At 42.2% G+C, this 64,229-nt stretch overlaps 4 protein-coding genes, 1 long non-coding RNA gene, 1 pseudogene and 1 gene segment (V, D, J or C); all 7 read right to left on the bottom strand.

Annotated features, from left to right (window-relative positions):
- The window catches only part of LOC138809875 (uncharacterized), a 1,502-nt gene extending 584 nt beyond the window's left edge, over positions 1-918 (bottom strand). The window contains exons 1-3 of the long non-coding RNA XR_011366965.1: positions 649-918; positions 165-322; positions 1-29 (exon numbers count right to left, since the gene is read on the bottom strand). The exon at positions 1-29 is cut by the window's left edge and continues 584 nt beyond it. This is a non-coding gene — a long non-coding RNA (uncharacterized lncRNA). The remainder of the gene's footprint in view (positions 30-164; positions 323-648) is intronic.
- LOC138810216 (T cell receptor beta constant 1-like) overlaps positions 1-2,110 on the bottom strand; it is a gene marked incomplete at its 5' end in the record, with an annotated part of 6,711 nt that extends 4,601 nt beyond the window's left edge. The window contains 1 exon segment of the C gene segment in view: positions 2,059-2,110. Coding sequence covers positions 2,059-2,110 — 52 coding nt within the window.
- Positions 2,111-6,455: 4,345 nt separating this feature from the next.
- LOC138810166 (trypsin-5-like) lies at positions 6,456-10,172 on the bottom strand. The gene is made up of 5 exons (XM_069997343.1): positions 10,133-10,172; positions 8,505-8,667; positions 7,354-7,610; positions 6,909-7,045; positions 6,456-6,613 (listed from the first exon to the last, which is right to left on the bottom strand). The coding sequence occupies exons 1-5, from the start codon at positions 10,170-10,172 to the stop codon at positions 6,464-6,466; spliced, it is 747 nt and encodes a 248-aa protein (XP_069853444.1). The 3' UTR covers positions 6,456-6,463.
- Positions 10,173-14,747: 4,575 nt separating this feature from the next.
- LOC138810215 (trypsin-5-like) lies at positions 14,748-24,613 on the bottom strand (annotated as a pseudogene).
- Positions 24,614-29,831: 5,218 nt separating this feature from the next.
- LOC138810164 (trypsin-4-like) lies at positions 29,832-33,169 on the bottom strand. The gene is made up of 5 exons (XM_069997342.1): positions 33,130-33,169; positions 32,017-32,176; positions 30,837-31,090; positions 30,297-30,433; positions 29,832-30,034 (listed from the first exon to the last, which is right to left on the bottom strand). Exons 1-5 carry the CDS (start codon positions 33,167-33,169, stop codon positions 29,885-29,887), a joined length of 741 nt encoding a protein of 246 aa, XP_069853443.1. The 3' UTR covers positions 29,832-29,884.
- Positions 33,170-44,339: 11,170 nt separating this feature from the next.
- Positions 44,340-47,663, bottom strand: LOC138810163 (trypsin-4-like). The gene is made up of 5 exons (XM_069997341.1): positions 47,624-47,663; positions 46,501-46,660; positions 45,340-45,593; positions 44,805-44,941; positions 44,340-44,542 (listed from the first exon to the last, which is right to left on the bottom strand). The coding sequence occupies exons 1-5, from the start codon at positions 47,661-47,663 to the stop codon at positions 44,393-44,395; spliced, it is 741 nt and encodes a 246-aa protein (XP_069853442.1). The 3' UTR covers positions 44,340-44,392.
- Positions 47,664-55,290: 7,627 nt separating this feature from the next.
- LOC138810162 (trypsin-4) lies at positions 55,291-58,600 on the bottom strand. The gene is made up of 5 exons (XM_069997340.1): positions 58,561-58,600; positions 57,485-57,644; positions 56,282-56,535; positions 55,754-55,890; positions 55,291-55,493 (listed from the first exon to the last, which is right to left on the bottom strand). The coding sequence occupies exons 1-5, from the start codon at positions 58,598-58,600 to the stop codon at positions 55,344-55,346; spliced, it is 741 nt and encodes a 246-aa protein (XP_069853441.1). The 3' UTR covers positions 55,291-55,343.
- Positions 58,601-64,229: the final 5,629 nt, after the last annotated feature.

Raw genomic sequence — 64,229 nt, 5'->3', positions numbered from 1 at the left:
AGGGTGAACCACACAGAAAGGGATTGAGACTGCAAAGGAAAAACAACAAAGGAGAAGAGAGGATAGATAGGGAAAGCAACATAGTTACTAACACAGTAGGAGTGCGGAGAGGCCCAGAGAACAAGGAAAAGAAGATCTAGATGAAGCAGGCTTTGAAACCTTACCGTGGAGATCTGAAACGAAGACAGAAAGCAGCAGATGGGACGAACTCCAGAGAAGGTGTGAGAGGGCATACAGAGCTGGGTGGGGAGGGTTTGGCTCTTCTGACCACCAATCTTCTACCCATTCCCTTCCTAGGCCATTTCAGGCAAACATAGGCACCCTACAGTCAAGAACAGAACCCTCTTACCTAGGATAGTGAGCCTGGTGCCAGCGCCAAAGTAGAGGGGTGAATTAGAGTCACAGCTGCAGGATGCCTGGCTAAAACCTACTCAAGGTCCTCAGCCCCAGGAGCGCCAGCCTTAGCTCCCCAAGAACTAGCTAACCACCTCTCTGCCTGCCTGCATGGCTCTGGATTGATGGAATCCTACCAGGAAAAGTGCCGAGGGATCTTACAGAAGCTAGTGGGCAGGAGAATGTGGCTTAGAAGAGGACAGAGGCATGCACATAAAAGAAAAAGAGGAACCCGCGTCGGGTCCTATAGCTTACCTAGGACAGCGAGTCGAGTCCCTTCTCCAAAGTGTTGGGCCTGATTGTTACACAGTACAACAGGAAGGTGGCAAACCCCAGACTAGCTGCTGGAGTCTTTCCTTCCAGAAGGAAAGGCCTCACACAGAACGCAGTGGCTCTGATACCCTCTCCACTGCCCTTCCGCCCTCTTTGAGCTTACAACCTCCACTTTCCTCTCATCCTGGTCCTCCTGAAGGAGTCCTCTTGCTGCTCCTCCAGCTCCTCACTATATGATAACCAAAGAAAACATGTACATACCCAAGACAGTCAGCCTGGATCCACTCCCAAAGTACAGTTTTTCATTACTTACACAGCATTAAAACCTGGCAGGAAAACTACCTCCTGCTGCCTTCTACTCCTTCCTGTCCACAACCATCTGCTAGCTCTCCCTCATTCCTTGGGAAAAGTTTGTCTCTGGGGAAGGGACAGATCAGCAATTGCACAACTGAAATGTGGTCAGAAGCCAGTTTGTCCCTATGGGATCCCCCCACCCTCTCTCGTGGGTTCAACTCTTCTCTGTACGAGAGAACTAGCATGTCTGTGACCACAACAAAGCCAGAGAACTTGCCATCGATTATGGCCAGGGTAGGTGCCCCATCAGGAGATAAGAGGCAGACGACATGACTGCTTCTTGTTAAGCCCATGGACCTCCTGGTAGGATGCTAGATTTGGCATAGCTGGCCCATGAACTATTGGAGGATGGAGACTTTCCCCTTCTTATCCACATCAGAATATAAATGTCAATCTTAATAACAAATACATTTTAACTAAGCACCCACATTAGATCTTCCTCTGATTCTCAACCATGACTTACCTACCACAATGAGCCGGCTTCCCTCCCCAAAATGAAGGGCGTTTCCAGAACACAGCCACCCAGGTCCACCTCAAAACCTCCCATTGTCTGCTAAGCCCAGCTGGGATTTAGGCTGGAGTTCAAGAATCACTTCTCTTATGCAAGACACGGTCCATTTCCAACACTTCCTGCACCCTTCCAGAAAATTCTGAGGATACACCAAGGCAAGGAGTGGGAGACAGTGTAGATTCTTAAGAAATCAAGAGTAAGGGAAGTCTTTCCAAAGAAGCTCCGCCAGGAAAGAAGATGGAGAATATCGCAGCTCATTAATTACCCCCGCCTCCCTCATCTCAAGGGACCAGCGGCAGTCATAGCACATCACCTCCATCTTCTCTCCCTTGCCTGTCTTTCATCACAACCTCAGCCTGGACCAGACTCTCTTGACCCTTTGGGGTTGACTCAACCTACACAGGGAGTCTCGCCTGACCTCAGTTCCAGACTGAGGTGATCTTTCTTTTAACTGAGACCAAGGGGGTGATATTTCCCAGATCAGAATCCAGCCTCATCACCCCTTACCCAGAGACCCCTGGCCTTACCTATTACGGATAGCCTGGTCCCTGAGCCGAAGGTGTAATCGTAATTGGCACATCAGAATGCAGCCACTCCAAAATGGACAATAGGGTCCCACTTTTACCTTAGAAGGGATCAGGAAATTTACTTGGAAGGTATCTTACCTAAAACTGTGAGTTTGGTGCCTTTTCCAAAGAAAACTTCAGTATTCACACAGTGACGTGGGACAAGGAGGAAAATCAACTCAAGGTGTGGAGAGAAGACGCCAGGTGGTATCTTGAAGACAATGGGACGAGAATGTTTCTGACCTCTGAATCATGGGACCAGTGAAGCATAGAGTCCCATCCGGTGAGACCTCAACCTCTGTTTTGAAGTATGCTCCATGCAAAATTTCCCTATCTGAGGGTCGATCAAAGGGATGTAAACCTGCAGAGAGCCAGGTCCCAGATCCTGGACTGGAACATGCATCAAAAGCTGAGATAGCTTGGCTTTTTCCTGAGTCCTCTGTAGAACTGACCACCTCTGTTATGCTTTCCCACTGTCCTTGTTCTGAGTTAGTTGGGGTTGGAATGAAGTGTTCCTCCCAGCATCCTTCATCTACAGGACCATTTCAGGCATTCTTTTTATGCTTGGGTTCTCTGTCTGGGAAGCTCCAGTTCTGGTCTAGGCCTGTCTTTGTCCATGATCTTGACCTGGCATGACCAGGGACGAAATTGAAGCACCCAGGACCCAAATGCACCTAGGCCTGCTCACCCAGGAGCAAAGTGGAGGCTCTGTGAATGTTGGGACAGGCAGAATGGTTTTTGTAAAGGCTTCCCATGGAATTGAATCACCGTGGCCCCCTGTCCCCACAATGTTATAACTTTGTACAAAAACAGCCCCTCCCACAGGTCCACCCCTCAAAGGCTGGAAGAAACCACCAGCTCCCCTTTGAACGGTGCTGCTGCTCCTGTTCCTTTGAGAGGAATGGAGGACAGGGCAGGTAACATCACCTTCTCTTTTGTGAGAGGTGGAGGCGGGGCTGGAGCAAGCAAGAGGGCCTCTTCTCCTCCCTGTGTGTCTTTAGAATATTCTTAGCTTTTTGATCTGTGTGCTTTTGCAAGGCTGTCTGCTGAAGGGGGTGCTCTCTTCCCATCCCCCACCACCTTTCTTACTCCCAGCTGTCCTCACAGTAGAGAGGTACTCTGTCAAGAAGTAGCAGCCTTCTGTCTACTTGGCTCTTCTCCTAATCTATGCATTACTTGTGGATCATGCCTTTCATAAGAGAAGAAGATCCCTTAGTACCCTCACTCTATCCTTTTGACCAATCCTGAGCCTTCTATGATGATCATCTGGGGTCCAGAGTTATCTGGTGAATTGACCAGAGCCATTGAGAGCTGAAGACTGTTCTTGATATAGGCAGAATGATAGCTAAGAGAGTGCCACTTTTCAAGAATAGGTGTGGAATGAGAGAGGACCTCATGTCTTCTCATTGTTGGCCACAGTTGGCTAAAGGAGTTGGAAATGATACCTAGGGAGGCTGGGAAGAGAGACACATAGTCTAGGAAGGATTTGATTCAATTGCAAGGATACATGGTCAGGTCACAGGCTTTCCCTTCTCCTTCCTGAAGGGGAGAGATATCTTAAGTCATTGGTAGATATTTCATTTTTCCAGCGCAAGCTGACTCTGAAATTTAGCCTATAGCTAAGTAGCATGGATCTCTTTTTCTCAGATATTGTTTCCTTTATTGTCTTTCAAGCTAGGACTCAGTGTTTTATTTTTATTTATTTATTTATTTATTATTAATAACTTTTTATTGTGAAAATACTGTACAGAGGGATTACAATTATATGAGCAAGGTAATGAGTGCATTTCTTATGCTTTGTTGCCTCCTCCTTTGTTTTTCTGTTACCATCCCTGCCCTCCCACCTCCATGACTACACTCCCCCACTACCCCCCCACCAAAGTTGTAAAGTTTGTTTTTCTACATAGCATCTTGTACATTTCATTGTTGCAGTGGGTCCACTTGTATCCCTATTAAACAATTTGTTTTTCCCTTCCCCCTCCCCAGGACTCAAGGTTTTAAAGACAAACTTGACTACATCATGTTGACACAGTAAAGTGGAGAAGTTGAAACAGTATCCAAAGGTTAATGAAAACCTGGGAAATATGTACAACTCTCGCTCTCTAGAGCTAATCTTCTTCTAGTCAGCTATCAAATTAATAGTGACAGAGCTCACAATACTCTTTAATAAACCTGAATAAAAAGTCAATTGCTTTCATCATCCAGAATATAATAAGGACACTTCATTACTTCATTGAATCACATAGCTTATTTTATTTTTACAAAATTGCGTATCAATTTATTCTCTAAGAAGAATTTCCTTTTACTCTTCTAGCATGGACTCCCATTTCAACTGGGCCTTACAACCTAATACTGCTCTGGGCTCATGAGTCTGATGGTGAAGTTTTCCCCTAGTTCTGCTCCTCCAGGCATTGTGCCTGACTGCACACGGAGGATTTCTTGTTTTGTTTTGTTTTGGTTTTTTCTCTACAAGGAGCTTTGACTAGTAGGAGAGAAAAGATTGAGATCATTCACCAGCCTGAGCAGCAGGGGGCAGCTTTTCCTTATTTTTCCATTGACCTAAGTAATTGCAATCTGGGCTTGGCCACTAGAGGGGGAAAGAAGAATGCGTAGAGCCCTGGTTGGGGCAGGAGGAGAGGAGCAAGGTGTAAGGAAAGACTGTCAGGGAGACACATATTTTAAGTACACACAATTTTTTTTTAGTTGAGAATTTTTAAAAATTCACAGCCAGGGGTACCTGCAATTCTAGCAATTGGGCAAGTTGAGAATGGGAGGATCATAGTTTGAGGCCAATTCAAGCAGAAAAGTTCACGAGACTCCTTTTTAACTGGTAGCTGGACACAGTGGCATGCAACTGTCATCCAAAGCTCCATAGGAGGCTGAAATAGGAGGATGTGGATGAAGGCCAGCACAGGCAGAAAAAGTCCCCGAGACCCTATCTCCACAAAAGGAAGCTGGAGATGGGGCCCATACTTGTAATCCCACCGAGAATGACAGGAAGTCTAAACGTTGGTGGATTGAGGCTCAGGTGCACACTCTAGCCGGAGTGAAGACTTATCCTAAAAACAACCACAGGAAAATTAGGGTTGGGGATGTGGCCCAGTGATATTGAACCAGTCTAGCAACTGGGGTACCTTAAGTCCAATGGCCAGAACCACCCTCCGCCCCAATATAATTTTATCAGAGTACATTAGTGGGACTGTACTAGTTTCAGATCTTCAATTTAGGTCTTTGATGCACTTATAGTCGATTTTTGAACAGGGTTAAGATAGGGGTCTCCTTTCAGTCTTTTGCAGGTAGATAACCAGATTATCCAGCACCATTTGTAGAAGCAGCTTTCTTTTCTCCCGTGTGTATGTATTTTTTGGCTCCTTTGTGAAAAACTAGATAGTTGTAGCTGTATGGCTTTATTTCTGGGCCTTTTATTCTTCTCCTTTAATCTTCATGTCTGCTTTAGGGCCAGTACTATACTTTTTGTTACTCAGTGGTATATTTGAAACCCAGTATTGTGATATGTCTAAACCCGATTCATTTTGCTAAGAATTATTTTTGCTATTAGGGATCTTTTATGCTTCTATGTGAATTTTGGACCTTGAGATTTTTGATGTGTGCTGCTTTGAATCTGTAGCTTACATGGGGCAGAATGGTCATTTTTGTGGTATTCATTCTGCCAGTCCGTGAACATGGGAGATTCTTCCCAACTTCTGTTATCTTCTTCAATGTCTTTAAGGTTTTATAGTTTTTATTGTAGAGGTCTTTTATCTTCTTGGATAAGTATATACCTAAGTATTTTTACTTCTTCAAGGCTGATTTCTCAGCCTATTAATTGTTGCTATATAGAACATTTTTGTTTAATGGCCTTGGGTATACCAACAATGGGTGACTGTATATATGAACAATGGTTATCCAATGTGATAAAACTGCCTGTGGTACAAATTGTTTCCTACCATAATCAAAAGATGCTGTGGTCTTGCCAATCATGCCAAATATTAGCAACTTCAGGACCAATTAATTCAAGAAGGTTCAGAATGCTTTCAACATGGACCTTCTAAAAGGTATTTGTCTGAAGAAGGTAGACTCTCTCTCTCTCTCTCTCTCTCTCTCTCTCTCTCTGTCTGTCTGTCTGTCTCTCTGTCTCTTCCTCTCTCCCTCTCTCTCTCCCCCTCCTCTTATTGTTTGGATTGTGCCATATCATATCAATCCATTCTCACTGGTTTGTGTGAATAAGATCTGGTGCTCATCTGTCCTCAGGTGAGCTCTAGGCGACATCAGATTGGAGCGCATTTTCCATCGCAAAGAGGCTGGATGGAGCAGGCACAGACACAAAGCAGTGAGGACAAAGCCACTTTATTGGGACCAAAGGCCTTCAGTTGGCAGCGATGGTATCTTGAATCCAGTCTAAGTATTTGCACACCTTGGTGTACACTCCAGGGCTGTTTTTCAGGGCACAGCCATTGCCCCAGGAGACGATTCCCTGGAGCTCTCCGCTGCACACCACAGGGCCACCAGAGTCACCCTAAGGTGAAGATGCCAGTTACTGAAGGGAGAGATGAGGGAGGACACAGCTATATGCACTGGGAACTTAAGGCACTATTCTAATCACCCAGGCAGCATTCAGTTTTTCTCCTGGTGACTCTTCTGCTCTTAACAAGGAGCTTATATGTAGTCAATTATGAGCCTTCTTCACTTCTCAATGGAGCCACTGTATGAACTTAAACACTGGGCCTGACCAAATGAAATCCTTTAAGTGCTGCTTGTGTGTGGGGTCTGGGTACAGATTGGGGTCTTGGTATGGAAAGGGGTCAAATCACCTGGCAGGAGTCCTTGCCTCCCTCCAGGAAGCCAGCGCACACCATGTTGTTGGTGACCTTCCCAGGGTAGGCGGCTTCACACACACTCTGGCTCAGCAGGGGGGCATGCAGGCACTGCAGCAGGGATGGCTTGTAGACTTTGAGGATTAGAAGTATATGTCAAACTGGGGTGGGACCAAGAATCCACTGCTGAACACCAGGAATCAGTAGCATAGAGGAGTCCCAAAGTGTAAGCCAAAGAGACAATAGCTTTTAATTCCCAGAGTGATGATGTCTGACTCCACATGCTGGGATTAAGACTAGGGCCCAACTCGTTGGGACACTGGGTCTCTCTGCCACCCACTACAGATCGTTATGTGGCAGCTTCCGCTGGAAGTGAATGGAATCCAAGTCCGTTGTCTTCTTTGTGCTGGAAAGCAGTGGGAAAGAGGGTGGAGGGTTCTACTTACAACCAATCTCAGGATGTTGCCCCAGCCAGAGATGAGGCACTCGGTGCCAGCAGGTGCACAGGAGGTGGGCAGGGCCACAGGGGCCACCTGGGAATTGAGGGAGGCGGGCGAGGAGAGCTTGATCAGTGTGATGTCATTGTCAGCAGACTTCCGGTTGAAGCCAGGGTGGGGGATGATCTTGGCAGCCTTAATAAACTGCTCATCTCCCTCAATAACTTTGATGTTATGCTCTCCCAGTCGCACTTGGATGGAGCTGTGGGAAGAGGAGGTGCATTGGAGGCTGGCTCTCTGTTGTGTAAGGATCCCAGGTAGTCAGGCTGGCTCTGGTGAGTCGAGAGGGGACCCAAAGCAAAGCACAGGAGCGGCATACAGGTGGCAGGCAAGGGCTGTGAGCCACGGGACTATTTCTGCGTCAGAGTTGAAGGGAAGATGGGAGGGACTGCCCTTGATGATCACTGCTCCATTTTCTGGTCAACAGACCTGTTTCTAGGATTGAGGACTCAAGAAAGCCACTCAACATTCTTCTCCTCTTCCGTGGCTTTGCTCTTACCTCTGGTAAGCCCCATCATTTTGTGGGATCAAATCCAGGGGTTCTAGCAGCTTGTGGAGCATCTGCATCAGCTGCCTCACCTAGATCCTCCCATTCACCTTCCCACCACAGACCCAGTGAATCACAGTCTAGGATGGGGGACCAGGAAGCCCACGTGTCCTATCCCTTCTGATTGTAAATCCTTCTGGTGTCACTAGGGACATCAGCAGGAGAAAACTGTAACATGTTTTGCCCTTGACTTGGTAACTGAACTACTATGAGACACAGGGATTTATATTCGTTGAAGGTCCCTGGGAGCCTTTCGCATTTTGTTTTTGTTTCTTAAATAACAAAAGAATGCCTCCCTGCTTGTCAAGCCTATAGCTCTTGTGGGTTTAGGGGGCTGTTTGGGGGCAGATTATAGGTTGATGGGATTGTGTCCCTCTTCAGCCTCAGCTCATGTAAGAGAGCTGTTGTTGCTCTTGTTCTCCAGGCTTCCCCTCTCCCATCCCCCGTCCCCCCCCCTCCCCGCACCGTTCTCTTAGAACTCCTCTCTTACCTGGACTCACATTTCTCAAATGCCATGCTCTAGACTGCAGCAAAGGGCCCAGCACTTACAGCCTGTAGCAGTGGGCTGCAGACGCCACCCACTGGTCATGGATGAGAGAGCCCCCGCAGAAGTGGGCACGGCCATTGTTCAGGGACACCTGGTAGGGGAGAGAATTCTTCCTGCAGGTGTAGCCGCCCATGATCTTGTCATGCTTATTAAGAGGGACAGCAGCTTGTGAGGAGATAGGAGGAAAGAAGCCAGTTCAGCAGGCGCTCGGAGCGCGGAACCCCCAACCCTTTAGCTATTTCCTAAGGATCACAGTGCCGATAAGCAAGCAGGCAGCAAGGATGCTCAGTGGGGCTCTCAGTGTATAGTTGTATGGTCCACAGTGTATAGTCCACTGGGCATACATGTAGAAACCTTGAAGGGCTGAAATGTTCTTCTGGGGGGGGCTGCAGCATGAGGGCACACTCAGAATGCAGGGGGGGATGCCTTCAGAATTTGGTGGTCTCATGCACTCAGTGCTTTTGTCTGTGTTTCATTCCTCGAAACCCCTGGTTGTTGTAGTGTCAGATTATCAGGATGTTTGGACACAGTTAGAAAAATGTCCTGGCCACACAGGCCTGCCTGTACCTAGCGTCTTCCATATGGCAGATCTTTGCGGTCAGGTACTAATAAGAGAGCAGCTCGGGGCTGGGAAGTTGGCTCAGTGGTAGAGCGCTTGCCTTGCTTGCATGAGGCGCTGGGTTCGATTCCTCAGCACCACATAAGCAAAAAAGAAAAAAAAAGCCGGAAGTGGCGCTGTGACTCAAGTGGTAGAGCGCTAGCCTTGAGCTAAAGAGCTGAGGGACAGCGCCCAGGCCCAGAGTTCAGGCCCCATGACCGGACCCCCCCCAAAAAAAATAATAGAGCAGCTCCCAGACACCTTAGGATGAGTACAGTGAGGCTCAGGCTACTAACCAATGAAAGAAATGATTTCAAACTTTGGAATCTTAATAATCCAAATACAGATAATCCATTGCTGTGTAACCAAAACACAAATAACCCGATACACAGGTTGGATCCTCTGTACATGCTTTCTTAATTCCAAGGCTGTGTACCCACCAGCATTACATTTTTTTGGGGGGGGTCCAGTTGTGGGGCTGAACTCTGGGCCTGGGTGCTGTCTCTCAGCTCTTCAGCTCAAGGCTAGCGCTCTACCACTTGAGCCACAGTGCCACTTCCAGCTTTTTTCTTTTTGCTTATGAGGTGCTGAGGAATCGAACCCAGGGCCTCAAGCATGCAAGGCAAGCGCTCTACCACTGAGCTACCTTCCCAGCCCCCAGCATTACATTTTCTACCTCTTATATTCATTTGAGGTGTAAAACAGCTAGTCTAGGTACAGCCTAGAGCTGGTGCAGCCACATACAGGTTGCCCGGTGCATTCTTTTTTTTTTTTTCCATGAACAATTTGCCCCTGAATTCCCTTCTCAAGCCACTAGGAAGACAGCTCTAAGTTAGATGAAGGATGGACAGTGTTGAGAGTGGGCTCAAGGGAAACCAGACTCGTATGGAACTCAGGAAGGTGGGAGGGGAGAGTGCCTGGGAAGGAAAATGGGATGGAAGTCCACTGGCAGACGGTGAGAGAAGGCAATGATGGAAACCAGGTGTTCCCGGCTGAAAAGGACCAGGGTCTGGGGCGAATCTCGGAACTCACCAGCAGTTCCCACAAGGACCAGGATCAGGAGTGCACTCATGGTGTCAGGGTGGCTGGTCGGACCGTAGTGCTTTGGCCTTTATACCTCCAGCAGGGAGAGGAGGGTGAGTAGATCTGTCACTGCTCCTCCGGACAGGACACACCTGCAGCTTTACCCACTTCAGAGTCTTGCATCAGCTGTGATATCTTTGGTACCTCTGTGGATAGGTGACCTTCAGGTGATAAGGAAGCTTATCTCCTGAGGACGGGGGGGGGGGGGGGGGGGGGAGGGGGGGGAGGACAGCTGTTTCCTGGGAAGTGGCTGGAGTGGGAGGAGCAGAGGCATGTCAGATCTTACCTATATAGCTGTGTGGTGGGGAGGGAAGTGAGATCTAGGAACAGGGAGAATGGATGGGGTTCTTCCAAACCCTCTGACGTCCTGGGGTTTTGTATAAGTTATTTGCAGAAAGTCCTGTTATTTTTGTAACAAGCTTGGCTATACAGAGTCATGCATCCACAAACACTAGAAAGAAAAATAACTGTGAAATGTATTGTTTGTAGTCATGAAAACTCTTCAGTCCATACATAGGTAAGTCAGACTACCGGGCACCTAAAATTTCAAAACAGTAGGTGATGATAGGGAGGTACAGAGTTCCTCAGGAGTCTGGCTTTTACCAGTTCTCCTTTTCACAAAGGTTCATGAATAGCCATTACTTTTTTTTTTTTGGGTCCGGTCGTGGGGCCTAAACTCTGGGCCTGGGTGCTGTCCCTCAGCGCTTCAGCTCAAGGCTAGCACTCTAGCACTTGAGCTATAGCGCCACTTCCGGCTCTTTTTCTTATGTGGTGCTGGGGAATTGAACCCAGGGCCTCATGCATGCAAGGCAAGCACTCTACCACTAAGCCATCTTCCCAGCCCTAGCCATTACTTTTTAGGTGCAGAGATGAAAATTAAGTTGGAACTGATAGCTAAGGGGTAAAAAAACCAATACCCTGTACCTCTTCTGCCTCAAAGCCAAGATGCTTGCACCTTACATTGACTATAATCAGTCAAGGGTGGTTATAATTTCCCTACACACTATAATCCGCATTGACAGTCCTCAAAACTCTCCCACAAGGGTTTAAAATTTTCGCACAATGATTGTTTTTTTTTTTAATTTCAAAACTTATTGCAAAGCCACATCAGAATAAATAAGTCAATTGAACTTCATCAAATTTAGAAACAGTTGTGTTTCAAAGAACACCAATAAGAAAATAAGGCTTCATTCAGAATGAGAAAAAGTATTCACAACTTGTATACTTGTAAAGAATTTCCATCTAGCATAAAAAAACTCATAGCAATATACAAATGGCCAATAAACACATGCCAGTGTGTGCAATATTATTAGTCACGAAGGAAATACAAATGAAAATTGCAATACTTTAAAAAAAATTGAGCCTTTTCCCATTTTTGTTGGGGATGTAAGATGATGTGGCTGCTTTGGAAATAGTTTGACAGGCCGCAATAAGGTGAAAATGGAGATTTGACTTACTGCAGGTACAAGAAAATTGTAAACATGATATCTATATTAGTTGTGTACTTGAACATTCATAACAGAACTTTTACCAAAGTAAAAACAATCTAGGTATCTAACTATCAAGTGATGTGTGTAAATGAAATGTACATTCATTAAAAAGAAATATTGCTCAGCCATAAAAGGGAATGAAGTCCTTACGAGTGCTACTTCATTCCATATGGGCAGTATCATTTACCTTGAGTTTCATTTTAAGAACTGTTAAAAGAAAAAAATTAAATGAAGTTAGGTAATTATGTATGACAACATACTGTAAGAACTGGAGTATATTTAGTAAATGTTTAATTTTTTAATTTTTTTGTAAAGATGATGTACAGAGGGGTTACATTATATGAGTAAGGTAATAAGTACATTTCTTTTTTTATTGTGAAAATACTGTACAGAGGGGTTACAATTACATGGGCAAGATAATGAGTACATTTCTTATCAAGCATTGTAGCCTCCTCCTTTGTTTCCCCTTCCCATCCCTTCCCATCCTCCCCCCACCCCCGGCCCCAATCCTTCCTGCGCTCCCCCTTCCCCCCCCCCCTTCCCCGCACCAAAGTTGTAAAGTTCATTTTCCACATAACGACTTGTACATCTCATTGTTGCAATGGCTCCACCTGTATCCCTATTTAAATGATTTGTTTTTCCCCTTCCCCTCCACAAATTATACCGACATCAAATACAGTGAAAGCAGGGGTTATACTGTGGGAGAGGGACATACAAAGCAACAAAGAAATAATCTTATAAATGTGTAAGAAACAATCACATGAAAGAAAAAACAACATTTGAATACATATCTTAGGGTTCATTTCCCTAATATCACCTTATCAGACCTTTTCTGCTTGACTCAGACATATACTAGATATTGCAAATAAGGGAAACCATGGGACCTATGTTTCTTTGGGCTTAATATAATTTTTTCAAGTCTTTCTATTTCCTAACAAATGGGGCAATGCCATTCTTTCTGATGGAGGCATAGAATTCCATTTTCTTGATCCATTCATCTACTGAGGGGCATCTTCGTTGGTTCCATATCTTAGCTATAGTAAATAGTGCTGCAATAAACATAGTCGTGCTGGTAGCTTTAGTATGGTCTTGTTTGTAAACATTTGGGTAAATGCCCAAAAGTGGGATTGCTGGATCATAGGGGAGATCTATGTACAGTCTTTTGAGGAACCTTCATACTACTTTCCGAAGTGGCTGAACAAGTTTATACTCCCACCAACAATGAAGTAAGGTTCCTTTCTGTCCACATCCCCTCCAACATCTGTTGTTTTTAGAGTTTGTGATTTAGCCATTCTAACTGGAGTGAGGTGATATCTCAATGTTGTTTTGATTTGCATTTCTTTTATGGCTAGGGAGGTTGAACATTTCTTCATGTGTCTATTGGCCATCCTTCTTACCTCTTCAGAGAAGTTTCTCTATAAGTCTTTAGCCCACTTATTTATTGGGCAGTTGTTTCTTTGAAGATTTGTTGTTGGGGGATTTAATTTTTTGAGTTCCAAGTATATTTTAGATATGAGACCCTTGTCCGTTGTATGGCTAGTGAAGATCTTCTCCCAATCGGTGGGCTTTCTATTGATCTTGCTAGTTATGTCCTTTGCCATGCAGAAGCTCTGCAACTTCATGCAATCCCATTTGTCCAACCTTTCTTTGATTTGTTGTGTTTCTGGGTCTCTATTAAGAAAATTTCAGCCTGTGCCTAGGAGACCTATGGTTTCTCCTATTCCATCCTGTAATGTTTTCAGAGTGTCTGCTTTGACTCCGAGGATGAGTACATTTCTTGTCGAACATTGTTACCCCTCCTTTGTTATTCTCTTGATATCCCTTCCTTCCTCCACTTCCCCTCCCTCCCCAGTTGTAAAGTTCATTTCTGACATAGTGTCTTGTGAATGTCATTGTTGCAATGGGTCATCCTGTGTCCTTTCAGCATTTTTTTCTTTTTTTTATTTTAATTTTAATTTTTTGTGAACATACTGTACAGAGGGGTTACAATTACATGGGCAAGATAATGAGTACATTTCTTATCAAGCATTGCAGCCTCCTCCTTTGTTTACCCTTCATCCTTTCAGCATTTTGTTATTCCCCTTCCCTTCCCCAAATCAGATAAATATATATACAAGATGAGGGTACCAGAATCAAAGACAGTGATTGCCAAGGATAAACCAATGGAAAAAGAAACATAAAATAACAAGAAAGAACTAGACACAGTACATTGGTGACAACAAGGTCAACAACCAAAAAAAGACCTGTAAGTTTTCTCTTTTTCTCTTTCTAGAGTACATCTTTCTTTTTTTCTAATTTTTTATTATCTTTAAGTAGCTGTACAAAGGAAGTGTCATTTAACAAAGCACTTTATGAATATAATGCATCTTGATCAATGTCTTTCAACATCTTCACCCCTCTTTGGCCCATCCCTTCCTGTATTTTTCTTAATTTTGTGATCTACACAATGGATTTTTTGCCTGCATTCTACCCCCTTCCCCCTTCATTCACAACCTTGCATGAGTTTATGCAGAATCTTTTATTCTATTTCATTTGTCTATGAGCCAGTTCCATTATTTGCTTTTCATTATGGCTCTGAGGGATGATTTGGGATCATGTACTATTTTTTTCATATTTGGATCTTCTTTTGCTTCCATATGAATTTTAAGATAGAAATTCATTGAAATTTTGTTGGGAATTTTATTAACTCTTTAGCTCATTTTTGGTAATGTAGCCATTTTCACAATCTTAATTCTGCTGATCCTGGATAGAGGAAAGGGTATCTGTGAATTGCCATGTCTTTAGTAACTTCAGGACCCACTGAACTATCAAGTATAAGAATGCTTTTTACTTGATCTTTTTCACAGGTAATTTTCCCCCCCTGAAGGATACAACCCTTCTTGGATAACTGTAATTATTTTTTAATGGGGAATGGGGAACAGATATTTTCTTAATATCAGCCCATGAGAAAAGAGGAATAGGGGTCTCTTCTTTCTCTCACTTTAGTTTTAGGGATGTTTTACTCAGTGAATGGCACAGTCAGTGAGGAAAGATGGATTTTATTGGCATAGTGATTGCAGAAGGACTGAGAGTTTTCAGTTGGCAGTGATGGTGTCCTGAATCCAGTCCATATAGTTGCACTCTCGGGTACCCATTCCAGGGTATCCCTCCAAGGCATAGCCCAGTCCCCAGAAGACGATTCCCTGGAGCTCTCATTGCACGTCACAGGGCCACCAGAGTCCTCCTACGATAGAAAAGTCAGAGTTGTGTAAGTTACAGCTGAGAGGACATAAAACCACCCTGAACTCAACAGCCCATTTGTCTACTGTGTGGCTGTCTTTCTCATGGTGGTCCATGCTCTGCTTTTGTTATGGGGATGATATGCAGCCAAATGAGCCTTATTCACTTTTCAATGCATTACAGTCCCAGCCTGACCAAATTGGGCCTTTAAGTCATGTTCCCGGGGGTTCTGTTTGTGATCCGCGGTGGGTGGTGAGAGAAGGGGTCAGAACACCTGGCAGAGTCCTTGCCTCCCTCCGAGGAAGCCAGCGCAGACGGTGTTCTTGGTGATCTCCCAGGGTAGGCTTCTTCACAGTCAGCCTGTGTTAACAGGGGAGCCTCCAGGCACTGCAGAAGATCTGGATATGAGTGGTCTTGCAGGGGCAGGAAATGACCAAAGAAATATATTCACACAGGGAAACCAAAGGAGGATATTCTTAGGAGAGGATCGCAAAGGTTCAAGAGCTACATGCATATGATCTTATAAAGTGATGTTTATCAAAACAAACTCTAACGAAAGGAAACAAGAGGGTTTTTTTTTTGTACTTTGCATTATTTCTCCTTTGTGGCTGTTTTGGCTTTTTGTAGCTCTTTTCTTGTATGTAATTTATCTGTTTGGAGGATAGGAAGGGGGATTGAAGAAATGTGGGACAGAGGGTGAACAAATGCAACAGTAGATGCACTAGACACTATGATGAATATGAACTATGTAACTACTCAGGGGTGGGGAGGGGCATGTCCAGAGGGAAAAAGTAGGGGAAAACAGGGAAGAGGTTGCACTGTTTTTTTTTTTTTTTTGGGTCTGGTCGTGGGGCCTGAACTCTGGGCCTGGGCGCTGTCCCTCAGCTCTTCAGCTCAAGGCTAGCGCTCTAGCCGGGCGCTGGTGGCTCACGCCTGTAATCCTAGCTACTCAGGAGGCTGAGATCTGAGGATCGCGGTTCAAAGCCAGCCCGGGCAGGAAAGACCGCGAGACTCCTATCTCCAATAAACCACCAGAAAACCGAAAGTGGCGCTGTAGCTCAAGTGGTAGAGCGCTTGCCTTGAGCTGAAGAGCTGAGGGACAGCGCCCAGGCCCAGAGTTCAAGCCCCACGACCAACCAAAAAAAAAAAAAAAAGGCTAGCGCTCTACCACTTGTGCCACAGTGCCACTTCCAGCTTTTTTCTTTTTTACTTATGTGGTGCTAAGGAATTGAACCCAGGGCCTCATGCATGCAAGGCAAGCACTCTACCACTGAGCCACCTTCCCAGCCCCGGTTGCACTGTTTTAAAAGAAATGTACTTATTACCTAACAAATATAACTGTCATGCCTCTGTATATCAACTTTACAATAACAATAAAATAAATAAATAAAAATAAAAACAACAACGAGGAAGAACAATGAATACCAGTAGTTACTATTGGACAGAACCCTAAAAGTGCAACATCCAGGAAGAAAGAGTAGTTCTTGATTCCCAGAAGGGTTGACTATTCAGTTTTCTGGTAATCATCACAGATTATTCTCTATTAGTCCCTTTTGGCTTGTAGGGATAAAAATATTGGGACTATCTCCCTGCTACCTTCCTTGGATTGTGTGTGGCAATCATTTGAAATCAGCTTGCATGCTGAAAGTATAGGAAATCCAACTCAGCAACTATTACAGTTCTGGAAAGTATTGGTAAGGTGAGACTTGGGAAATTAAAGAGCTGTACTCACCATCAAAGCTCAGGGTGTTGCCCTAGCCAGAGATGAGGCACTCTGTGCCACGAGGTGCTCAGCTGGATGGCAGATGCACAGTGCCCACATGGGAGTTGAGGGTTGTAGGTTTGGAGAGCTTGATCAGCATGATGTCATTCTCTGCAGTCATTAGGTTGAAGCCAGGGTGAGGGATGATCTTGGCAACCTCAATAAACTGCTTGTTTCTCTCAATAACGTTGATGTTAGGCTCTCCCAGTCACACTTGCATGGAACTGCCAGAAGCAGAGGTCTATTGGTGGCTGGATCTCCATTTCATAAGATAGCCCAGGTACTCAAGCCCCCTACCCATGCACTGCCCCTGAAAGGCTCGTGTGGGAGTATACTTTTGGTGTCTGACAGATATTTCAAAAACACTGCTTCTGGGGCTAGGAAGTTGGCTCAGTGGTAGAGCGCTTGCCTTGCATGCCTGAGGCCCTGGGTTTGATTCCTCAGCACCACATAAGCAAAAAGAAAAAAGCCGGAAGTGGCGCTGTGGCTCAAGTGGTAGAGCGCTAGCCTTGAGCTGAAGAGCTGAGGGACAGCACCCAGGCCCAGAGTTCAGGCCCCACAACTGGACCCAAAAAACAAACAAACAAACAAAAACATTGCTTCTCATGTATACTGAGCTCCCCAGTATTAACTGTTTATAAATACACTCATTGAGTACTTTCAGAGAGAATTTAAAAAAATTTCCTTCTATAAAACAAGAGACTGAGACCAAAAAAGAAAATCATTCTTTCATGCTACATTGGTTAAAGTAAAATGGTAGAAATTCCTGAATGCCACCAGGAGACATGGAATGTTTTGTGAAGGGAGACATGCAGCAGGTGGCATGTTAGAGTTTGGCTGGGCATCAAGCCAGACATCACCAGAAGGTAAATTATACATCCAGATTCCACTTGACATTTGCATCATGTTCAAAAATGTAATGTTGAATTAATATTTTACCTAACACCTGGTGTCAGAACCTGAACTTACCACGATCCCCGACCCAACTGGCTCAAACACACTTCTCTGTTTTCACAAGTAGCTGGCAGAGTGTGAGGATGACAGTTTGTGGTGCTTGGGTAAGAGGTGATACCTCTATCTTGTTTAAGGTGATCCTGTGGCATTTGCTTGTTGTGGAGTATAACTAAGATCACTGATTTTTATGGTAAGGACAGGCCTGTTTTAGCATCTATACTATCTCTACTAGACAGGTGTCTCAAAGGGTATCCTTGATCAATGATAAGTAATTATGAGAAGAGGGAGCTTTGGATTGGTCCATTATGCTCTCCCCTCATTTAACAAGGAACATGAAAGGAAATGAGCATTTTTATGGTTTATTTAATTACTTTCTTATCTTTTACCTTTTCCTTTTTGTGCCAGAATTGGGACTTGAACTCAAGGCTACCATTTGAACCACAGATCTTCTTCTGCCATTTTAGTGGTTAACTGGAAATAAGAGTCTCACAGCTTTTTATTTTTTGCTGGTTAGGCTGTCATTGAACCTTGATGCTTTAAATCCCTCTACTGAGTAGTTAGGTTTACAGGTGTGAACCACCAACACCTAGAAGAAATGAGTATTTTTATATCTAAAGGGTGAAATTCAGCCCTTTTTTTTGTTTGATGTGTCTTTACTTAGAACCTAGCATCCGCTTATTGAAGGTAGTATGAATGAACTTACAGGCTAGTACTGTAGTCATTGTGGTAAAACCACTCCCTCTAACTTAGATGGATAGGGTGGTTCTGGTGAGCTATTCCAATTGAATTTTGGCGTTTTATACAATTTAGGGCATTGTTTATTCCCAAGCATAGTGTACCCTGGATTTTTTGGGGGGGGTCCGGTCATGGGTCCTGACCTCTGGGTCTGGGCGCTGTCCCTCAGCTCTTCAGCTCAAGGCTAGCGCTCTACCACTTGAAGTCACAGCGCCACTTCCGGCTTTTTTCTTTTTGCTTATGTGGTGCTGAGGAATCGAACCCAGGGCCTTGAGCATGCAAGGCAAGTGCTCTACCACTGAGCCACCTTCCCAGCCCCCCTGGATTATTTTTGAAAAAAATTTAAAAAATTATTATTACACAGTTGATACACAGAGTGGCTACAGTTCCACGAATCGGGTAATGAGTTCAATTCATTTGGAACCATGTCTCCCTTCCATCCCTCTCTCATTCCTTCCCTTCCATCCCTACCCACAAGATATCCAGTTAATGTTCCAGTGTCTAGTATCACTGTTGTCTTTGTTCATCCTTGTTACACCTTTTACGTACCTTCCCTTGCCCTCCCACATACAAATTGACAAACAAGAAAAAAGGAAAAGAACACAGAAACAGCAACAATGGCAAGTAAAGAATGTCTCTTGTCTTCTTTTCTTGGAGTTCATTTAATAGAACATTAAGTTATATTTCTGTGTGCCATTTCATCCTTCGCATTTTCAAGCTGTTCTAATGATGGCAACAGAGGCTTATTTTGTGGTGCTTTTCTCTCCCATCACCCCTAGCATGAGACAACATCTACCTCTTTTCATTTCGTTGTCACAAACATCAGTGGTGTAGCCTACTTCTTGGGTGATCAGATTGATTATTCATTGTGAAGTAACGTGCTCAGGTCCACTCAGAAATAATTTAAGCAGATTCAAGAATATTCTAGGCTAGATCTGCAGGTTCAGCCATCAAAAATTGTGCCTCCTTTATTCTCCGCTGATCCTTGATGGAGCCTCACAAAGGTGTGTGTTAGCGATACTATTGCCTCTCTTTTACAGATGAGATACTTAAACCTGTGAAGTTTCTAGATAAAAATCTAGGATTCAGACTCATTCTTGTTAGGAGAGTTTATTGAAAAATAGTAGAAACATCTGGGTACAGGAAGACAATCAGAGATTTGTTTTGGGTGGCCTATTAAAGCTTTCTGGGCATCAAACCAGGGGCTACCAGAAGGGAAAGAAATCATATGTCTGGATTTCTCTTGACATTTGATTCAGTGTGCAAACTAGAATTTTGAATAATAGTTCTCTTAGCATCTTGTTTCAGAACCTTAATTTGTCATGATATCTGAAGTATGCGGCCCATGTCTACTTAGCAGAGGCAAACTTCTCTGGGCTGACCAAGGATGGGAAGAGCACGGGCATGTCAGTGGTGTGTGAATTAGGGTTGATATTCTGTTATGTCACTTAATGTGATTCTATTGTGGTTTCTTTTTGTGCAGTGTTCATAGAACATAAGGATAGACTTTGCCTATCATTGGTAGTAAATGCACAAGATAGGATTCTTATAGAAAATAATAGTTAATAATTATCAGGAAGAGGGTTTTCTTGATTTGCTTAGGTGGCTCTGACTTTGTTTATTTATTTATTTTTATTAATATTTTTTAATTGTGAAAATACCATGTAGAGGGGTTACAATTACATGGGCAAGGTAATGAGTGCATTTCTTTTCTTTTCTTTTTTCTTTTTTTTTTGGGGGGGGGGTCTGGTCGTGGGCCTGAACTCTGGGCCTGGGCGCTGTCCCTCAGCTCTTCAGCTCAAGGCTAGTGCTCTACCACTTGAGCCACAGCGCCACTTCCGGCTTTTTTTTCTGCTTATGTGGTGCTGAGGAATTGAACCTAGGGCCTCATGCATGCAAGGCAAGTGCTCTACCACTGAGCCACCTTCCCAGCCCAATGAGTGCATTTCTTATCAAGCATTGTTGCCTCCTCCTTTGTTTCCTCTTCTCATCCCTATCTGACTTCATTTATAATACTCCTTGAGTCTTTTTGTATCTAAAGTTTGAAGTTTCACCTTTTCCAGATTTTGTGATCGCATGAAGAGCTTGAGATCAGCTTTTTCATGGCAGTTCAAGCAGGGTAGGTACTAAAGGCAGTCATAGGCAGAACCCTCCACTATACAGAGGAATAAGGTGGTTCCTGTGAGCTGCTTCAAGTGAATCTGGAATTGTATGCAGCTTGGAATATTGTTTATTTTCAGGCCTGGATCCCTTTGAGTGCTTGTCTAACTTATGTTTTTGGTTCCCAGCAAGTGACATGATCAATCCACTTTCCAGTTATGAAAACAGAAATGAATTTTGTGGTGTTTGTTCTCCAACATGCCTTGCACAAGACCCAGAAATAACTCTTCAGTTTTTCTTCATGGACATCAATTTTGTTGCCCACTTCAAGGGTGATCAAGTGAGCCTTGTTATGATGAAGTAATTTACTCAACTCATCCAGAAGTTGAAATGATAAGATTCCAGCACTGACTGTATTTCCAATTGTAGAGATTTGTTGCTTCCTCTCATCTGATCCTTATTGGAGCCTCACTGGCATGGTCAGTCAGAGATAATATTGTGTCTTTTTTACAGATGAAGCAAGGAAGCAACTAAATTTTGGAGGTCAAATGGCCTCTGTAAGGTCACTTGGATAAGGAATGCAGGGTCATACCAGGATTTCATCCCTGAACCTAAGTTTATTTCTATCCTGTCCTTCCCTTGGGAAAATTTTCCCAGCCTCTGCAAAGTAGAACCTTATCTCTCTTGGATACTAAGACTCCTCAGCATCTGTGTAAGAAAGCAGAGCACATATTGTGAGAAGAAAAAGAGAAGAATGTTGATAATCTAGGAAGAGAAGGGAGAACAGCTCTAAAGCATCAGAATTGTAGCCCTGAGAAAAAGTAAGAAACCATCCAAAGCTCAAACCCTGAATTGCTTTGGCGGGGAGGGGGAAAATGACCAATTAGCCCTGGTGAAAGTAGAAGGGCTGGTATAGCTTTATAAGAAAGGCATGTTTCTTTCAGGCTTTAAATCCATAGACACTAAAGCTACCAGCACAACTATGCTCATTGCAGCATTGTTGCCCACAGCCAAGATATGGAATCAACCCAGCTGCTTCCTAGTTGAATGGATCAAGAAAACGGGGAATATACTCACAATGGAATTCTATGCTTCCATCCGAAATAATGATATTGTGCCATTGGTAAAGAAATAGAAAGACTTGGAAAAATTATATTAAGCAAAGTAAGCCACACCTAAAGAAACACAGGTTGCATGTTTTCTCTCACTTGTTGTTACTAGAATGTATCTGTTAATCTACATGTAAACACAGTGGTTGGTAAAAGTAAAAAATTTCACTTGGACATGAGAAATTATATAGGATTCTAGGTATTCACACTGTGGGACAAAAGGAGGATATTCTTAGGAGAGGATCACAAAGACTCAATAGCTATGTAATATGATCGTATAAAATGATATTTATAGAAATGAACACTAAGTAATAGAAACAGGACATTTTTTGTTATTGTGATTTTTTTCTCCTTTGTTTTGCATGTTTCCTTTTGCTTAAAGTTGGGGAGCAGGACTAGGGGAAGCATGAAGTTGGTGTACTCTAAATTTCTGATCACCACAAGCAAATAGATTTCTAAAGTCAATCTCACTTTTCAGAGTTTGATGGGTCACACAAAGCACCCTATTTACTATCTAGATGCAGTAAATCAAGGGAGGGGATGAGACTGGATACAGTGTCTGTCTGGACAGAGAGAGGGACTCTGCTGTAAGAGATATAGCGCTTAGAAAAGTCATGGCACAGAGGACTGGAGCTGTGAGTTTTAGACAAAAACAGCTGAAGATTTCCCTATCTGCTTATAGCATGATGAAGGATACCAGGGCCCAATAGAACTAGGCAGTGGCTGAGGAGAAATACCTAATTTCTGGGCATATGAACTAAAATGTGATATAATAAGACTACTGTGTCATTTATTTGCAAATATCTACTTTTTCAGACTAGGAAAAGGTTCAAAAGATTGCATGGTGTAGCAAAACTACTGGAGAGAAATTTGGTTTTCAGAAGTAGAGGTTCTGGTTCTACATAACTTACATTAATAAGAGGAGGTACTTAAATGCCAAGGCTTTAGATTCCTCATCTGTAAAATGTGGAAAGAATTATTTATAATCGATTGCCTTGGTAAGGAGGCATCAGGATCAGATTGGAGAATGGGAAGCATGTGCTCCATGGAGGAGTAGGAATGTTTAGCCTGTGACTAACATGCTCATATCCCAACTTCCCAAGTTCCTTTTGGGTAAACTTGTCACTTTACATCATTTGAGCTGATGATGGTCTTTGAGGTGGGAAAGCTCAAGGTGTTTCTGAACATTATGCAGAAATGGTTATGAAGAATTAAAATGTTGGGTGTGTAATAATCATGTGAAAATACTCACTGTTGGCAGGGTTGAAAGAGAATGGCTTCAAATACACAGTACCAAGTGAGAGGCAGGCAAAAATCCTAGATAAGTAGACATAATAGAAAATATTAGAATATAGATGATAGCTATAGCTCCATAAACATACAGATTTACTTGCAACAAGTATTTTGGGATGCATCCTAGCCATATGAGTATAAAGCATTATGACAATTGTCTCTATAGACATTGTCTTCTCTGCTTATATGTTAATTCCTGCTGCCTCTAACTAAATCCCTTTCACTGTTAATGCAGGGCTAAGAGATCTTGAAAATGGCATTGTTTTTCAGGTGCATCTCCAGTAGAAATCTTTGGAACTCATCAATATCCAATACTTCTCCTTGATAACTCTGTGACATTTTCATTGCTATTTGTATTTGTTGAAGATCTTTGGTAGCCTTTCTTAGTGGTGCATACATCAATACAGTAAACTTCCCTGCTTATGAAAGAATTCTTGTCATTTTATGGAATTACCTAGAGTTTGATGGTATTGTGTCCACCCCAAGGCTTCTTCAAGAAAGTTGCTGTCAACAATATCTTTTCTCTATATCTTTTCCTGTCAGCTTATAACTCAGTCTTTATTTCTGGTAACCTCCATCCTTCCAATGACCAAACTGTAGCCTATGCAGACAAGAGCTCCTTACTTATAAGTGGTAGCAGTGGGCTGTGGACACCACCCACTGGTCATTGATGAGGGAGCCACCACAGAAGTGGTAGCCAGAGTTCAGGGACACCTGGTAGGGCAAAGAATTTTCTGCACAGGTGTAGCCTCCAGTGACTATCTTGTCATCATCATCAAGAGGAAAAGCTGCTAGAGTGGCGACAGGAAAGAAGTCAATTTAGCAGCCTGCTGAGAGTGGAGCCCAAAGTCCTGTGTCTGCTTCCTTCCTAGTGCTCCCAAAAAGTATAAGCAAGTAGTTCATTTAGATGTCAGACTACAATTGTTCAAAATGCCTGGGTTATTTAAACACCAAATGGAGGTAATTCCCTTTTGGACCAGATGAGGACACAGGAGCACCTTCAGAAGCCAGGCAAGAAGATGCACTCAGCATTTGGTTATCTTACACACTGATTGTTCTTCCTTTGTATTTTTCAGTTATCTACTCCTGTTACTGCGATTCCCCAAGAGTAGCAGAATGGCCTGGCATTTATTTCTAAGGATGTGACTAGCTGCATAGACCCTGGCTACATCAAGGTTCTCCCATAATTCAAATCTTTAGAGAAAGGATAAAAAAAATTGTAGTCCGAGAGATCTAAGGCAGAGTGAAGGGAAGCATTGATATTATCCAAGACAATTATTTTTCAGCTTCACAGCATATCTAGGTATCTTAATATTGTCTGTGAATTTGAAACTGTCATACAGGTGGCAGTCTCTCAACATGATTTTATAATTGCAAAGGTGTATATCTAGGAAAATTAGATTTACAATCTCTGTCCATGATTTTGATGTTAAAAACAGTTATAGTGGAACAATCACAGAGGTAATGGGACCTAAATACAGACTCACCAGTACATTTTATAGACAACATCTACCTGATGTTCTTCTCAAACCACTCTGAGTCAGGTAAGCAATGGGAGTAGGAATGGCTCAGGAAGAAGGTTAGAGAGGTAGGGCTTAGAGCTCATGAAGCAGGGAGGGCAGAGTCCTCAAGAGGTAAATGGAATATAAGCTTGTGAGTAGGATGGGTCCAGCCATACCAAGAGAGCAAATGCTGCCCTGTCATGGAGAAGGCAGTATCAAAGCAAAGCTTGGAACTCACCAGCAGCTCCCACAAGGATCCAGTGCATGGTCACTGTTCAGATTCCAGGTCAGCTGTCTGGTTAGGTTGCACTTCTGCATAATGCAGAGCTTGTGTTTTTTAAGTTCCTTCCTTTCTCTTCAGTTCATGCTCTCCCTCTGCCCAGATGATACTCCTTGCTTGGTCCTGTCAGTGCATAAATATGTTTCTTACTCTCTATTTGGTGCTTAAAGTTCTCTGAGGTAGTTCAGCTCTCTATGTGTATTTGGTCTTTCATTGACCTATCCATTCATACCCTTTTTGAGACAAGTGCTTTGTTTTATAAATATTGGTTTTGATTCTTTGGCATTTCATCCATTTAAATCAGTTGCTGTGGAAATTTAAATTTTAGGAGGATTTTGTTGCCTTGCTCTTTGGTATTTGTTCTGTATATCTGTTGCAATTTGTACCTCTGGAACTGACGCATTTACTTAATTTTAATTTACCCTCTTCTTTAAGCTATAATGTTTGGCAAGGGTTTGGTGGACCAATTCATAAAGTTTCTTGTGACTGGTGAGGGAAAGAGGTTAGTAGCAGAACACACACCAAATGTACTCAAGGCTCGACTTGATCTGTGATGGGAAGATCTTGATTTTCCTTCTCAAAAGGAAGAAAACAAACAGTAGCAACAATTGCAGCATATAAAATAGCCAAATACCAAACCCTATCAGCAAGCACTTGAAAACATTTACCACCAACACAATAAAACAGTTGTAAGACAAAGATTGCATAAAATAAGCTATACATATACAAGTTAATAAAGAAAAAAAGGATGACAAAAGAAAATGAAAACATTAAAGGGGAAAGTGAAAAGGAAAAAATAGGGTCCAGGTAGATTTAGAAATAATAACTAAGAAGAAAAGGAAAATTTAAAAGACACAAACAGGAACAAAAAAAAGGGATGCAAAAAATTATGCAGTACAGTCTTTAAAAGGTGAGGATAAAGGAAATGGAAGCTGGGGAGGGGTGGAAGAAGACTGAAATCTATACATTGAAAGAAGTGGTGGCATATTGGCTCATTCCTATAAGCCTAGCTATTTGGGAGTCAGTTCTGGAGAGTTGCAGACCCAACTGAGCCTCAGCAAAACGTTCATACATCCCAATGTCAGTGATAAAAATAAAGCATTTTGTGGTGGTTCATGACTGTCATGGAGCTAAGATGAAAGCATAAATAAGATCTGGCCAAAAGGCAACACTACTACACTGTATGTGGGATTGCAAACTGGTTCAACCACTCTGGAAAGCATTAAACATAGAACTCTCCTATGATCCAGCAATCCCACTTCCTGAGCATTTACCCACACGATCACAAACAAGGCCATACTAAAGCTACTAGTTCTATGTTCATTGCCGCATTATTTACCATAGCTAAAATATGGAATCAACCCAGATGTCCCAGATGAATGGATCAAGAAACACAATGGAACTCTATGCCTCCATCAGAATGACACCGTCCCATGTGTAAGAAAATGGAAAGACTTGGAAAAAATCATATGAAGTGAAATAAGTCAGACCGAAAGAAACACAGTGTTCATGGTTTCCCTCATTGGGAATAATTAGTAGGTGTCTAGGATAATCCTAGCAAAAAAACACAATAGCTCAATAGCTATGTACTCATGATGATATAAAATGATGTTAACCTTGCTCATGTAACTGTAACCCCTCTATATGGTATTTTCACAATTAAAAAATGATGCTAAACACAATGAACTCCAAGACAGGGAAACAAGAGGGATTTTTGTTGTTGTTGTTGTTTTTAATGTACTGTATGAAGTTCTTTCTTTTTTTCCCCTTTGGTTTATCCCCTGTAATCACTGTTTTTGATTGGGGTACCCTTTGTCTTGCATATACATTTATCTGATTTGGGGAAGAAAAGGAGAAGAACAAAATGGTGAAACAAGGACAAATGGTGAAACAATGCAACAGCAATACTCACAAGACACCAGGTTGGAAATGAACTTTACAACTTTGGGGTGGGGGGAGATGGAGGAAGAGATAGTGGGAGAAAAGCAAGGGAAGGGGTAACAATGTTCAACAAGAAATGTACTCATTACGTTACTTATGTAACTGAACCCCTCTGTACATCACCTTTGCAACAAAATTAAATTAAATTGATAAAATGATCAATGACAAGACAAACCCTGACCCTATCTAAAAAGGATGAGACCTTTCTGAAAAGGGAGAAAATGTAAAAGTGTTGATTGCTTAAGTAGCCCTGCTCTTATCCTAAGTGCAAGGTCCAGAGCTCAAATTACAATACTGCCAAAAATAAAAAAGGGAAAAAAGGAAGAGTAATGAGAATAGGCAAGACAGTCTAGGCCTGTAGTTCAAGAACTGAATTAAATTAGGAATATCAATTGTGCAACTTGTGTTGTAGAACAGGAGGTGGAAATTAGAGTAAGTAAATGAAGGGGTGACACTGTCCAAAAGACAAATGGGTGCATGACTTGAAATATGAAATTGTAGCACCTCTGTAAGCACCTTAATAACAATAAAATCATAGATAAAATTAAGAACATTGTGAGTTCTAACCTAGTCAGGATGCAGACCAAGTTTAAAGGGAGCCTAGGCTACATAGTCAAATAAAAGAAAGTAGGAGGAGGAAAAAGAGAAATAAAAAGAATCAATAAGAGGGAGAAATAAAAAATGAAAGGAAAGCAAGAACAATTACCAAAAGTCCGAATGGAAAACAAGAAAAAACACAGCGTCTTTCCTCCCAGAGGAAGCCAATAATTAAGGGCAGAAGTGGTATTTCATTAACTACATGAAATAGATCATCTATTAGCTCTTTTCTTATGAGCCCCTTGGACAGAGTATGGGTTGTTAAGTACTTTCATGTTGAGAGTGCATAGAGAGTCAGTTGTAATCATTCTCCACTGCCCAGCTCCTAGAACCTAGAAGACCTTAACAATTCTACTGGAAAACATTGAGTGTGTATTGTTTGCTCTGTGCACTCTATGGATACATTCAGGATGGTGCCAGTGCCTCAGAACAGGATGTGTGTCCCCTCCAAAAATATCAGGGGGTCGTGAGTCTGAACTACAGAAATACTGTGAGCTTGAAACCATTAAAATAAAGTGACAGCACCTTATTGTATTGGATGTTGTCCCCCTCCTGCAATTCTGGTAGTGTGAACAGTTCTGGGAGAAATTATGGCTTACAATTACTCATTTCCCTTCTTCCAGTGGTTCCCCAGTTGTAGTCCTAAATGGAAGGTAACCATTGTCCTTTCAGATTCCCAGCATGGCCTCCCAGCACAGGGAGCTCTCAGGGCTTTTGTATTGGCCCTACTGAACCTGGCTGTCCAGGCCATTTCCTGATCTCAGTGTGGCTTAGCCTGGCTGAATGACTAGACACAGGATAATGCCATGACCTCAGAGTCTACAGCAGTCAGTTCAGAAAAGACTTTCTTGGGATGGCTCCAAAATAGTGTACCCCCTAATTCCAGTTGTGAAGAAGAGAGAACTTGGTCAGAGCTAGCTTGCAATGTGATTCCAGGTCTCCTGTATGTCTAATCTGTACTTGGGCATGGTGCTAAGGTCTGTGCTATGACTGGAGTTTCTGAATTTCTCCTTTCTTTGGTCTCTACTCCATCTGGCTTCACTGTAACAATCCCGTGATCAGTGAGGGAGTATTCATTTTCCCCTCTACTTGGCTCCATGAAGTTTCTTGAAGTGTTTTAAGTCTTTGACTGCTCATAGCTAACCTCTGTATTTTTCACCATCTGCAAAGGGTAGCTGCTCTCCTGATGCATTGATTCTACCCCCAGAGAAGACAGTGAGTTCTGAGGATTTGTAAGATATCTTCTTGTACTCTCCCTCCAAATTTCCTTTTCTTAGTCAGAGTGATGAGCTCAAAGATAGCTACTGTAGGGCACATGGGCAGCAAAGATGGTGCTGAGAGGGAGTTGAGTGCACAGAGTCCAAGTTGTTTATGTTAAAATCTGACTCAGTACCACAACCAGGCGAAGTGAAGTCAGTGGGCCAACAGCTCGGGGACAGCAGGGAAAATATAGAAAGCTTAGGCACATGATAGGGTGACCTCTACAGTGATTGGTTGGTTCCTTTCCCTCCCCTTCCACGCCACGCCGTTTTTTGCTTTAAAAAGTGCTTGCTGTGTGGTAATAAATGAGTTCCTTCTTGACTTGACTCCCCACTGCACCTGATTGTCTCCTGGGCTAAGGGAGGCTGGGGAACAGGCAAGCAGCATGCTTACCTTTCCTCGGACCCCGTCCATCTTCTGCGGGACAGACAGAGACCCAACAAGCTACAAAAATAACTGTGTGGCAGTCATAAGTCTCTAAGCTGTAAGGGACAGAAACTCAGAGGACAGAATAGATCATTGCTTTCATGGCATTTATGAGTGTCTAAGTGTGCATACACTCACTGGTAAAGTTGGCCACTGGCAGGAGGCAGAAAATAAATAAACATATAGAGAACATAATTATATATAAATATATACAATATGCAATATGTTTATATATAAGTATCTTAGTTCAGGACAAATTCATCAGATGTTATGAAAAGATAAAATGCTAATCGTATTTACAGACAAGTAGAGACAATCTCATATCTATTGTCTTTGGGGTGTAACCTAATTTTCTCTTCATCTATACTTAATACCTGTATCACTGTAATAATGACTGCCCCAAGAGTGGAGAACAAATTACAAATAAACACATCTACATATCTCTGAGGTGGGACCGATCAGACTGACATTGTGCAACAGTCAGTGAAGGCAGATTGCTCAGGAGCAGGGTGGCTGGGGTGGCTGGCCATATCCATCTCTGCACACATGAGAACATAATTGAGAGTAAAAGGCAAGTATGACTTTGTGTAAGTATGGTAGTGGCTGCAAGGAGAAAAGGCAGCAACATTCTGAAGAACAGGTGCAGAATAGATTGAGTAAAAGCCAAAGAAATCTACCCTGGATATGTGTGCTCTGGGAACCAAGACATTTCCACTATATTCAGAGAAGGCTATGGACTCACCAACCAAGCCAATATGTGCACACAGAGCCACAGAATTAATAAAACTGAGATATTCTTCAACATCACATTTGTGAGAGAACAGATATTTCTACCTGAGTATTATTTTTGTATACTATTCCTCCATCTACTGTACTATAATTAGGGAACCAAGCGCCTCCTCTCATCTCTCACCACCAGAACTCATTCAGGATGTTTTCCTGGGCGAAGGGATTGAACAGAGAAGGCACAGACACCGACAGTGAGGACACATTTGCTTTATTGGCATAGTGACTGCAGAGGGCCCGAGGGTTTTCAGTTGGCAGAGATGGTGGCCTGGATCCAGTCCACGTAGTTGCACACTCTGGTGTACACTCCAGGATTGTCCTTCAGGGCACAGCCATAGCCCCAGGAGACGATTCCCTGGAGCTCTCCATTGCATACCACAGGGCCACCAGAGTCACCCTAGGGAGGGAGAACAAGTTGTATGAGAACATGAAGAGTAATAGAGCAACTCACACTCAGAACTTAATACCTCATCCTGTATAGCTTATAGCTCTCTCATGGAGGCCCATTCTGTGCTCTTACTATGAAGAGGACACACAGTGAAATGGGCCTTGCTCACTTGTCAATGGAGCCCTGCATGGCGCTGTAGCCATTCAGCATTGCAGAGGGAGGGGATGAGTATGGTCAGGTGTGGTTGTGATGAGGGAAGGGATTGAGTCACCTGGCAGGAGTCCTTGCCTCCCTCGATGAAGCCAGCACACACCATGTTCTTGGTGACCTTCCCAGGGTAGGCGGCTTCACACACACTCTGGCTCAGCAGGGGGGCATCCAGGCACTGCAGCTCATCTGGGTTGTTCACTTCAAAGGACACACGATGACAATAAAGAGAAAAAAGGAGAAATGGCATAATCTCAGACAAGCCTGCGCCCAATCCTCCAGTGGAATGTGGTGGAGAGTTACGGAGAACCAAAGGTATTAAGCACCAATGCATGTAGAACCTTGGTTTGTGTTCCCAGAATGACAATCTCTGATTCTTATTTCAAGAGTTAATTGCAACACCCCTCTATATGAGTTTTACCCAGAGTGTAGTGGACAAATCCCTTGTGACTGCATGTCTCTCAGGTGCCCAAGGAGCCTTGGGTGTAACAGGTCTTGCAATCTATTTGCAGACTATAATCAAATAGGTTCCAAGTGAGAGACATCCTAGGTTCTGGGAGATATGACGACAGAAGCATGTGGGCAGGTGAAGGGCTGTGCTCACCACCAAAGCTCAGGGTGTTGCCCCAGCCAGAGATGAGGCACTGGGTGCCAGCAGGTGCACAGGAGGTGGGCAGAGCCACAGGGGCCACTTGGGAGTTGAGGGACACTGGAGAGGACAGCTTGATCAGCATGATGTCATTGTCCAGGTTCCTTGAGTTGTATCCAGGGTGGCGGATGGCCTTGGCAGCACTGACAATCTGCTCACTTCCCTCTTGGATGTTGATGTTATGTTCTCCCAGTCTCACCTGGATGCGGCTGTGGGGAAAAGGAAGCAAGGTGGAGCCCATTCTCTATTTCCCTGGACACCCTGGGTTCATTGGCCTGCAATGGTTACCAGGACTCATCCTAGGAGCAGCACATGGATGGTGGGTGTTGTGCTGGTGTGAGTCACAAGTGTGTTGTGTTTCAGAGTTGTTATATTTCACTGGGGAAGGGATAAAGTCAATGGTTACAGTTGGGGACAGATCTGGCCTAGAAGCTTTCCCTTCCATCTAGGGCTCTATACAAGAAACAGTGAAACATGGTTTCCCCAAGTCTCTGTCTTTGCTAATTAACTAAGGTAGAAACAATGTCTGTTGTTTCATATTCCTTGTGGCTCAAGGGGTGACTCTGAGACCTTCTGTCATAGCAGCCCCTGGGTCCTATTTAAAGACACCGGTTCTCACTAACTTCCTCAGATGGAATGAAACACAGTGGAAGGCAAAATGCCCAGACACCAGTTGTGTTCACACAGCTCCTGACTGGGCAGCCCTTCTGAGAACTCTTGTTGCAGACAATGATTCTCAGCCCCAGCTTGCACAGTGGCAAGAGCAGAAGGAAAATGGTTTCAAATATCACACATATTTAGCATTTACCTTCATAAGTTGGACTTTGTTTCCTGCATAGAAAACTCAGGTGTTTCATTATACTGGCATATTTTCCTTGCTGGAGTCCCTGACTGGTTCTTCTTACAACACATTGCTTTGCTGCTTTTGTGACCTGAATTCCCTGTGGGACATGTTGGAGTGTGTGAAACTTTCTACTCTGTGTGTCTTCTCATCCCCAGCTCAGCTGCTGCCATTATCTTTGTCTCCTCTCTACACCACACACACTCAACTGATCCCAGCAACCCTTCCCTGGAAGGACCCATACCCTTGCAGAAACCAGACTGTGGGTGCAGCCATGTGTTGTCTGGTACTTACGACTTGTAGCAGTGGGCTGCGGACACCACCCACTGGTCATTGATGAGGGAGCCTCCGCAGAAGTGGTAGCCAGAGTTCAGGGACACCTGGTAGGGCACGGAGTTGGGGGCACAGGTGTAGCCCCCGACGATCTTGTCATCGTCATCAAGAGGAAAAGCAGCTAGAGTGGAGATGGGAAAGGAGAATTCGCTTTAGTTGTATGATGACAGTGGAGCCCAAAGACCTGTGTCTCCTTCCTTGTTAGGGATCCAAAACATAATAAGCAAGCTGTCCTTTGGGCTCACAGGGTAAAGTTGTTCAAAATGTCTGTGTCATCCAAACAGGAAAAGCACATAAGCCCCTTCAGTTACTGCAAGATGAAGACACAGGAAAACCTTCAGAAGCCAGGCACTAGGGTGCACTGAGAATTTGCTTATCTTGTACACTGATTGTTCTTCCCTTGTAATTTTCAGTTGTGTACTCCTGTGACTGTTCATTCCCCATGAGTCCCAGAATGCCTGGACATTGCTAGGAATGAGTCCTGGCTATTTAGACTTGGCTACATCTAGCTTCTTCCAAACATCAACTCTTTATAGTCAGGATCAACAAATTGTATCCCCAGAGATCTGAGAAAAGGAAGGGCAATCATGTCTATTAGCTAAGACAGCAATGATTTTTCAGCTCTGCTGCATGTCTAACTATCTTATTGTTATCTATGAATTTGAGCTGGATATACATGTTGGAGTCTTTACCCATGATTTCATTCTTGCAATGGTGTATAGACACAGAATTAGATATTCAATCTCTGTCCATGAATTTGTTGTTCAAAAGATTTATGTTGGCACAGTCACAGCTGATAGCACCCAAACACAGACTAACATCTATTTTATGGACAACTTTCACCTTCCTTAGGTTTCAAAGCACTATGATCACAGCTGTGAATCATTAGAGTCAAGGTAGGCTGAAGGAGAAGATTAGAGAGGTAAAGCCTAGAAGTCATGAAGGAGGGAGGGTAGAGACCTCAAGAGGTTAATGGAATATAAGCTTGTAGGCAGGATGGGTCCAGAAATACCAAGAGAGCACATGCTGTGCTGTAAGGAGAAGGCAGTGAAGGCAGCAAAGCATGGAACTCACCAGCAGCTCCCACAAGGACCAGGATCAGGAGTGTACTCATGGTGTGAGAAGGGTAAGTGCACAGTGACCCACACCTGTCTTTATAATCACAGGATGCAGAGGAGAGACCCAAGCCCCACCCTCAAAATCACACCTGCATCTTTACCCACTACCTCACCTGTGATATATTTGGTCAGTCTTTGGATTGTTGACATAAATGTGATAAGGGAACTTATCGCTTGTGGGCATAGGAAGAATGGCTGCTTTCCTTTCTTTTTTTGGATGGACCCTTTGATAGGTAAACTAGGTAAATGAGAATTGAAGACCTCACCTATACATCTGGAGTTTATTAGGCAAGAGGGTAAGTAATGAGAGTAGGGACCATGTAGTGGAATCTTATGTGCTCTGAGCTCCTGCTATATCATATCATTTCTTTTTCAGTGAGTTTGGGTAGTTGGAGTCCTAGAACTATAGGCATTAGGAAGAAATACTATTGAAGTCTCTTCTCAGTAATCCTCAAGTTGCTCTTTGCAGTCTATAAACTGTGTTATTGTGGCCTTTGTTGATGTGACTAATAAAAGCAGTCGATAATGGGAACAGGTCTCAGGGGTTCCTTAGGCATCTTGATTTGAGGTTTGTCGGACTCTCCTCTTCACTAAGGTTCAGGATGCACATTGGATTAAGGAGGGGAGGGAAAATTTAATCAGCAGCTGACTCAATAAGCCAGGCACATAGAAGAACAATTTTATACACTGATTCTTCCTCAATGTCATGATTCTCCTGTCTCCCATTGGCCTTGCTGTCAAGGGTGCTTTGTAATAAGCATTCTGATTAGCTGAAAATCTGCCCTGAAGATACTGAAAGCTGTCTTCCCTGATAGGAGTGGAGAGCTTTACCTTGTATTATATGTCCTACATTGAATACTAGAACATGTTTGTCCATAGGCCCATTAGTTTTTGATGAAAAGATCAATCGTAGGTCCATAGAGAGATTAACACATTAGTAACTGGCAGATATGGGGATAATAACAAAATATGGTGCAGCTGAAATTTTCTACTTTATATGGAGGGAGGTTGGTCTGCTGGGCTTAGTTCTAGGTGAATCATCAAAGAAAATTATTTTACTTCCGTCCTGGAATGAGAAGTGTTGACCCACTGAAAAACTCATTCTCTCTTGCTAGATAGGTTACTGTAAAGTAGTGTAAATTCCAGAAAGCTAGAGGAAGTCATGGAATGTGCTGGGAGGTGAGACTTATGGCAGGTGGTACCTTCAACTTTGTCTGGGCATCAAGCCAGAGGTCACCAGAAGGCAAAATATTCATCCAGATTCCGCTTGACATTTGCCTTTCATTCACAAAGTTAATGTTGAGTTAATATTTCACTTAACACCTTGTGTGTTAGCCTGACCTTCCATGATGGCTGACCCAGGTGGGCCAAAGCTCACCTCTCTCTGTTGACATAGAGAGCGTGAGCATGACAGTTTGTGGTTTCTGGTAAGGAGCTGGTATTCTTCTGTTGCTTCAGGTATGCCCTTTACATTTAGATAAATAGGGTGGTTCTGGTCAGGTCTTCCAATTGGAATTTCATCCAGTTTGGACATTGCTTATTCCCAAGCATAGTGTCCCTTCTATATTTATTTAAGTTATACTTCTGTGTCCCATTTGTTCCTTAGCATTTTCTAACTGCTTTAATTATGGCAACAGAGACTAATTTTTTGATGTGTGTTCACTACCATGCATGGCATAAGACCACCTCTATCTCTTTGCATTGCATTGTCATAAGAGTCAGTGGTGTTGACTATGTCTTTGATGACCTAATTGCTTATTTATATGAAATTTGCTCAGGTCCATCCAGACATGAGTTTGTTTTTTTCTTTTCTTACACTGCTACCGTTTTTGTTAAGTTTTAAATTATCATGTTCATGAATTCATTTTTAGTTTTTCATATTTTTATTGTAAAGATACTGTACAGAGGTATTACAGTCACATGAGTAAGGTCATGAGCACATTTCCTATCAAGCAGTGTTACTCCATCCTTTGTTTTCTCCTACCATCACTTCCCTCCCCATCTCCCCAATTCTTCCCTCCTACCCCCACACCTGAAGTTGTAAAGTCCGTTTTCAACATAGTGTCTTATACATCTCATTGTTACAGTGGTTCACTCTATATCCTTGTTTCAACATTTTGTTTTTTGCCTCCTCCTCCCCAAAGAGAAATATGTATATAAAAGATGAAGGGCAGAGAAATCAAGTACAGTGATTAAAGTCATTTTACCATGAGGGGAGAACATACAAAGGAAACAAAAAATGACATAGTACTTTAAAAACATCAGCAACAAATACATTAATTTTTAAACTCAATGTCTATGCCATTATCTTCTCTAATTATCTTTTTACAATTTATTTTGACTTTATTAGTTCTTTTTTAATATAGTTTTTGTAAAGATACAATACAGAGGCTTATAGTTACATGAGTAAGATAATGAGTACACTTCCTTTTGAGCATTGTTAACCCCTCCTTTGTTTCTTCCCTACTATCCCTACTCAACCACCTCCCCAACTCTTCCCTCCCCCTCCAATTGCACTCAAAAAATTAAATCGGCCAATAACAAATCCTCAAAGAAACAACTGCCTGATTAATAAGTGGGCTAAAGGCTTAAAGAGAGACTTCTTTAAAGAGGTAATAAGAATGGCCAAGACACACATGAAGAAATGCTCAACCTCTCTAGCCATAAAAGAAATGCAAATCCAAACAACATTGAAATACCACCTCACCCCAGGTAGAATGGCTATAATCAAGAACTCTAATAACAGCAGATGCTGGAGGGGATGTGGACAGAAGGGAACCTTACTGCATTGTTGGTGGGAGGGTAAACTTGTTCAACCACTTTGGAAAGTAGTATAGGTTCCTCAAAAGGTTCCACATAGAGCTATGGCGCAGCAATCCCACTTTTAGGCATTTATCCAAATGATCACAGGCCATCCTTAAGCTACCAGCACAACTATGTTTATTGCAGCATTATTCACCATAGCTAAGTTATGGAACCAACCCAGATGCCTCTTAGTCAGAAAGAATGAAATTGCCTCATTTGTTAGGAAATGGAAAGACTTGGAAAAAATTATATTAAGTGAAGTAAGCCAGGACCAAAGAAACATAGATGACATGGTTTCTCTTATCTGCAATAACTTGTATATATCTTCTCTACTTATTGATGGTAGTAGTTATTTCTAGTTGATTTAAATTTGTTCCAATTGCATTTCCACACCTTCTGAGCCTTTATATTGTTACTGCTATGGATCTTCTATTTTTCTTCTCTGAGGAGTACTAGGGAAAGTGACTTCAAGAGGAGACTGCTCACTTACGGATTGGTATATAATACTAGAAAATATATCTAAACCAATGGATGTACCAATCACAATATGCAACCAAATAATTACCAAACCAAACCAAGCAAACAAAATTAGTCAACATGAATCTATTCATCCAAATATACTTAAATAATGATAATACAGAACAAAATATTTAAAGACTTATGCTAAAAATAGTCCATGATCCAAAAGATGATTCACATCTAAGAACAGTAATGTATTTAAGTCCATTAAAATATGGATGAGATATCAGCAGCTTGGTTATTAGTCAACAGTGTTTGATTCTGGAAAGGAGACAATCCTGAAATTCTTGGAAATAAAAAGCATAGGGCTGGGAAGGTGGCTCAGTGGTAAAGCGCTTGCCTTGCAATGCATGAGGCCCTGGGTTCGATTCCCCAGCACCACATAAGCAAAAGAAAAAAGCCGGAAGTGGCGCTGTGGCTCAAGTGGTAGAGTGCTAGCCTTGAGCTGAAGAGCTGGGGGACAGCACCCAGGCCCAGAGTTCAGGCCCCACAACTGGACCCCCCCCCAAAAAAAAGCATAGATGGCAATTAAAAAGTCAAATGGGAAATAATCACCAACACAAATATCACTTAAAGAAAAATCTGTATAATAGGTTGTCACAAAGTTGTCACAAATGATCACATTTGAATGGCAATAAAAATTACAATCATGGGGGCTGGGAAGGTGGCTCAGTTGTAGAGTGCTTGCCTTGCATGCATGAGGCCTGGGTTCGATTTCTCAACACCACATAAGCAAAAAAGAAAAAAGCTGGAAGTGGTGCTGTGGCTCCAGAGTGGTAGAGCGCTAGCCTTGAGCTGAAGAATTGAGGTACAGCACCCAGGCCCAGAGTTCAGGCCCCATGACGGGACCAAAAAGAAAAAAAATACAATCATGATACTAGGAGAACTATTAACTCTATATTCTATCTACTTTTCCCAATAGGAAATTACCTTAAGAAATATGATGTAAAGTTTTCCCTTTGAGAACCTACAACATGATTAGACAATCTTTTAGATGCCACCTGCCACAAATTCCACACAGAATTCACTGAATTTTCCATCTCTTTCTTTATTCTTAAAGCTATTCCTTCATTGTTTTCGATTTACACAAGGACTTCTTCTGAGCCCACTCTTTAGTCTGAGAGAATGATTATCTTCTACATATGTGACAATTAAAACTTTTGTGAAAAGTAACTTTTGAGACTCGAACAAGGGCAAGTTTCTGTCTACTTCTTTTTGTAGAAAAGCTTGAGAGAATTATTTGGGCTTTAGGAGATATGAGCACTCTAAACTTAGGTAAGGGTTACCTAACCATTAGATGGTATGGAGTGCAGAGCTGAGAGCTGTGACCAGCTGGAAAGATAACCCAGCCTTGTTTGTCATTGACCAGAAGTTATACTGTGACCCCTAATTGACTAAAAAGTTCACAGCTTCATTTTATCAGTCTTCTAGACAGCATGCCATCTCCTATGTAATTATTGTAATTTGAGGAGAGCTTTTTCCACTTTGCTGGGCATTCTCTAGAACATTCACTCTGTTCCTTCTTTACATAGAATCATACCCAAACAAGCAACTATGACAACAACAACATAAAACTCAAACTGATTTTGTGTCTGACAGGGCAGTGAATGGTGAAAACAAATGTGTAAGTTCTTTTTTTTTTATTGTGAAAATACCATACAGAGGAATTACAATTGCATGGGCAAGATAATGAGTACATTTCTTATCAAGCATTGTTGTCTCCTCCTTTGTTTCCCCTTCCTATCCCTTCTCATCCCCCGCTCCCACTGCCCCACATCCCCGATTACCCTCCCACAGCCAGCCAAAGTTTGAAAGTTCGTTTTTCAACATAAGGATTTGTACGTCTCATTGTTGCAATGGGTCCACCTGTATTCCTATTTAAACAATTTGTTTTTTTTCCCTTCCCCTCCACAAATTATAACAACATCAAATACAGTGAAAGAAAGGGTTATACAGTGGGAGAAGGACATACAAAGCAACAAAGAAATCATCATATAAGTATGTTAGAAACAATTTTATGAATGAAAAAACACTTGAATACTTATCTTGGGGTTCATTCACCTAACATCAATTTATCTGACCTTTTCTGCTTGTCTCAGACATATACTAGTTATTGCAAATAAGGGAAACCATGAGGCCTATGTTTCTTTGGGCCTGGCTTACTTTACTTAATATAATTTTTCCAAGTCTTTCCATTTCCTAACAAATGGGGCAATGTCATTCTGTCTGATGGAGGCATAGAATTCCATTGTGTATATACACCCCATTTTCTTGATATGAGGAGCATCTGGGTTGTTTCCATATCTTAGCTGTGGTAAATAATGCTGCAATAAACATAGTTGTGCTGGTAGCTTTAGTATGGTCTTGTTTGTGATCATTTGGGTAAATGCTCAAAAATGGGATTTCTGGGTCATAGGGGAGCTCTATTTGGAGTCTTTTGAGGAACCTCCATACTGCTTTCCAAAGTGGTTGAACAAGTTTACACTCCCACCAACAATGAAGTAAGGTTCCCTTCAGTCCACATCCCCTCCAGCATCTGTTGTTGTTAGAGTTCTTGATTTTTGCCGTTCTAACTGGAGTGATGTGATATCTCAATGTTGTTTTGATTTGCATTTCTTTTATGGCTAGGGATGTTGAACATTTCTTCATGTGTCTATTGACCATCCTTCTTTCTTCTTCAGAGAAGTTTCTCTTTAAGTTGAGTTTTTGCAGAGTTGATCTATCCAGGGGAGATAGTGGTGTGGTAAAGTCCTCAACAATTAATGTCTTTGGATCTATGTGAGATTTGAGAGATAGTAGTGTTTTTTGGATAAATTTGGGTGCTCCGTTGTTTGGCGAATAGAGATTTAGAATTGTAATATCGTCCTTAAGGAGACATCCCTTAATTAGTATGTAGTGACCTTCTTTATCTCTTTTCACTAATTTTAATATAAAGTCTATTTTATGTGATATTAGGATTGCAATCCTGCCTGTTTATGGGGGCCATTTGCTTGGTAGATTTTGTTCCAGCCTTTCACTTTCAAAATGTTTTTTTTTTGGTCTGGCTGTGGTGCCTGAACTATGGGCCTGGGTGCTGTCCCTCAGCTCTTCAGCTCAAGGCTAGAGCTCTACCACTTGAGCCATAGCGCCACTTCCGCTTTTTAATTTTTGCTTATGTGGTGCTGAGGAATCAAACCCAGGGCCTCATGCATGCAAGGCAAGCGCTCTACCACTGAGCCACCTTCCCAGCCCAAAATGTGTTTGTTTTTATGGGGAACTTGTGACTCATGAAGGCTCTTGCTTTTTAATCCAACTAGACAGTCTGTGCAACTTAATTGGAGAGTTAATCTGTTAATGTTGAGAGATAGGACTGAGAGGTATTTGGGAGTTCCTGTCATTTTATCCATCTTCTTGGGGGTTGGGGCAAGTGGGTTCTTCCTATGGTTCTTGGATTCTCAGTTTGGGTGTGGTTTCTTTGCCTTTATTGTGGTCTTGTTGATTTTCTATGTGTAGGGCATCTTTTAAGTATCTTTTGTAGGGTTGCTTTGGTGGAGACATATTGTTTCAATTTTTCTTTGCTATGGAAAGTTTTTATTTGACCTTTGGTGATGAAGGAGAGTTTAGCTGGGTACAGGATTCTTGGTTGATAGCTGTTTGTCTAGAGGTCATGGCATACATAATTCCAGGCTCTTCTTGCTTCGATTGTCTCTGCTAAGAAATCTGAGGTGATTCTAATTGGTTTTCCTTTATAGGTGATTGATTTTTTCTCCTTGACAGCTTTAAGGATGTTTTCCTTGGTCTGAATTGATCCTGTGCTTATTATAATGTGATGGTGGCATGTCCTGCTCTGGTCTGGTCTATTTGGGGTTCTAAAATCTTCTTCTATCTGAATAGGCCTATCTTTTTGCATGTTAGGGAAGTTCTCTTCTAGGATCCTGTTAAACAAATTTCCTAGACCATTAACTTCTGTCTCTAGGTGCTCCTCTACACCCATTATCCTCAGATTAGGCCTTTTGATGATGTCTTCCAAATGTTGAATAAATCTATCATATTTGTTGGATGTGTCTTGGATAGTTGTACGTTGTTTCTCTATAATATCTAGGCTCTCTTCAATTCCTGAGATTTGATCTTCTGCATGGTCTAACCTACTGTCAAGACTTTCAATTTTGATTTTTATTTCGTTTCCTTCTAATTGGTCAGCCATTATGGCTTCAAATTCTTTGTTGGAGCTTTGTTTTAGATCTTGTATGAACTTCTTTATTTCCTAGATTTGGTGGTCAGTGTTTATTCTCAAATCACTTAGTTGATTGCTTATGGTGTCCTTGGACTCCCATTCCTTCTGTTGGGCTCCAGTCAGCATTCCCTTTGTGGTCTCCCTGACTTCTTTCAGCTGTCTGTTTATGGAAATGTGTATGTTCTTAACAACAGCAAATTAGATTTTCTCTTTGTGGTCATTTGGCTACTCTGCCTTTGGAGAGAGCACAGGCTGTGACATATGCACCTTTTGCTTCTTTGCTTTGTAGTGCCCTTCTACTGACTATGGACGTCAGCAGACATGTTCTCAGAACCAGCAGATTTCCATGAGCTGCCACTCTGTGAATTCCTTTGAGAGCATTCACACTGGATCTTCTGCCTTGGGCCTCTGTGGTTATTGTATGATGTTAGCTAGGTTTGAGGGAGGAAGAAGCTGTACATTGTAGGTAGTTTTTTTTTTTTTTTTTTTTTTTTTTTTTTTTTTTTTTTTACCATTTATATACTTGTACTTCTATGCTGGTTCTTTTGAAATGTAGTTTGTACAGGAGCAGCTGCCAACCACTCTGGTTTTCCCACCTGAAATTGCTTTCCAGATTGATGATCTTTATTGATTAGCTTTTTATATTTCAGCCTGGCTTCCTACTGCATGGAGCCATGTTTGGTTTTTTTATTCTAAATTTTCCATATAATCAGCCTCTTCCAAATACCTGCAGGCATTTTATTACTGTAGGTCCATAGAGAGTGCAAAACATGCACCTCTGCCTTGTAAATCTATAAGCTCAGAGAAGAACTTTGTCAGATCATTTTTGGACAGTGTAATGATGCCGTACACATGGAGGAGAGACAACAAGCCCAGTGCAGTTCACTGTTGAGAGTCCAGATCAGCTGTCTGGTTAGGTTGTACTTTTGCATGATGCAGAAACTGTGTTTCCTATGTTCCTTCCTTTCTCTTCAGCCTCCTTCTCCCTCTGCCCAGCCAATACTCCTTGCTTCGTCCTGTCAGTACAAAATATCTTTTCTTACCCTCACATTGACTCTTCAAATTCTCTGAGGTATTTCAGTTCCCCTTATGTCTTTGGTCTTTCATTGTCCTATCAATTCATACCCTTTCGGAGACAAGTGGTTGGTTTTATAAATACGTTTTCATTTCTTTTACATTTTCCTAATATAATCCTAGCTATTAGGGAGACTGTTGCAGTCACAGTAGAGCCTGAGCAAAAGTTTACCATTCCCAATGTTGATCCCTAAAGTGAAGCATTCTGTTGTGGTTCATGAATTTCACATGAGCAGAAAAGGAAACATAAATAGGAAGAGGAAGGACCAGGCCAACTCTGAATGTATGTGAAAGAATGAGAACCTTTGTGAAAAGGGACAAAAACTAAAAGGATTGATGGCTTATGTAGTATTGCTTCTATACTAATGCAAGGTGCTGACTTCTAAAAATAAAAATAGGTAAGAAAAGAGGAGAAATTACTATAGGCATGATAATCTATGCCTATAGTTCAAGTAGTGAATTATGTGAAATTCATCATTTTTCCATTAGCTCTTTTCTTTTTTTTTTATTGTGAAAACACTGTACAGAGGGGTTACAATTAAATGGGCAAGATAATGAGTACATTTCTTATCAAGCATTGTAGCCTTCTCCTTTGTTTCCCCTTCCCAGCCTTCCCATTCTCCCCCCGCCCCTCCACCAATTCTCCCCGCTCTCCCCCTCCCACACCAAAGTTGTAAAGTTCATTTTCCACATAACGACTTGTACATCTCATTGTTGCAATGGGTCCACCTGTATCCCTATTTTTTTTTACTTTTTAAAATTTTTATTTATTTATTTTTTTCTGAAAATACTGTACAGAGGGTTACAATTACATGGGCAAAATAATGAGTACATTTCTTTTTTGCAAAAAATATTTTTTATTGTGAAAATACTGTACAGAGGGGTTACAATTACATGGGCAAGATAATGAGTACATTTCTTATACAGCATTGTAGCCTCCTCCTTTGTTTCCCCTTCCCATCCCTTCCCATCCTCCCCTGCCCCTCCAATCCTCCCTGCTCCTCTTCCGCTCCTCTCCTCCCCCCCCCCCCCCGCACCAAAGTTGTACAGTTCGTTTTCCACATAGCGACTGGTACATCTCATTGTTGCAATGGCTCCACCTGTTTCTCTATTTAAATGAATTGTTTTCCCCTTCCCCTCCATCAAATACAGTGAAAGCAGGGGTTATACTGTGGGGGAGGGACATACAAAGCAATAAAGAAATCATCTTATAAATGTGTTAGAAATCATCTCATGAAAGAAAAAAGAAAAAAAAAACATTTGAATAAATATCTTAGGGTTAATTTCCCTAACATCACCTTATCTTATGCGTCCTTTGGAGTAGTATGGATATTTTAACTATGTTCATGTGTTTGTTGCTCCTTATGCTGGAATAGTAACAAGAGAAAGTTGAGAGTACATAGAGAGTCAGTTGTAAGCATTCCCAGCTGGCCAGCACCAAGAAGAACCAAGGAGAAAACATTGGTTGTTGTTGTATTTCCTCTGTGTCCTCTTATGAATGCACTCAAAATGGTGCCAGAGCTGCAGGACTAGATATCTGTCCCCTTCAAAAATGTCAGGGCTTATAGGAATGAACTACAGAAATACTGTGGAATTGAAGCCTTTAAAATAAAGTAGAAGCATTGTAACATATTGCATATAATTTTCACGTGCAATTCTGGTATTCTGCACAGTTCTGGGAGACATCATGGCTTGGAATTGCTCATTCCACTTCTTCCACTGCTTCCCCAGTTAGTGGTCCTAAATGGAAGGGGACCATTGTCCTTTCAGATTGTCAGCATCGCCTCCAAACACAGGGATCTCTCAGGGCTTTTGTCTTTGGCCCTACTGAACCTGGATATGTAGGCCTTTTCTTAATCTTGATATGAGTTTAGCTGGGCTGGATAAATAGAGACAGGTACATGTCATGAGTTCAAACTCTAAAGCAGTCAGCTCAGACCACACTTTCTTGGGGAGGCTCCACAATAGTGCACCAATGTGCAATGTGATTCTAGGTCTCCTGTGTGTCTAGTCTGCACTTGTGCACAGTGCTATGGTCTATACCATAATTTGAGGTTCTGAATTTCTCCTGTCTTTGGTCTCTACTCCAACACTCTTCTTTGGTACATTCCCATAGTCAGTGCTCAGCATTCATTTTCCGTCCTTGGCTCCATAAAGCCTCTTTAACTTTTATAAATTTCTGACTGTTCACAGTTAACCTCTCTGTTTTTCACCATCTGCAAAGGATCGCTGCTCTCCTCATTTTATCCCCAGAGAAGACAGCAAGTGCTGGGGATTTTTAAGATATCATCTTGTAGTCTCCCAGCAGATTTCCTTTTCTGAGACATATTAAGCAGCCAAAAGATAACTACAATAATATCACAATCATGAAATAAACCCTTCTTGATAGATCAGCTCTTTGTCCTCTATTATTATTTTTGGATACCATCTCTCCATCTGCTCCTGGGAGACCTATTTTGGAAGCGAAATGTCTCCTCTCATCTCTTACCACCAGAACTCATTCAGGATGTTTTCCTGGACAAAGGGATTGGGCAGAGAAGGCACAGACACCGACAGTGAGGACACGTTTGCTTTATTGGCATAGTGACTGCAGAGGGCCCGAGGGTTTTCAGTTGGCAGCGATGGTGGCCTGGATCCAGTCCACGTAGTTGCACACTCTGGTGTACACTCCAGGATTGTCCTTCAGGGCACAGCCATAGCCCCAGGAGACAATTCCCTGGAGCTCTCCATTGCACACCACAGGGCCACCAGAGTCACCCTGGGAGGAAGAACAAGTTGCATGGGTACATGAAAAGTAATAGAGCAACTCATACTCAGAAGTTAATGCCACATCTTGGTCTAGCATATAGCTATCCCATGGAAGCCCATTCTGTGCTCTTACTATGAAGAGGACATGCAGTCAAATGGGCCTTGCTCACTTGTCAATGGAGTCCTGCATGGCGCTGTAGCCATTCAGCATTGCAGAGGGAGGGGCTGAGTATGGTCAGGTGTGGTTGTGATGGGGGAAGGGACTGAGTCACCTGGCAGGAGTCCTTGCCTCCCTCGATGAAGCCAGCACACACCATGTTCTTGGTGACCTTCCCAGGGTAGGCGGCTTCACACACACTCTGGCTCAGCAGGGGGGCATCCAGGCACTGCAGCTCATCTGGGTTGTTCACTTTGAAGGACACACGATGACAATAAAGAGAAAAAAGGAGAAATGGCATAATCTCAGACAAGCCTGCGCCCAGTCCTCCAGTGGAATGTGGAGGAGATTTACTGAGAACCAAAGGTATTAAGCACCAATGTAGAGCCTTGGTTTGTGTTCCCAGAATGACAATCTCTGATTCTTATTTCAAGAGTTAATTCCAAAACCCCTCTATACGAATCCTGTCCACAGTGTAGTGGCCAAATCCCTTGTGATTGATGTCTCCAAGGTGCCCAAGGAACCTTGTATGTAACAGGCCTTGAAATCTACTTGCAGACTGGAATCAAATAGGTTCCAACTGAGAGACATGCTAGGTTCTGGAAGACATGAGGACAGAAACATGTGGACACGTGAAGGGCTGTGCTCACCGCCAAAGCTCAGGGTGTTGCCCCAGCCAGAGATGAGGCACTGGGTGCCAGCAGGTGCACAGGAGGTGGGCAGAGCCACAGGGGCCACTTGGGAGTTGAGGGACACTGGGGAGGCCAGCTTGATCAGCATGATGTCATTGTCCAGGTTCCTTGAGTTGTATCCAGGGTGGCGGATGGCCTTGGCAGCACTGACAATCTGCTCACTTCCCTCTTGGATGTTGATGTTATGTTCTCCCAGTCTCACCTGGATGCGGCTGTGGGGAAAAGGAAGCAAGGTGGAGCCCATTCTCTATTTCCCTGGACATCCTGGGTTCATTGGCCTGCAATGGTTACCAGGACTCATCCTAGGAGCAGCACATGGATGGTGGGTGATTGCTAGTGTTTCAGAGGTATTCTATTTCACTGGGGAAGGGATGAAGTCAATGGTTACAGTAGGGCACAGATCTGGTCTAGAAGCTTTTCCTTCCATCTAGGGCCCTATACAAGAACAGTGAAACATGGTTTCCCCAAGTCTCTGTGTCTTTGCTAATTAATTAAGGTAGAAACAATGTCTGTTGTTTCATATTCCTTGTAGCCCAAGGGGTGACTCTGAGACCTTCTGTCATAGCAGCCCCTGGGTCCTATTTAAAGACACCGGTTCTCACTTACTGCCTCAGATGGAATGAAACACAGTGGAAGGCAAAATGCCCAGACACCAGTTGTGTTCACACAGCTCCTGACTGGGCAGCCCTTCTGAGAACTCTTGTTGCAGACAATGATTCTCAGCCCCAGCTTGCACAGTGGCAAGAGCAGAAGGAAAACGGCTTCAAATGTCACTCGTATTTAGCGTTCACCTTCATAAGTTGGACTTTGTTTCCTGCATAGAAAACTCAGGTGTTTCATTATACTGGCATATTTTCCTTGCTGGAATCCCTGACTGGTTCTTCTCACAACACATTGCTTTGCTGCTTTTGTGACCTGAATTCCCTGTGGGACATGTTGGAGTGTGTGAAACTTTCTACTCTGTGTGTCTTCTCATCCCCAGCTCAGCTGCTGCCATTACCTTTGTGTCTTCTATATCACCTCACACACCCAACTGAGCCCTGCAGCCCTTCCCTGGAAGGACCCACACCCTTGCAGAAACCAGACTGTGGGTGCAGCCATGTGTTGTCTGGTACTTACGACTTGTAGCAGTGGGCTGCGGACACCACCCACTGGTCATTGATGAGGGAGCCTCCGCAGAAGTGGTAGCCAGAGTTCAGGGACACCTGGTAGGGCACGGAGTTGGGGGCACAGGTGTAGCCCCCGACGATCTTGTCATCGTCATCAAGAGGAAAAGCAGCTAGAGTGGAGATGGGAAAGGAGAATTCGCTTTAGTTGTATGATGACAGTGGAGCCCAAAGACCTGTGTCTGCTTCCTTGTTAGGGATCCAAAACACAATAAGCAAGCTGTCCTTTGGGCTCACAGGGTAAAGTTGTTCAAAATGTCTGTGTCATCCAAACAGGAAAAGCACAAAATCCCCTTCAGTTACTGCAAGATGAAGACACAGGAAAACCTTCAGAAGCCAGGCACTAGGGTGCACTGAGAATTTGCTTATCTTGTACACTGATTGTTCTTCCCTTGTAATTTTCAGTTGTGTACTCCTGTGACTGTTCATTCCCCATGAGTCCCAGAATGCCTGGACATTGCTAGGAATGAGTCCTGGCTATTTAGACTTGGCTGCATCTAGCTTCTCCCAAACATCAAATCTTTATAGTCACGATCAACAAATTGTATCCCCAGAGACCTTAGAAAAGGAAGGGCAATCATGTCTATTAGCTAAGACAGCAATGATTTTTCAGCTCTGGTGCATGTGTAGCTATCTTATTGTTATCTATAAATTTGAACTGGATATACATGATGGAGTCTTTACCCATGATTTCATTCTTGCAATGGTATATAGACACAGATTTAGATATTCAATCTCTGTCCATGAATTTGTTGTTCAAGAGTTATGTTGGTGTAGTCACAGGGCTGATAGCATCTAAACACAGACTAACTGATTTATTTTATGGACAACTTTCACCTGCCTTAGGTTTCAAAGCACTATGATCACAGCTGTGAATCATTTGAGTGATTAGAGTCAAGGTGGGCTGAGGGAGAAGGTTAGAGAGATGAGGCCTGGAGCTCATGAAGGAGGGAGGGTAGAGACCTCAAGAGGTTAATGGAATATAAGCTTGTAGATGGATGGGTCCAGAAATACCAAGAGAGCACATGCTCTGCTGTAAGGAAAAGGCAGTGAAGAGAGCAACGCATGGAACTCACCAGCAGCTCCCACAAGGACCAGGATCAGGAGTGCACTCATGGTGTGAGAAGGGTAAGTGTACAGTGACCCACACCTGTCTTTATAATCACAGGATGCAGAGGAGAGACCCAAGCCCCACCCTCAAAATCACACCTGCATCTTTACCCACTACCGCACCTGTGATATATTTGTTCAGTCTTTGGTCAGTCTTATCTCTTGTGGGCATAGGAAAAATGACTGTTTTCCTTTCTTTTTTTTTGGATGGACCCTTTGATAGGTAAACTAGGTAAATGAGAATTGAAGACCTCACCTATACATCTGGAGTTTATTAGGCAAGAGGGTAAGTAATGAGAGTAGGGACCATGTAATGGAATCTTATGTACTATGAGCTCCTGCTATATCATATCATTTGTTTTTCAGAGAGTTTTCATATTGTAGTGAGTTTGGGTAGATGGAGTCCTGGAACCACAGTCATTAGGAAGAAATACTATTGAAGTCTCTTTTCAGTAATCCTCAAGTTGCTCTTTGCAGTCTATAAACTGTGTTGTTGTGGCCTTTGTTGATGTGACTAATAAAAGCAGTCGATAATGGGAACAGGTCTCAGGCGTTCCTTAGGCATCTTGATTTGAGGTTTGTCGGACTCTCCTCTTCACTAAGGTTCAGGATGCACATTGGATTAAGGAGGGGAGGGAAAATTTAATCAGCAGCTGACTCAATAAGCCAGGCACATAGAAGAACAATTTTATACACTGATTCTTCCTCAATGTCATGATTCTCCTGTCTCCCATTGGCCTTGCTGTCAAGGGTGCTTTGTAATAAGCATTCTGATTAGCTGAAAATCTGCCCTGAAGATAGTGAAAGCTGTCTTCCCTGATAGGAGTGGAGAGCTTTACCTTGTATTATATGTCCTACATTGAATACTAGGACATGTTTGTCCATAGGCCCATTAGTGTTTGATGAAAAGATCAATCGTAGGTCGATAGAGAGATTAACACATTAGTAACTGGCAGATAGTGGGGATAATAGCAAAATATAGTGCAGCTCAAATTTTCTACTTTATATGGAGGGAGGTTGGTATGCTGGGCTTAGTTCTAGGTGAATCATCAAAGAAAATTATTTTACTTCCGTCCTGGAATGAGAAGTGTTGACCCACTGAAAAACTCATTCTCTCTTGCTAGATAGGTTACTGTAAAGTAGTGTAAATTCCAGAAAGCTAGAGGAAGTCATGGAATGTGCTGGGAGGTGAGACTTATGGCAGGTGGTACCTTCAACTTTGTCTGGGCATCAAGCCAGAGGTCACCAGAAGGCAAAATATTCATCCAGATTCCACTTGACATTTGCCTTTCATTCACAAATTTAATGTTGAGTTAATATTTCACTTAACACCTTGTGTGTTAGCCTGACCTTCCATGATGGCTGACCCAGGTGGGCCAAAGCTCACCTCTCTCTGTTGACATAGAGAGCGTGAGCATGACAGTGTGTGGTTTCTGGTAAGGAGCTGGTATTCTTCTGTTGCTTAAGCTATGCCCTCTACATTTAGATAAATAGGGTGGATCTGGTCAGGTCTTCCAATTGGAATTTCATCCGGTTTGGGCATTGCTTATTCCCAAGAATAGTGTCCCTTCTATGTTTATTTAAGTTATACTTCTGTGTCCCATTTGTTCCTTAGCATTTTCTAACTGCTTTAATTATGGCAACAGAGACTAATTTTTTGATGTGTGTTCACTACCATGCATGGCATAAGACCACCTCTACCTCTTTGCATTGCATTGTCATAAGCATCAGTCGTTTTGTCTATGTCTTTGATGATCTAATTGCTTATTCATGTGAAATAACTTGCTCAGATCCACCCAGATATGAGTTGTTTTTTTTCTTTTCCTGCATTGCTTTTTTGTTATTTTTATGTTATCATGTTCTTGTTCATACATTGCTTTATTTTTTCATATTTTTTATTGTAAAGATACTGTACAGAGGTATTACAGTTACATGAGTAAGGTCATGAGCACATTTCCTATCAAGCAGTGTTACTCCATCCTTTGTTTTCTCCTACCATTACTTCCCTCCCCATCTCCCCAATTCTTCCCTCCTACCCCCACACCTGAAGTTGTAAAGTTCGTTTTGAACATAGTGTCTTATACATCTCATCTCATTGTTCCAATGGTTCACTCTATATCTTTGTTTCAGAATTTTGTTTTTTGCCTTCCCCTCCCCAAAGAGAAAAATGTATATATAAGATGCAGGGCAGAAGAATCAAGTACAGTGATTACTGTTGTTTTACCATGAGGGAAGAACATACAGAAGAAACAAAAAATCACATAGTACTTTACAACAACAGCAAAAAAATATTAATTTTTAAACTGAGTGCCTATGCCATTATCTTCTTTTATTATCTTTTAAAAACTTATTTTGACTTTATTAGTTCTTTTTTAATATATTTTTTGTAAAGATACCATACAGAGGGTTTACAGTTACATGAGTAAGATAATGAGTACATTTCCTTTTGAGCATTGTTAACCCCTCCTTTGTTTTTCTCCTACCATCCCTTCCTACCCCACCACCCCAACTATTCCCTCCCCCTCAAGTTGCTCAAAGAATTAAATTGGCCAATAACAAATCCTCAAAGAAACAACTGCCTAATTAATAAGTGGGCTAAAGACTTTAAGGGAGACTTCTTTAAAGAGGAAATAAGAATGGCCAAGACACATGAAGAAATGTTCAACTTTTCTAGCCATAAAAGAAGTGCAAATCAAAACAACATAGAGATTCCACCTCACCCCAGGTGATGCTGGAGGGAATGTGGACAGAAGGGAACCTTACTGCATTGTTGGTGGGAGTGTAAACTTGTTCAACTACATGGAAAGCAATATGGAGGTTCTTCAAAAGGCTCCACATAGAGCTCCCCTATGACCCAGCAATCCCACATTTGGGCATTTACCCAAATGATCACAAACAAGACCATACTAAAGCTACCAGCACAACTATGTTTATTGCAGCATTGTTCACCATAGCTTATTTATGGAACCAACCCTAATGCCTCTCAGTCCAAAAGAATGATATTGCCCCATTTGGTAGGAAATGGAAAGACTTGGAAAAAAATTATATTAAGTGAAGTAAGCCAGGACCAAAGAAACATAGATCACATGGTTTCTCTTATCTGCAATGACTTGTATATGTCTTCTCTACTTATTGATGGTAGTAGTTATGTTCTAGTTGACTTAAATTTGTTCCAATTGCATTTCCACACCTTCTGAGCCTTTATATTTTCACTGTTATGGAGCTTCCAATTTTCTTCTCTGATGCGTGCTAGGGAAAGAGACTTCAAGAGGAGCCTTCTCACTTAAGGGTTGGTATATAACACTAGAAAATATATCCAAACCAATGGATGCCCCAATCACAGTATGCAACAAAATAATTACCAAACCAAACCAAACCAAACCAAACAAGGCAACATGACTCTTGCTTTATTCGTCCAATGATACTGTAATAATGGCAAAACAGAACAAAATATTTAAAGACTTATGCTAAAAATAGTCAATGATCCAAAAGATGATTCACATCTCCAGAACAGTTAAGTATTTAAGTCCATTAAATATGGATGCGATATCAGCAGCTTGGATGTTAGCCAACACTGTTTGATTCTGGAAAGGAGACAATCCTGAAATTCTTGGAAATAAAAAGTATAGATAGCAATTTAACAGTCAAATGGGAGTTATCACCAACATAAATATCACCTAAAAGAAAAATCAGTATAACAGGTAGTCACAAAGTTGTCACAAATGATTACATTTGAATGGCAATAAAAATACAATCATGATACCAGGAGAACTATTAACTCAATATTTTATCTAATTTTCAACAGGAAAATACCTGAAGAAATATGATATAAAATTTTCCATTTTAGGACCTACAACATGACTAGACAATCATTTAGATGCCACCTGCCACAAATCCCACACACAGTTCACTCTATTTTCCATCTCTTTCTTTATTCTTTAAGCTATTCCTTTATTCTTTTAGATTTACACAAGAATGACTTCTTCTGAGCCCAGCCCTTACTCTATGAGAATAATTGTGTTCTACATATGTCACAATTAAAGCTTTTCTGAAAAGTAACTTTTGAGCCTCGAACAAGGGCAAGTTTCTGTCTAATGCTTTTTGGAGAAAAGCTTATGAGAAGTTTTTGGCCCTTAGGAGATATGAGCACTCTAAACTTAGGTAAGGGTTACCTAACATTAGACGGTACGGAGTACAGAGCTGAGAGATGTGACCAGCTGGAAAGATGACCCAGCCTTGTTTGTCATTGACCAGAAGTTATACTGTGACCCCAAATTGACCAAAAAGTTCACAGCTTCATTTTATCAGTCTTCTAGACAGCATGCCATCTCCTATGTAATTATTGTAATTTGAGAAGAGCTTTTTCCACTTTGCTCAGCATTCTCTAGAACATTCACTCTGTTCCTTCTTTATATAGAATCATACCCAAACAACCACCATAAAACTCAAACTGATTTTCGGTCTGACAGGGCAGTGAATTGTGAAGAGACATGTGAAAGTTCTTCACCACAGCAAATTAGATTTTCTCTTTGTAGTCATTTGTCTACTCTGCCTTTGAAGAGATCACAGGCTGTGACATATGCACCTTTTTCTCCTTTGCTTTGTATTGCCCTTCTACTGATCCAGGGACATCAGCAGACATGTTCTCAGAAGCAGCAGATTTCCATGAGCTGCCACTCTGTGAATTCCTTTGAGAGCATTCACACTGGATCTTTGCCTTGGGCTTCTGTGGGATTGTATGATGTTAGCTAGGTTTGAGGGAGGAAGAAGCTGTACATTGTAAGTATTTATTTCATTTTTATTTTTACCATTTATACACTTGTACTCATATAGTGGTTTTCTTAAATGTAGTTCTACAGTGTAACAGATGTCAGCTACTCTGGTTTTCTCTCCTGAAATCACTTTCCAAATTAATGATCTTCACTGATATCAAGCAATCTTTGTAGCTTTTTATATTTCAGTCTGGCTTCCTACTTCATGGAGCCATGTTTGGTTTTTTTATTCTAAATTTCCCATATAATCAGCCTCTTCCAAAAATCTGCTGGAATTTTACTACTGTAGGTCCTTTGAGAGAGAAAAAATATAGGCTTCTCTGACTCATAAAGCTGTAGTCTCAGACAAGACCTTTTCAGATTATTTTTGGACAGTGCAGGGGTGCTATATATTGAGAGAAGAGACAACAACCCCAGTGCAGTTCACTGTTGAGAGTATAGGTCAGCGGTCCAGTTAGGATGCACTTCGGCATGATGCAGAAGTTGTGTTTTCTATGTTCCTTCTCTTCAGACTTGCTCTCCCTCTGCCCAACTAATACTCCTTGCTTGGTCCTGTCAGCACAAAATATTGTTTCTTACCCTTGCATTGGCATTTCAAATTCTCTGAGGTACTTTAGCTCTCTACATGTCTTTGGTCTTTCATTGTCCTATCAATTTCTACCCTTTCTGAGACAAGTGGTTGGTTTTTTTTAAATTTATTTTTATTTTATTTGTGAACATACTGTACAGAGGAGTTACAATTACATGGGCAGGATAATACGTACATTTCTTACCAAGCATTGCAGCCTCCTCTTTTGTTTACCCTTCACATCCCTTCCCAGCACAAGTGGTTGCTTTTATAAATACTGTTTTCAATTTTTTGACATTTCCTAATATAATCCTAGCTATTTAGGAGACCGTTGGGGAGAGTTGCAGTCACAATAGGGCCTGAGCGAAAGTTCACCAGTCCCAATGTCGATCACAAAAGTGACCCTTTGTGTGGTGGCTCATGGCTGTCATATAAGCTGAGAAGGAAGCATAAATAGGAAGGTCAAGGACAAGACCAACCCTGACCCTATGTGAATGAGTGAGACCCTTTCTGAAAAGGGACAAAAACTAAAAGGGTTGATGGTATCTATCTATCTATCTATCTATCTATCTATCTATCTATCTATCTATCTATCTATCTATCTATCTATCTATCTATCTATCTATCTATCTATCCATCTATCTATCTATCTATCTATCTATCTATCTATCTATCTATCTATCTATCTATCTATCTATCTATCTATCTATCTATCTATCCATCTATCCATCTATCCATCTATCCATCTATCCATCTATCCATCTATCTATCTATCTATCTATCTATCTATCTATCTATCTATTTATCTATCTATCTATCTATCTATCTATCTATCTATAGTACTGCTCCTATCCTAAGGGCAAGGTCCTCAGTTCAAATTAAATAACTTACAAAAATTTTAAAAATGGAAGAAAGGAAGAGTAATGAGTATAGGCATAATAGCCTATACCTATTCTGCAAGTACTGAATTATGTGAAATAGTTTTTCTGTTAGCTCTTTAATTATGTACTCTAGCAGAAAGTATGGATTTTAAACTATTTTCATGTGTTTCTTTGTTCCTTATGCTGGACTAGTAACAAGAGAAAGTCAAGTGTGCATAGAGTCAATTGTAAGCATTCCCAGCTGGCCAACACCTAGGTCTGAGAAGAACTCAAAATTCTAGGAGAAAGCATTGATTGTGCTTTTATTTCCTCTGTGTTCTCTTATGGATGCACTCAGAATGGTGCCAGAGCCTCAGGACTAGATATCTGTCCCCTCCACAAATGTCAGGGCTTGTGGGAATGAGCTACAGAAATAATGTAGACTTGAACCCTTTCACATAAAGTGGCAGCACCATAACATATTGCATATAATCCTTCACCTGCAATTCTGGTATTCTGCACAGTACTGGGAGACATCATGGCATGTAATCATTCATTCCTCTTCTTCTACTAGTTCCTCAGTTGGTGGTCCTAAATGGAAGAGGACCACTGTCCCTTCAGATTCCCAGCATGGCCTCCCAATACAGGGAGCTCTCAGGGTTTTGTCTTTGCCCCCACTGAGCCTGGCTGTCTAGGCCATCTCCTGATCTCAATATGGGTTTGCTGGGCTGGATGAATACAGACAGGTTCCTGTCATGATTTCAGACTCTAAAGCAGTCAGCTCAGACAGGACTTTCTTGTGGGGGGGGGCTCCATATTATTAAATCACCCAATTCCAATTGTGAAGAAGAGAGAGCTTACAATATGATTCCAGGTCTCCTGTATGTCTAGTCTGCACTTGGGCATGGTGCTAAGGTCTGTACTATAAATTGACATTCTGAATTTCTCTTTCTTTGGTCTCTACTCCAATAGTCTTCAGTATTAAAATCCCATGGCCAGTGCTCAGCATTCATTTTCCCTCCTTGGCTCTTTAAAGACTCATGAACTTTTATAAGTCTCTGACTGTTCACAGCTAATCTCTCTATTTTTCACCATCTGCAAAAGGTGCATGTTCTCCTGATTCTAGCCCCAGAGAAGACTGAGTGCTGGGGATTTCTAAGATAATATCTTGTACTCTCCCTCCAAATTTCCTTATCAGAGTCACATTAAGCAACCAAAAGACATCTATAAAGATATCACATTCATGAAATAAGACCTTCTTGACAGAAGAGATCTTTGTCCTCTATTATTATTTTTGGATACCATCTCTCCATCTGCTCATAGAAGACATATTTTGGGAACTAAAGTGTCTCCTCTCATCTCTCACCACCAGAACTCATTCAGGATGTTTTCCTGGGCAAAGGGATTGGGCAGAGAAGGCACAGACACCGACAGTGAGGACACGTTTGCTTTATTGGCATAGTGACTGCAGAGGGCCGGAGGGTTTTCAGTTGGCAGCGATGGTGGCCTGGATCCAGTCCACGTAGTTGCACACTCTGGTGTACACTCCAGGATTGTCCTTCAGGGCACAGCCATAGCCCCAGGAGACGATTCCCTGGAGCTCCCCATTGCACACCACAGGGCCACCAGAGTCACCCTGGGGGGAGGAACAAGTTGCATGAGTACATGAAGAGTAATAGAGCAACTCACACTCAGAACTTAATACCTCATCCTGTATAGCTTATAGCTCTCTCATGGAGGCCCATTCTGTGCTCTTACTATGAAGAGGACACACAGTCAAATGGGCCTTGCTCACTTGTCAATGGAGCCCTGCATGGCGCTGTAGCCATTCAGCATTGCAGAGGGAGGGGCTGAGTATGGTCAGGTGTGGTTGTGATGGGGAAGGGACTGACTCACCTGGCAGGAGTCCTTGCCTCCCTCGATGAAGCCAGCACACACCATGTTCTTGGTGACCTTCCCAGGGTAGGCGGCTTCACACACACTCTGGCTCAGCAGGGGGGCATCCAGGCACTGCAGCTCATCTGGGTTGTTCACTTTGAAGGACACATGATAAGAAGAAAATGAAAAAGGAGAAATGCCAAAATGTCAGACAGGCCTGGGAGTAGTCCTCCATTTGAATGTGGTGGAGAGTTACTGTGAACCCCAGGATCTGAAGCATCACCTTAGTTTATGTTACTAGAGTGACAATTACTGTTCCTTATTTCAAGAATTAATAGTAGCACCTGTCTATATGAGATTTATCCACAGCGTAGTGGTGAAACCCCTTGGGATTGCATGTCTCTCAGTTGACCAAGGAGCCTTGGGTGTGACAGGCCTTGCAGTCTATTCGCAGACTGGAATCAAATAGGTTCCAACTGAGAGACATCCTAGGTTCTGGAAGACATGAGGACAGAAGCATGTGGACACGTGAAGGGCTGTGCTCACCGCCAAAGCTCAGGGTGTTGCCCCAGCCAGAGATGAGGCACTGGGTGCCAGCAGGTGCACAGGAGGAGGGCAGAGCCACAGGGGCCACTTGGGAGTTGAGGGACACTGGAGAGGACAGCTTGATCAGCATGATGTCATTGTCCAGGTTCCTTGAGTTGTATCCAGGGTGGCGGATGGCCTTGGCAGCACTGACAATCTGCTCACTTCCCTCTTGGACGTTGATGTTATGTTCTCCCAGTCTCACCTGGATGCGGCTGTGGGGAAAAGGAAGCAAGGTGGAGCCCATTCTCTATTTCCCTGGTTCCCTGGACACCCTGTGTTCATTGGCCTGCAATGGTCACCAGGCCTCATCCTAGGAGCAGCACATGGCTGGTGGGTGAGTGCTGGTCTGCTCATGTGAGTGACAGGTGTGTTCTGCCTCAGAAGTTAGTAGATGGGAAGGGATGAAGTTACAGGCTACAATTGGAGACAGATCTCAAACTACTGGTGCACAAGCTTTCTCATCCATCTAGGGCTCTATACAGAAAACAGGGAATCAGGATTCCCCGGTGTCTCTGAACCTTTCCTAAATCAGTATAGTACAAATGGCTCTTGTGAGTCTTATTCCTTGGGCATCAAGGTGTGCCCCTGGGACCTTCAGCCACAACATTCTCTGGATCTTATTTAGTACTCAGTTCTCAGTCACTACAAATAAATAAATGCATTACAGTGGAAGGCAAACTTCCCAGAGACCTGTTGTGTTCACAAAGCTCCTGCTTGGGCAGCCAATTTGAGAAGTCTTGTTGCATACAATGATTCTCAGCCCCACCTTGCACAGTGGCAAGAGCAGAAGGAGAAAACCTTTAACGCTCACACATATTAACCTTCAGCTTCATAACTTGGACTGTGTTTCCTGCATAGAAAACTCAAGTTCTTCATCATACTGGCATATTTTCCTTGCTGGAGTCCTGGCTGGTTCTTCTTGCACCACATTGCTTTGTTGCATTTGTGACCAGCATCCCTTGTGTGTTCATTTGCATTGTGGGAAGCTTCCTAGTCCATGTCCCTTCTCACACCTACCTTGTGAAATCAGTTGGTGTCATTACCTTTTTTCCTCTATATCACCTCACACACCCATCTGAGCCCTGCAGCCCTTACCTGGAAGGACCCATGCCATTGCAGAAACCAGACTGTGGGTGCAGCCATGTGTTGTCTGGTACTTACGACTTGTAGCAGTGGGCTGCAGATACCACCCACTGGTCATTGATGAGGGAGCCACCGCAGAAGTGGTAGCCAGAGTTCAGGGACACCTGGTAGGGCACGGAGTTGGGGGCACAGGTGTAGCCCCCGACAATCTTGTCATCGTCATCAAGAGGAAAAGCAGCTAGGGTGGAGACAGGAAAGGGGAGTCACTTTAGCTGTATGATGAGAGTGGAGCCAAAGATCTGTGCCTGCTTCCTTCCTCGTGCTTCCAAAGACTGTAAGTGTTGGGCTCACAGGATCTAGTGGTTCAAAATGTCTGTCATCTAGACAGCAAAAGGACAGAATTCTCTTCTGCAACTGCAAGATGAGGACACAGGTGCATCTTGAGAAGCCAGGCAGTAGGGTGCACTGAGAATTTGGTTATCTTGAACACTGACTGTTCTACCATAGTGATTTTCATTTGTCTACTGCTGTGACTGTTCATTCCCCATGAGTAGCAGAATGGCCGGGTGTTGCTAGGAATGTGTCCTGGCTATACAGACCTGGCTGCATCTAGTTTCTCCCAACTTTCAAATCTTTATAGTCAGGATCAACAAATTGTAGCCCCAGAGACCTTAGGAAGCTTGTCTGTTAGCTAAGACAACAATAGGTTTCAACTAGCTGCATATCTACCTATCTTAAGGTTTTTCAATGAATTTGAACCAGATATATATGTTGGAGCCTTTCCACATGATTTCATAATTGCAAGGGTGTAAAGACACCAAAATTTAATATTCAATCTCTGTCCATGATTTTTGATGTTACAAAAATTTATGTTGTAGCAGTGACAGAGCTGCTGGGACCTAAATGCCGACCAACTGATGTATGTCATGGACAACTTCCACCAGACCTAGCTTTGCAATCACTATGATCAGAGCTCTGAATCAGATGAGTGATGGGAGTGGAGGTGAGCTCAGATAGAAGGTTAGAGAGGAGCAGCCTAGAGCCATGAAGAAGGGAGGGCAGAGCTTGTAGGGAGAATGGGTCCAGCAATACCAAGAAAACACATGTTCTCCTGGTGCAGGGAAGACAGGGTCCAAACAATGGATGGAACTCACCAGCAGCTCCCACAAGGACCAGGATCAGGAGTGCACTCATCGTGACAGAAGGGTAACTGCACAGTGACCCACACCTGTCTTTATACTCCCAGGGTGGAGAGGAGGGACCCAAGCCACACGCTCAAAAATCACACCTGCATCTTTACCCACTACCTCACCTGTGATATATTTGGTCAGTCTTTGGATTGGTGACATAAATGTGATAAGAGAACTTATCTCGAGTACATAGGAGAATGGCAGTTTTCCTTCCTTCCTTCCTTCCTTCCTTCCTTCCTTCCTTCCTTCCTTCCTTCCTTCCTTCCTTTCTTTCCTTCTTTCTTTCTTTGTTTTGTTGGAGCCTTTGATGAGGATACTAGGGAAATTAGAATTAAAGACCTCTCCTGTACATCTGGTGTTTATTAGGCAAGATGATAAGAAATAAGAGCAGAGAGAATGTGGTGGATGTTTATGTTCACTGAATTCCTGGTATGTTATATCATTTATTTTCAGAAAGTTCTCTTATGTATAGCAGGTTTGTATATATGGAGTCCTGGAACCACAGATAGCAGAAAGAAATATAAAGTCTCTTTTCAGTAATCTTAGAGTCCCTCTTTGCAGTCTACAAAGGATTTTATTCTGGTCTTTGTTGATGTGACTTGCAAAACCAATAGACAAGAAGGGGGCTGAGGTTCTTTAGGCATCTTGATTTGGGGTTTGTCTGGCTCTCCTTTTCACTAAGGTTTAGGATGTCCATTGTTTTTTAGGAAAGGAGGTAAAATTTAATCAGCACTGGATTTAATAAGCCAGGCCCATAGAAGAGTAGTTTTATGCACTGATTCTTCCTCAAAGTCGTGATGATCTCATCTCCTATTGGGACATGCTGATCAGGGTGCTCTTTAATAATAAGTATTATGGTTGGCCTGGAAATCTGCTGTGAAGATACAGAATACTTCCCTGGTAGGAGTGGAGAGCTTTAGCTTGCATTATATGACCTATATTGACTAATAGGAAAGATTTGTCCAATGGCCCATTGCTTTTTAATATCTATTTTTTTATTGTAAAGACACTGTACAGGGGGGTTTCAGTTACATGAGTAAGTAATGAGTACATTTCCTATTGAGCATTGTTACCCCTTCCTTTGTTTTTCCCCTACCATGCCTTCCATCCCCACCTCCCCAACTCTTGTGTCCCTCCTCTCCTGCCTCACCGTGCCCAAAGTTGTAAAGTTGGTTTTCAACATAGTGTCTTGTATGTCTCATTGTTACAATGGGTCAACCTTTATCCCTGTTTAAGCATTTTGTTTTTTCCCTTCCCCTCCCTAAATTAGAAAAAATGTATATACAAGATACAGGGCACTGGAATCAAGTACAGTTAACACAGGGCTTATAAAATGGGGGAGGACAAAAAAAATCACATAGTACATTATAAATACATTAAAAACCATAGCAAGAAAGAAAAAAACCATTAGTGTACCTATCCTGGTGCTCATTTAGCTTAACACCATCTTATACGGTCATATGTACATAGTTTTTGACCTTTTCTGCTGTCCTAGACGTATGGCAAAAAAGGGAAGCCATGGCCTGTTGCTTTTTTTTTTTTTTTTGGTCAGTTGTGGAGCTTGAACTCTGGGCTTGGGCGCTATCCCTGCGCTCCTCAGCTCAAGGCAAGCGCTCTACCACTTGAGCCAAAGTGCCACTTCCAGTTTTCTAGTGGTTTTATTGGAGATAAGAGTCACATGGATTTTCCTGCTTGTGCTGACTTCGAACCGTGAGATCTCAGCCTCCTGAGTAGCTAGGATTACAGGTGTGAGCCACCGGTGGCTGGCGGCCCATTGCTTTTTGATAAAAGGATCAATGGTAGGTAGGTAGAGAGATTAGCATTTTAGTAACAGGCAGATAGTGCAGATAAGAACAAAGTATGGTGCAATCTGGAATTTTCTGTTTTATATGGAGGAAGGCTATTATATTATACCAGGCTTAGTTCTGGGCGAGTCTTCCTGCCAAAAATGGAAAGTTGACCCTGTTATCACCAACAAGACTCAATCCTAAATTTAATGTGTCATAAACTAGTTAGAGAGACTCAGTTTTAATTTTGTAGTCACTGATGAATTCTCCAAGCCCGTTGCTGCATTGACTAACAGGTATGAGCAGAGTTCATATATAATATTCCACAATGTAGTAAAGATGGAAATGTTCTGGATAGTGCTGAGTAAAGTAGGACAATCTCATCTCCAACTTTAGTCATGAATTGGAGAAGGAGAGCAGTCTGGAGGATGGAGGAAACAGAATGAAAACACACTGGTGCAGTGCTAATGTGATGTTGTCTCTCAGAGCAGCTTCTGACCAAATGCTTGGTGTATCTTGACCTCCTTGTGCATACCAGAGATCCCTGCTCAGTGATCTCAGCTGCAGACCCTGAACTCCCTCTGACAGGCTCATGTGTAAGCTGGAGTACACTGTTCATACCTGACAGATATTTGAATTATCATACCAGTTCTCATGTGTATTGAGCTTCACCAAGTGAACTCTTTATAGATATACTCATTGTATACTTTCAGAGACCATTTTTCTCTACCATAGAAGGAGATATAGTGAAACACTAAAAAAAACCTTACTGTTTCTTGCTAGATAGCTTAATGTCAGATGGTTAAATTCCGGATGGCTATAGGAAGTCATGGAATGTGTTGTGAGGTGAGACTTTTGGCCATCTGCCAGAGGTCACCAGAAGGCAAATTATACATCCAGCTTCCGCTTGACATTTGCCTTTTGTTCAAAAATTTAATGTTGAGTTAATATGTCACTTAACACCTTGTGTCAGCACCTAAACTTTCCATGATCTCTAATCAAGAAAGGCCAAAGCACACTTTTCTATGTTCAAAAGTAGCTGGTAGTGTGTGAGCAAAGTGGTTTGTGGTGTCTGGTTAGGAGGTGATATTCTTCTGTTGCTTAAGTTGATCCTGTGCCATTTCTTTGCTGTAGGGTATTCATGAGATCTCCGCTTTGCAGCTTATGGAGAGACTTGCTTTAACATCTGTCCTAGATACACTAGACATATGTCTCTTGGTCTTGGTCAATGGGAATTAGTTCTTATGAAAAATGGGAACTTGACATTGGTCTATTTTGCTTTCACCTCATCTATAAAGGAATATGCAAGGAAATGAGCATTATTATTGTTTATTTACTCCATTCCTTATTTATCTTTCATATCTTTGTTTTTGTGTCAGTATTAGGACTTGAAATTATGGCTACCATTTGAACCACAACCCCTTTTCTAGCATTTTGGTGGTTCTTGAAAATATTCTCACAGATTTTTCTGCCTAGTATGGCACTGAATAATGATCCTCCAATCTCAGTCTACCGAGTAGCTAGGATTCCAGGGGTTAACCAACAACTCTCAGAAGAAATGGAAGTCAGTCTTTTCTGTTTGTCCTGCCCTTACTTAGATCACCTTTATTTAAGGTAGCATGAATGAGCACCCTCTCTACACTTAGATGAATGGGTGATTCTGGTCAGCTATTCCAATTCGAATTTTATCCAATATGGGGCATGGTTCATTTCCAAGCATGGTATCCTTTCAATGTTTATTTAAGCTACACTTCAGTGTCCCATTTGCTCCTTGGCATTTTCTAACTTTTAATTAAGGCAACAGAGACTAATTTTCTGGTGTTTGTTCATCACCACTTTACCTTTCATGAGACCACGTCGTCTTCTTTTCATTGCACTGGCATAAATATCAGTGGTGTTGACTATGTTGTCAATGATCAGATTGCTCATTCATGGTGAAATAACTTTCTCACTTCTATCCAGATATGAGTTGTTATTTTTTCCTTTCTTATGTTCTTCCCTTTTGATTCTTTTTTGTTATAATGTTCATGTTCATTAATTTTAACTTCAATGCCTATGCCATTATCTTCTCAAGTTATTGGTAGTATAGTAGTCATGTACCAGTTGACTTAAATTTGTTCCAATTGCATTTCCACATCTTCTGTGCCTTGATATTGTCACCCTATAATGTTTCAATTTTCCTTCTCTGAGGAGTACTAGGGAATGAGACTTCAAGAGGAGGCTGCTCACTTAATGATTTCTATGTAAAACTAGAAAATATATCCACGCCAATGAATGCACCAGTCACAACATACAACAAAACTACTACAAACAAAACAAAATAAAACCAGGCAACATGACTCTTGGTCCATTCATCCAAAGTTACTGAAATAATGAAAATACAGAACAAATGTTTTGTTCTGTATTTAAATACATGCTAAAATAATTAATGATATGAAAGATGATTCGTATCTAAGAACAATTAAGTATTTAAGTCCATTAAAATATGGATGAGAGATCAGCAGCTTGATTTTAGAAAACAGTATTTGATGAGACAATTCTGAAATTCTTGGAAATAAAAAAGACAAATATCAATTAAAAACTCAATGGAAAATAACACCAACAAACTAGATCTGGCAAAAGAAAAAACTATATAACAGATTGTAACCAAGTTGGAAAATCATCACATCTGAATGGCAATAAAAAAATACAATCATGATACCAGGAGAATTATTAACTCAATATGATCTCTACTTTTCCAAATAGGAAATTCCTAAAAAATATGATGTAAAATTTTCCCTTTGAGGATCTACAATGTGATCAGATGCTCTTTTAGATCCACCTGCCACAAATCCCACGAACACTTTACTGTATTTTCCATCTCTTTCTATAGCCTTGAAGCTATTCCTACATTGTTTTAGATTTAGACAAGAAGGAATTCTTATGAGCCAAGCCCTTGCTCTGTAGTGAGAATATTTGTCTTCTTTATATTAAAACCTTTATGAAAAGTAATTTTGGATCCTTAATACAAGGGAAACTTTGTGGGCTTTAGACATATGAGCACTCTGAACTTAGGTAAGAGTTACCTAATCATTAGATGGTGCAGAGTACAGAGCTGAGAGCTGTGACCATTTGGAAAAGATGACGCAACCATCTTCATCATTGAACCAGAGGTTATACTGTGATCCCCATTTTAAAAAATTCACAGAATCATTTTATCTGTCCTCTAGACAGCATGCCATCTCCTATGCAGTTGTTGTAATTTGAGGAGAGCTTTTCCCACTTTGCTCAGCATTTTCTAGAATACTCACTCCTTTCCTTTTCATCGAATCATACCCAAACAAGCAACTATGATAATAACAACTCCTATAACTCAAACTGATTTTCTGTCTAACACGGCAGTGAATTGTGAAGACAATTGTGTAAGTTCATTATTTTTGGGGGTCATGGGGCTTGAATTCTGGGCCTAGGTCTGTCCCTCAGCTCTTCAGCTCAAGGCTAGTGCTCTACCACTTGAGCTACAACACCACTTCTAGTTTTCTGGTGGTTTATTGGGAGATCAAAGTCTCACAGACTTTCCTGCTTGGGCTGGCTTTGAACCTCATTCCTCAGATCTCAGCCTCCTGAGTAGCTAGGAATACAGGCATGAGCCACCGGCGCCTGGCAAATGTGTAAGTTCTTAACCATAGCAAATTAGATCTTCTCTCTATGACCATTTGGCTATGCTGCCTTTGGAGACAGCACAGACTGTGACATATGCACCTTTTGCTTCTTTCCTTTGTATGGCCCTTCTAGTGACCCAAGGATGCTAGCAGTCATGTTCTCAGAACAGCAGATTTCCATGTACTCTATTTCTTCCTCTGTGAA

This window comes from Dipodomys merriami, unplaced genomic scaffold, assembly GCF_024711535.1.
Source record: "Dipodomys merriami isolate MVZ:Mamm:240054 unplaced genomic scaffold, mDipMer1.0.p SCAF_5, whole genome shotgun sequence".
Lineage (NCBI taxonomy): Eukaryota > Metazoa > Chordata > Mammalia > Rodentia > Heteromyidae > Dipodomys > Dipodomys merriami.
The sequence above is the reverse complement of the archived record's forward strand: the minus strand, read 5'-3'. Positions and strand labels throughout refer to the sequence as shown.

Coding starts and splice junctions, on each gene's coding strand:
- LOC138810166 (XM_069997343.1), bottom strand. CDS start 10,172: ATGAGTGCACTCCTGATCCTGGTCCTTGTGGGAACTGCTG. Junction 8,668..10,132: donor GGTCCTTGTGGGAACTGCTG/GTGAGTTCCGAG, acceptor TCTCCTCACAAG/CTGCTGTCCCTCTTAATAAG. Junction 7,611..8,504: donor GCAGCCCACTGCTACAGGCT/GTAAGTGCTGGG, acceptor CTCTTCCCACAG/CTCCATCCAAGTGCGACTGG.
- LOC138810164 (XM_069997342.1), bottom strand. CDS start 33,169: ATGAGTACACTCCTGATCCTGGTCCTTGTGGGAGCTGCTG. Junction 31,091..32,016: donor GCAGCCCACTGCTACAAGTC/GTAAGTACCAGA, acceptor TTTTCCCCACAG/CCGCATCCAGGTGAGACTGG. Junction 30,434..30,836: donor CAACACCCTGAGCTTTGGTG/GTGAGCACAGCC, acceptor TGTCCTTTGAAG/TGAACAACCCAGATGAGCTG.
- LOC138810163 (XM_069997341.1), bottom strand. CDS start 47,663: ATGAGTGCACTCCTGATCCTGGTCCTTGTGGGAGCTGCTG. Junction 44,942..45,339: donor CAACACCCTGAGCTTTGGCG/GTGAGCACAGCC, acceptor TGTCCTTCAAAG/TGAACAACCCAGATGAGCTG. Junction 44,543..44,804: donor GAGGCAAGGACTCCTGCCAG/GTGACTCAGTCC, acceptor TCTTCCTCCCAG/GGTGACTCTGGTGGCCCTGT.
- LOC138810162 (XM_069997340.1), bottom strand. CDS start 58,600: ATGAGTGCACTCCTGATCCTGGTCCTTGTGGGAGCTGCTG. Junction 55,891..56,281: donor CAACACCCTGAGCTTTGGCG/GTGAGCACAGCC, acceptor TGTCCTTCAAAG/TGAACAACCCAGATGAGCTG. Junction 55,494..55,753: donor GAGGCAAGGACTCCTGCCAG/GTGAGTCAGTCC, acceptor TCCTCCCCCCAG/GGTGACTCTGGTGGCCCTGT.